General features: G+C 36.0%; 3 protein-coding genes across 8 annotated transcripts; 2 read left to right on the top strand and 1 right to left on the bottom strand.

Moving 5' to 3' along the window:
• The first annotated feature begins 5618 nt into the window (after positions 1 to 5618).
• On the top strand, positions 5619 to 24114 carry LOC132186770 (sister chromatid cohesion protein PDS5 homolog D). 6 transcript variants are annotated; one of them, XM_059600824.2, is made up of 15 exons: positions 5625 to 6036; positions 10157 to 10360; positions 10511 to 10692; positions 15831 to 15957; positions 16042 to 16239; positions 17520 to 17594; positions 17712 to 17976; positions 18040 to 18653; positions 18792 to 18896; positions 20659 to 20732; positions 22024 to 22075; positions 22408 to 22491; positions 22621 to 22664; positions 23212 to 23283; positions 23365 to 24114. In XM_059600824.2, the coding sequence occupies exons 1-15, from the start codon at positions 5935 to 5937 to the stop codon at positions 23615 to 23617; spliced, it is 2451 nt and encodes an 816-aa protein (XP_059456807.2). In that variant the 5' UTR covers positions 5625 to 5934; the 3' UTR covers positions 23618 to 24114. The 6 variants fall into 6 exon arrangements, 5 of the variants coding, with proteins under 5 accessions (XP_059456807.2, XP_059456805.2, XP_059456806.2 ...); XM_059600822.2 differs by having other exon boundaries at positions 17712 to 18653; XM_059600823.2 differs by having other exon boundaries at positions 5627 to 6036; positions 17712 to 18653; positions 23374 to 24114.
• Positions 24115 to 36109: 11995 nt separating this feature from the next.
• On the top strand, positions 36110 to 40733 carry LOC132186889 (cinnamoyl-CoA reductase 1). The gene is made up of 5 exons (XM_059601002.2): positions 36110 to 36321; positions 36412 to 36566; positions 37026 to 37211; positions 37922 to 38274; positions 40393 to 40733. Exons 1-5 carry the CDS (start codon positions 36201 to 36203, stop codon positions 40571 to 40573), a joined length of 996 nt encoding a protein of 331 aa, XP_059456985.2. The 5' UTR covers positions 36110 to 36200; the 3' UTR covers positions 40574 to 40733.
• Positions 40734 to 48839: 8106 nt separating this feature from the next.
• Positions 48840 to 58091, bottom strand: LOC132187282 (metal transporter Nramp1). Its single transcript, XM_059601546.2, has 14 exons — positions 57997 to 58091; positions 57578 to 57733; positions 56151 to 56229; positions 56018 to 56058; positions 55343 to 55421; positions 55133 to 55237; positions 54209 to 54318; positions 53845 to 54026; positions 53690 to 53759; positions 52808 to 52981; positions 52531 to 52635; positions 51888 to 52019; positions 50845 to 50940; positions 48840 to 49329 (listed from the first exon to the last, which is right to left on the bottom strand). Exons 2-14 carry the CDS (start codon positions 57698 to 57700, stop codon positions 48988 to 48990), a joined length of 1638 nt encoding a protein of 545 aa, XP_059457529.1. The 5' UTR covers positions 57701 to 57733; positions 57997 to 58091; the 3' UTR covers positions 48840 to 48987.
• Positions 58092 to 72089: the final 13998 nt, after the last annotated feature.

Consider the following 72089-nt stretch of genomic DNA (forward strand, 5'->3'; position numbering starts at 1 on the left):
TCACATAAATTTTGGGTTGTCTGACTACCTATTCGGGTAAGTGAATAGGCTTTCTCACATGATTTAGACAGGTACTGCGAGAGAATGAGACTCACATAAATTGTTAACAATTTGGCAAATAATGTGAGAGAGCCTATTCACTTACCCGAATAGGTAGTCAGACAACCCAAAATTTATGTGAGTCTCATATGGACTCTCACGCAGCACCTGTCTAAATTATTAGCAATTCAAACATGTAATTATTGTGAATCCCAATCCGGTTAAAGAGGCCCGCGACACTCTTCGTTGGGAATGACAATGATTAACTAAGATAATAATGGCATATTTATGTAAAGAAAGCATATGATAATTAGAGAACGAAAATTTACTTATATTATATATCGAATATCAAATTCTCTCTCTCTCTCTCTCTCTCTCTCACACACACACATGTTCTGTTTCTTCCTTCTTACTTTTCCCTTAATCCCTAGTGTCCTAAAATCTTCTTACCCTCCAAAATTTTATCCATGGATTATACACTTCTACCTAATTTCAACTTCAATATCAACAATCTCTACTAAGGAACTCATCAAAACCCTAATATTATATGTCATTGAAGTCCTCATAAGATCTGTTCAAAGATGATTGTTGTTTACTATCGTGTATGCCTTCTTCAATAAAATCTCTTGTAAATGTTGTTCCTTACAAAGATGATATGAGGTAAATAGATATTTACTTTCATTCTTTACAAAGCCTTTATTGTGCACATCTTAAGAAACCAGAAGATTTGACTTTTCAATTTCGGGGCTTTTGACAAATAGAAAAGAATTCAAAAAACCATAACAATTATTGGCGATACTAATCGAGGAGTGAAAGTATCTACGTACAGTGTTTGGATCATCCATCGTTTGTCTCAAGAAACTTCCTTAAGGTATGCACCTAAATATCAATCCTTATTCTTAATCTCGTGCCTGAGTGTTTTAGTAAGAGTCTCTAAAACTTATGAATTAAAGTGGTTAAATTTGGTACTCAAGGATAATAAGTATTGAATTAAAGTGACTATTTTTATGACTTTAATTCGACTACCAAATATTTCATGCAAGGATCAAATGTACAATATAAGTAAAGTCATTAGGATTATTTGAATAATTTAAAATAAATAATTAGAGTGCAATTACAATTGTTTAGTAGAATTAATTGTAATTAAGTTGTAAATTAGAACCAATCATGAGATGACAAGTATCCTAAGCCTATTAGAGCTAGTTTTTATTTTCCATCTAGATCCCCCTCTAGACTAATTTAATTTGACCTAATTTACACTAGCAGAATAACCCCTTTATGGCTGTGTATTTGGTGTAGGCTATGAAATTTCCTAACAACTTCCAATAGCCTACATGTGTAATGCCTTGGGGTATAACAACATGAGCCTATAAATAAGGAGTTTGTATAGGCATAAGATGCATGCTGTGTAATATCCTGGACATTAATTAGTGTTAAGTACGCTTTAATTATTACTTATAGACGCTATAACTGGTTCTCAGTTTGTAAAGTGTGAGATATTAGACTTTGTAAGCATTTCTTGTCTGGGTGAATGTTCAAAGTTCGATTATGAAGATCATCAATGAACGTTCGAAGTTGAATTCGAATGATCGTTTGTGAAATTTCGAAGTTGGATTCAAATGATCGTTAGTGAATGTTCAAAGTTGGATTCGAACGATCGAGGTTGGATTTGAACATTCGAAGCCTGCAATAGGATTGTTTATTTTAAAAGTTAAAAACCTCAACCCTACTACTCACCCTAACTCGCCTACAAATAGAACCCTAGACCCCTTAGCCTCTATTTTTTTGCCCTTTTCCGTTTAGAGAACCGTAGAGAGAGAGAGAGTGTGTGTGTTGATTTGGAAAGAGAATGTGCTCTCTTGTGGCTTATTCTTCAAAGGGGGTAACTTTCTTAGCTTAACCTAGTGTTTGATAGTGTTATCAAACTATTATCTTGTTGTTTATTTACTATTTGGTTTCATTTTCATAGCTTAACCTCTTAACTTGTGGTTTTGAGCCTCTAGGTTGATTGTGCCCTAATGGATGTTGGATAATGTATGGGTAGTTTATGTTTATGAGTAAGGTCTTTATTATCTTGTTGGTTTGGCATGAATAACACTTTTTTAAAGAGTTTTAATGGAGACCCATGAGTTGTGTTAAAATTTTACAATAAGATTAATGATGAGTTAATTACTTAATGATATTGGACGTACTTTTTGTGTATGAAGGTTGTGTTAGATTGGATTCAATTGGGACCTTTTGTAGAATGTTACACTTTGCCAGACCTTCGAACGTTCGTAGGGTGGGCCGATTGATTGTTACCTTATAAATAATCTACCATCAATCTTAATTTTATCCCAAGAACACTCAAACATATCCTTTTGCCATAATAACTGCTATTTTCTTCAGCCACTTATAGGTCTCTACTGATCCAATGCTCACTGATCTGCCAATAAAGCCCTTATCATGCAGTTAATCACTAAAACATAACATTAAGTCTTAATCCAAGCAACAATATGTCAACAACAAAGAAACAGAACAAGAAAAAGAAATCCAAATAAAAACGGATCCAACAAAAAATAAATCATGATATGTAAAATCTAACAAACCCCCAAATCTGATTGGGGTGAAATTTGGGCCCAAATGTGATGAAATGTAACCCTATGATATTCATAAACAATCATAATGTACCCCTACATGCTAATCATGTGCATATTTAAACAAAAACCCAAGAAATTGAAGAAATCCCAAAATAAAAAACCTAGGTCTTGAAATATTGAAATAAATTCCAAACGGTGAGAAAATGTTTTTACCTCGTTTAATCAGTGAAAATGATCTCAAATCTTCAACAGATGGCCAAAATCCTTGTTCAAATCGTCCCCGTTGGGAGGAATCGAACACGGGTATCCGAGGTGAAAGAGGAGAATAATTACCACTATGCTACAATGACTTATATATATATATTGGTTTTCAAAGACTCAATAACCGCTAACTGCCTTACTAACCACTTTTAAAAGCGGTTAGCGGTTCTAAACTTTCACCCCTAGTGGTCGGACTCGGTCGGGTGGTTAGTATATGATCGTATGTGGCAATATCTAGGGTACTGATATTGTATTACAAGTCCTTCAGGATATTCGCAACTCTGTCGAGAAGGGATTAATATCTTGAGTAGATCATATGGATGTTTAACATATGACATGCTTACTTAATATATCAGGTACTATATTTATAATGCATTACCATGACATGCTTTTATTTGATGGAAGACTTCATTTATATCATTGCTTATGATTTACAACATTTTGCTAAACAACTGAGTTCACATCATGATAACTTGTACACTATGTGTATTACTACTCATTAAGTCGTGGACTTACGCTTTTCATCTATAAAACATGTATCACTAAGTCGTGGACTTACGCTTTTCATCTATAAAACATGTATTGTTTTATAGTTGACCTATTTTTAGATATCATATTCTAGAAGGACCTTGAGGCAGTTGCGGCCTTTTGGTATAATGATAGTGATTGGGTTTAGCTTGAGGATTCATCACAAGATTTCGAAGGCCGTTCATGGTAATTAGTAACCTTGGTTGTTATAGCATATTTAGGGTTTGAGACATGTGTATGTATTAAGGTTTAGTTTAGATATTTTGTAATGATAATGTGTTTAGTATAATTTCAGTTAATGTGATTACTATTAAAAGATGCTATGATAGTCATTAGAAATATTGATAGAATAATAGAAATCATATGCTTTGGTTGGACGGTGAAATCTTTAGTTGGTTTCCAACAACAACCCTTATTTATCTATAGTCTCGTCCTTTGGTTGATGATTTGATTGGCTAGTCTCACACAAGTCGATCAATAAATCTATTGAATGCGGAATGGGGAAAGAAAAGGGACAAGGGCGGTCTTACTTGGCACGAAAGCTATTGGTTCGGGGGTAGGATATGATACTAAAGGTCCTCGGACTTCTAGGCTGTTTTTATTTTGGGCAACTATTCACCGTTGGATCTCGCGAAGTCATAGGCTTCTGCCTAGATGTCCTTGTCTTTGAAAGACTTTGTAGATGTTAGATTGCAATTGGCATTAGGAGATAGAGAGGACTAGCATCATAAAGGAATCCAGTAAGTAGCACATGTGGACTCACCACCAGCAACAACATTACAGGATCTATTGGTCTTATTATTATTATTTTTTTTTAGGGAATTAGACAAAGAGATGAACTAAGAAGTTAATTACCAGTTAATTAATTCTTCGAGGCGTTGGATACCATATAGTCAAGAGTTGACACAAAACTTAAGAGTCTACAGTCTTGGTCGATTATCAATCATTGGAGAGAATATTTAGAGGTTCAATAACCCTAACCTAGCCGTGTTCTTGAAGGAGACAAAAAAGAAATCAACGTTGAAAGCCAATTGCATAATAATGTACCTACACATCTTCATCAACGTTGTTTTTCAACCGAAAGGCCATGATATCCCGAATTAATTAGCCTCAAATGCTTCCTTGGGATGAATTTAAAGCTAAGCAAATTGCTTTTGCTTCAAACCCTATCCCGAGCCATTGATTAAGCCCGCCTTCAAACTAGATATGCAATTTGGCACCTAGTTAATTAGCTTATCTCAAGGCTTCAGTTTGGGAGATAAGATATTCTAGTCCTAGATTTGTTTAGTCCATGGGAAGGGAAGGGAAGGAAAGGAAATGTAGTGATCACTGATCGATGAGTATAGAGGCTAACAGGAAGGGAAAGGGGAAGGAGACAAGGTAAGGGTGAGGCTAATAGTAGGAAAGTTAAAAAAATTTAAAATGTCATATTTTTATCCTACAAATATCTATTAATGCTGACTTAATAGTCTCATCCAACCCACATTAAGGCCGAGGAGACACAAGGTTTAGGAGAAGTCTGCTTTGTTTGGTAATGGGGATGGGGTTTGCCCAAATACTGTTCATCATCATTTTCCAAAAAAATCAACATCAAAACATTCTAACTTTTTCACTTCTAATATCAAATCATTCACTTTTTATTATTATTCAAATAAAAAAATCACTACAAAACAAAACTTTTTCACTTTTCTATACCACTTTTTCATTTTTTTTATACCAAACATTCTTACTTTTTTTCACATCAATCTACATCAACTACAGTGTTTAGGCCATCCCATTTGCCAAACACCCCCTTAGGGGGAGCTCCCAAGGTGGGCAAGTATATATAGGAAGCTTCACTTTAGGTTTTACTTCAATTTTGACAAGATATGACTTTTTGTTTTGTTTTCTTTTTCTTTGATAGGTTACCATGTAATGATGAAGAGTATGGAACCATAATTTAGAGCCGTTTGAGCTCTTAATAACAGGAAAATTTGAGTGCCAAAACTTCATCAAGTTTTATGACCCAAAATCACACATCCAGGCAAAAAGTGTTAAAAACAAAAAGAAAATCCAAGAAGGCCTCAATATGGCTACCATTACTGCTTGGATAAGCATATGGCATGTAAAGTTGTGCTCCAAAAGCCAGGATTCGACATTACCATAGCAGCAGCATCTTATTAAATTTGTTCAACATTCAAATGCAAAGGGGCAGGAACGAAATTTCACAAAGGGAGATGACCATAGTCTTTCTCAAGCACACACTCAAAATAAAGTCCGTATGTGAAGAGAAAATCAAAAACCCAGTACCGGATTTGATACCCAAAATTCAGCCAAAATGGATAAAATGGGCGGAATCCGAAACAACCTTATTTGTTAGTCTCTGCTTGCATGCTCAACACTTAGCTTTAAATCCCTAAACTCAGCGGTGCTGAGTTGTTAACACTCACTCTCCGCCATTTTCTTTGGTCACTGGGCCTCCTGGGGCTTTATATGGTCTCTGTTTCAGTGCAATTCTGCAAGAGCTTTCTGGGGGTTTGAGCTGAAAATGACTTCCTCTGATACAGACCTTGAGGAGCAGCTTAAGGAGGCTGGGAATGAGCTCCTTGACCCTCCTTCCTCCGTTGATGAGCTCCTCAATCTTCTTGATGTAATGACCCTTTTCCCTTATATGAATATTAGCTTCTTGGGTTCTTTTGTTACATGAACGTGTTGGAATGTTGGTCTGATTGTGAGTTTTTATGGGTTTAGGAGCCATTATTGAATCAATTTGTTGGTGTTGGTATATGGGTTTTCCTTTCCCAAGTGCTTGTTTTCATGTTTAATCTTTAACTGGGCAGATGCAAACACGTATTAATGAATTCAGTGAGTAAGGGTTTTGTTCATAGCAATGTGGAGTCAATGATGACTTGGTACGGGTTGATGATTACTTATGTAATGAATGTTATGATTGTGGTGGATTGGTTGGTGTTGGTATAGGGATTTTCTTCTCCCAATTGCCTACTGTGACGTTTGGTTTTTCAAACGAGTATATACACAAATACACAAATTATTGGAATGTGGATTCAGTGAAATAAGGATACTGTATAATTGATAGTTGATAATTGATTGAGGAAAGCAATGTTGTGCTCCCAATAAATTTAAGATTGTTAATGTTGTGGGTTTTTTTTTTTTTTTTTTTTCTCCCCTTCTAATTGGTTCTGTATATTGTTTATTTTAAGTAGGTTCACGTTTGTTTATCAAATCAATGTTAAGGTTTTTCATTCGTTGATGTTACACCATGGTGATTTTTTTTTTTGAATCAATTATATGGTATGTCTACAGTCAAGAAAAGTAGGTATTTGGAGGAAAAGGAATGACAAAATTTTTGAGGACACGGGAGGAAATTAAGTGTTTATTCTTTAAAACTTTGTATCTTTGGACCATTGCTTATGTTCTCCTTTGAAGATTAGCTATAGTGATTTCCTTTTTTTTTTGCTCCTTTTAGCTGGGTGCTTCTTTTTGTATACTTTGTGTGTACTTAGGAGCGCCTTAAGCTTTTAATGATATGTGTTGATTACTTATAAAAAAAAAAATTAAAAAAAAATCTTTTCCTCTTGGTCAATGGATTTTGATTTTATTTTTTACATGTTAGATATCCATCATGTTCTTTTTCTGTTGTTTGAGTTTAGCTTGCATATTTGGTCTTTTAATTAAGTTGGAATTCTTGGAAAAAGAATTTGCAAGGGAAGAATGAAAAGCTAAAGAAGGATGAGATATTCAGCAAAACAAAAAGATGCTTATAGGGCATGAAGAAACAACAATGTGTCAAGAAACATTGAGTATGTCAGCAAAGAAATCCACTTTCCCATCATCCTATCTGTAACATCCATTTACTTCATATATGAAATGTCAAGTTCTATAAGAGAAGCTTATTGGATGCCGCTGTTAGTTTTCCAGTCCTTTTTCCACCCCAGATAATGATGTTGGCATGATTTTCATTAGGAATTGCGAAGAAGCATGGTCTCTGTCTAGCACCCCATGTCCCACAGAAATGTTCTAAGGAAATTTTCGATCACAATCACACAATAGAAACTCCTATTGGATAATACCATCTCATTTATTGTGGGCTTAAATTATTCTCCAAGTTGGGCATTTTCTAGGTTATGCCCAGTAGTCCGAGGAGTTCGGGACTTATTATCTTTCTAGAGTTAAGGTTTTGGAGGATCATCTGCTTTGGAGTGTTATTTGGGCTTTTCATTAGTTAAAGAATTTTTTTTTTGATAAATTAGAGTTGGACATTGAGGCTATTGTTAACATAATTCTTTCCCGATCTCCCTTTTGGAGCTTTCTAATGGATTTTGAGGGTTTTTATAATTGCTAGAAACTTTTTTCCTTTCTGTGTATTTTGTTTCTTGTAAAAGGCAGGCTAGATGAGGTTTAGAGTTCCATCTTATATTCCACAGTTCCACATCTGGCTATTTTGCCCGGCAATTGCTTGTTCCAAATAAGCTGCATATCTCCTTGCATGAGTCAAGATATATTATTTTTTTACATCCAAAGTACCACTTTCAGTATATTTAGTAATTGGCCAAGGTTCATCTTGTGCATTGAAAACGGGTTGGATTACGAGGAAGAGAAAATCATAGGTAAGAAATAGGTTTCTTTATTATGTTGAATGTCCTTCATACATTCAAGGATTCTCATGCCAAAACTTTTGACTGGTGGCTCTCTCTTCCCCCATTGATAAGAAGCTTCAAATAGAGATTGGAGGACTTGAAAAATATCTTGGTTGGGGTTAGTTAGAAAGGATGTTTCTTAAGATTTTCTCAATAAAAATAGTTGCAAATGTATAGTCTTCTTTTTCTCCTCTAAAGGAAGCAACTTGAAGTACTCTAAAATCATCTAACAGCATCAAAACTGTATGCTACTCAAGGTCACTGCAGGAAACACTAAAGAAGCCCACTTTATTGCAGTAGGGTCTATTTGATAACAAGTAGGTTTTCCACGACTTTTAATTTGTACTAATATTCACCCATTGACATTGTCTAGAGACTTCTTAAATACTGTCACTGGATTTCTTCATAAAAATCTGAAAAAACCTCACTTGAAATGATCTACTTATATAGTACTGTAGACTAGTTATGTCCTACCTGCATAATATTATACAAATGCATACTCATTGCAGTGGTATCCGGACTGACCATTATATTTTTTAGTTTAGATTACATTTATAAAATGCCTGGTTGTATCTAGCTCCTTTGGAATATTTTTGTATTGAGTATGAAATTTTCTCTATTAAATAAATATATTTAATTATCTTCAAGATGATTTTTTATCACAGTATTGTTGGAACCTTGGCTACTTGCTGTTCTATTTACTCATTAGACTAAAATTAGCTAATCCTCTAAGGTTGTTCATATACACTAACTACTTGGTATCAGCATGAGCAAGACTTTTATTTTTGCTTCTTGTGATGAAAGATTTACTTTTTCAAGTGTTTCTGATCTACATGATATTTGTTTTGGCAGCCACTTTTATCCATTTGTCTACCATCCCCATTGATATAGTAATAGAAGGTTGAAAATGTCCCATCCAACAATAAAAAGCAGAAACAAACTTCATATATCACTTTTCTACTCAATCTAGAAACTAGATTGGACGTTATTCTGGTTCGTTTCCATTTTCGTGAAACTATTCCTTTACAAGCGTGCAAAAGTTGAATAATATCCTCTGAGATCTTCCTAGTTTTGTCATGCGGTCTCTTTGTGTTATTGATTTTTGTTAGAATATCACTCTTGCCCCACAACAACAGTCCCCTTGCCAAAAGCACAAGCAGTAAGAAAATAGGAATAAATGCCCTTGTTTTACACTAGTTTTCCAGTTTTGTCCTTAATCTTTGATTTGAAAGTGAAAAAGCACATTAAGTAACTTGTATTTAGTGCAAAAACAAAAGGTGATTTTAGAAAAATAAACAATAAGTTTCTTTGACTTTTTAACATGAACAATTATTTTCGTACATCCAGAAAAGGAAACATGGACTATATTCAATGGACAGAGGGAGTGTATTATTTGTAATATATACTCTCACTTAAATCTGGGAATATTGTAGATTGAATAGGATCTATGGAAGTAGCAAAAGAGTGGGAGCAGGGCCTTCCCTTGATCTCTAGGCATTATATTCAAAACCATCAAGTCCGATTCTTATAGAAGCTGCTAAAGTTTTATTGGTGACCAAAAAAATAAAGCAGGTAGGTTTGCAAGGATTTCAATTTGCTTAGGGCATTATTGTGAACTTATGATGCACACAAAATGGTATTTTTGTGTAGTTTGTACTTTCATTTCTACATGGTCAAGTCCTATTTTCTCTTTTGTGTTGCTCTTTCACATATGACATGTAAATAAGTTAGTCAGAATTGCAACTGTTCATCCTTGATGATAGGCATAAAGTTACTTCACTTTTTCTTTTATCTTCCTTGTTTTTAGGTTTTTTTTTGGGTCTAAAAGCCGTAGTTGTTTCATGACTTCCTTCAGTCTGATAAGAGCCAATTCATCTATTGTAGCATAATTGTTCATCTGTTGTAGCCAATTCATTAGGGAAATGTTCGAGCTTTGTCTTGAGTTCTTTTCAAGACAATTCATTTCAAGGTTCTGAAAACTTTTCTGGTTATAATTGTTGATTTCCCTTTCAATTGTTTTGATGGTTGGCATGACTCAAATTCTCATCCTCTTGTTTGATTTTGTGTTTAATTGGGCTAAGACTTAGTTGAGTTGTTTCATTCTGCTTTTAGAAAGTCGAGAATTTGTTAGCAAATGTGGAGCAAGCACCATCTGAATCAATGAAAGATGCTCTTTTGCCCTCAATGAAGGCACTGATCGCTAATGAACTTTTGAGGCATGCTGAAATGGATGTGAAGGTTTCAGTTGCATCTTGCATCACTGAGATGACAAGGATAGCAGCACCAGATGCCCCTTATAATGATCAGCAAATGAAGGTCATTACAGTTCCAAACATTTTCAGATTAACACTGGAATCTCATATGAAAACAATTTTGAAGATGATAAACATTCATCAGTATTAATGGTTTTTTTTTTCTTCTTTGGGGTCCTTACTTAGATTGCTTCTCCAATTCATTGATGCACAGGAAATTTTTCAGCTGACTGTAGCAGCATTTGAAAAATTATCTCATGTGTCTGGTCGCTGTTATACGAAGGCAGTTTCCATTCTTGATACTGTTGCAAAGGTCAGGTCGTGCTTGGTGATGCTGGACCTTGAGTGTGATGCGCTAGTTGTTGAAATGTTCCAAAATTTCTTAAAAGTCATTAGGTAAGAGCCTTATCAATGGTGTTTGTCATTTTCCTAGCGCTGTACTCTTGCTAATACTTAGCTGAAAAGTTGTTTTGGTTGTCTTGGTGATTGAAAGTTTTGTGAACTTCCATATACTCTTGTAATATCATATTGTGTCTAGAGTGACTTTAATTTGCACAGAAACTTCTATAAACCTACTTACAGGGCAACAGAAGTGCAGCACTTAAATGGAGTTTGATATGTTGATTTAAATCGTAGGGGTTTTCTCGTCACAAATTTATATGTTGAGCATGTCATGAATAAACATATAGGGCTCATTTGATAATGCTTTTTAGCAAACAAACAAATTAACATGTAAAACACTCAAAACTATTTTCATCTTTCTGTCACATCACAACCAAAAAGCAAAAAGCACTCTGTAAAAGTATTACCAAACGAGCCCATAGTGAAGTCCTTGATTATGCTTTTAGATTTTGTTTAAGTAGAGCTGTATGTTCTGTGAGATGGTTAACGTTCTTACATGTATATTTGAAATGCTTGTCGGACTAGAATGCTATGCTGGTGCTTTTAATGAAAAAGCAATGGTACACATTGATTTATAGTAAAAAAATTGTTGTAAGGGTGAAAGCTCAATGCTTATCAATGTTTATGTCTCCAATGTTCATTAGTGAGTGATGGTGCTCTGCAGAGAATATGGCACACATTGGTTTGAGGGTAATTATTTCATCCAAGAAAACTTACAAGTAAAGCCTTAATTGTAGATGATATAGAGAGGAATATTAGCATTCCATTCTAAAGGAAGACGAGGTTGGAAATTAGGAAAAGCACTTGAAGGAAGTCTAGCAAGAGTTTTGGAATAATCTAAGGGCTATTTTGGTGTATGGACCCTGTGACCACCTCTCTCTTCACTTGGGGGTGGCCGTGTGGCCACCCATTTCCTCCCTTGGGGGATGCCGTGTGGCAACCTCTCTACTTTCTTTATTTTTTGGAAAAGTTTCTATAAGTAACAACTCAACTTCCATGCCTGAAAGAATAAGCATATGTTTCTCAAAATATTCCTATGAAAAGGTGGGGGAAGTTTTCTAAAAAGTGTTTTGTGTTTTGTTTTTTGAAACATTTGGCAACTTTTTTCGAAAAAGTGTGTTTTTGTGTTTGACAAGAGAGAAGACTTTTTAAAAAGCTTACCAAACATAGCCTTGCTTTCTCCAGCAGAAACAACAGAATTTGTTTGCTAAGCTGATGCAAGATAGTGATCAGCTGATCAGCAGGAGTAGTGAAGCATAATCTGAATGCTAGAGAAGTTATTTTTTGATTGACTACAATGATGACTACCGCCAGAAACAACAGAGTATTTTCCCCTTGGGTGCAAACAATTTCTTGAGGCCAACCTGCCAAAGAAGCTGGAGTATTACCCGATCTGTGCGGAGGGAGCGCTTTGCACGGATCCAAGGTTTACCTGACAAGGGTGGATACACAAAGTGGCCCTGCCTTGGAGAGGTTCCTCGTTATAAAAAAAAAAAAAGAAAAAATTAAATTGTTAAGTGGAAAAGTTGATGACTATAAGAGTGGTGTTATACGTGTTAACATTGTGGAGAGTCCATTGACCATCTACTCCTGCATTGTGAGGTTGCAACTGAGTTATGGAATGTATTCTTTCAACTTTTTGGAGTGAGTTGGGTTATGCCGCGAAATGTGAGTGATAGCTTGGGGAGGGGACAATTGGGCCATAGGCGTGCTTTGCGCATATGGAGGCTCGTCCCATTATGTGTGATGTAGTGTTTATGGCGAGAACGGAATGAACGCAGTTTTGAGGATAATGAGAGCAGCATAATTGAGTTGAGGAAGTTAGCATTACATACTTTGTTCTCTTGGAGCGGGACTCGGTCAAACTCGCATGCGTCTACTTTTTCTAATTTCTTAGAGCTTTGTAAATCTTTTTCTAATCAGTAGGGGTTCTTTTTATATATCCTATAAACATGGGTTGCGGCCCACTGCCCGTTTGATAATATACTTATTACTTATCAAAAAAAAAAAAAAATGTTGATGACTATAAGCCATACATTAGTTATGGCTAGTGAGGAGTGATATGACTATAAGAGAAGTTATAGCTCTGGTTTAGATCCATTAGTGTAGCTAGCTGACACCAAGCTGATTTCAAGATAGTTGTAAGCTCTGGTGCTTGTTTGTTGGGGGTTTCAGGATAGTGGTTGAATAAGACTACAAACAGTGCCTAGTTCAAGCTGCATTATTTTTGTTTTTATCAATGGACAAGTTGGGGCAATTCTTGCAGAGTTGAGTTCCTCATTCATTATATTGGGATTTTAGAGATGGTGAACTCTCTTAGCTTGGTATTTGTACTCTTAACGTCATTGTAGAGATTGTCATTTGGTTCAGGACTGCCCGTTTAAGAAGCTACCTCTCTTTCCAGGGTGCCAAAACCAAATCATTTTACTGAAGGGATAAATAAATTGGCTGTTTGTTGACCTTGGGGTCTTTTGGTGTGATGTGTCTTGTGTGTTACCTATATAATGGGCACAATGCTAAAGCATCAGTTGTTTAAGTTTTTTAGCATGTTAACCTTTACTAGTCATGTGTTAACCACATGACGCAGTGATTCTAAGTATTCCTATCGATAACTGAAAAATTTGCAGTTGGAAAGTAACAAAAAGTATTTGAAAAGTAACAAAAGTTTAGTGAGTGCAATACACTTTCTTGCTCCTTAACATCCAGGTCTACCAAATCTTGGTCTTTTCCGTTTTGCATTATGTGGTGTCTTTGGAGGGAAAAAAATGATCCCAGTCGGAGGTACGGACGAGGCGGGTGATTTGGCTGGTATTCTGGGTTGTGGCACTAGTTCGTTACCTTTTGAAGTATTTGGGTCTTCCGCTAGGGGCCTTGTTCAAGCTTTTGGCTATTTGGGAAGACTTGTTGGAGAAGATTGCTAGAAGGTTGGCCCCTTGGAAATGTTTGTATTTGTCCAAGCGGGCTAGGCTCACCCTCATCAAGAGCACCTTATCCAATCTCCCTACCTATTTTCCGTCTCTTTTTCCTATCCCTGCTTTTGCGGTGAATCGCATTGAGAAGCTTCAACGGGATTTTTAATGGGGTGGGCTCAATGATGAGCCTAAGTTCCACTTGGTCAGTTGGCACAAGGTTTGCTCCCCGATTTCTGAGGGTGGTTTAGGGATCCGGAGTTTGCGTTTTTTTAATCAAGCTCCTTTGGGGAAATGGTTGTGGAGATTTGCTCATGAGGAAGAGGCTTGGTGGAGAAGAATCTTGGTGGTGAAGTATGGAGTGTTTTGGGGCGGTTGGCATTCTAAAGACCCCCGCGGTTCGCATGGGGTGGGGTTATAGAAACACATTTGCAAAGGTTGGAGGTCGTTTCAATGTCACTTTAGATTTGATCCTGGCTTGGGGTCGAAAGTTAAATTTTGGGAGGATACTTGGTGTGGCAAGATGTGCCTCAAGGATGCTTATCCCGGTCTTTTCAATATTGCTAGTAATAAGGATGCTTCCATTGCGGATATCAGGGAGTGTTTAAATGGTATTGTTCTTTGGAATGTTTCCTTTGCTCGTAGAGTTCTGATTGGGAGGAGGAGGTCTTAGCCTCTCTATTCTCGATCTTGTATTCGCTCTCGATGTGTGGGAAAGGGGAGGATCGGATGTGGTGGATTCCTTCAAGGAAAGGCAAGTTTGAGGTTCGCTTTTTTTATTTAAGCTTGCTCTTAAAGAGCCCAACCATTTCCCTTGGAAAAGTATTTGGCGCACCAAGGTTCCCTCAAGAGTGGCTTTCTTTGCTTGGTCGGCCGCCCTTGAGAAATCTCTTACCTTGGATAATGTTCGGAAGAGAGGTATTGTTGTGATTAACCGATGTTGCATGTGTGAATCGGAAGGGGAGTCTGTGGATCATCTCTTTCTCCATTGTGGGGTTGCGCGCACTTTGTGGGATGTTATCTTTTCCCGGTTCAACATGTGTTGGGTTATGCCTAGAAGTGTCAAGGAGATGTTTGCTAGCTGGTGGTTGGACGGAAAATCCCCTAGTGCTGTGGTTTGGAAGATGGTTCCCCTTTATCTATTGTGGTGCCTTCGGGAGAAAAGGAATGCTAGATGCTTTGAGGATTTGTCAAGGAATCTTGAGGACCTTGTTTATTTCTTTTTGTACACGCTTTTCACTTGGACTACAGGCTGGCTTGCACCCTTAGTGATCAATTTTTCTGATTTTCTTTTTATGTTCTCTTCTTCTTTCTCCTCTTCTTAATCGCTTTCTTGTATACTACCTGTGTATTGGGTTGCGCCCCTTTGTGCTCTCTTAATACATCATTACTTATCAAAAAAAAAAAAAAAAAATGATCAATGTTTTGAAAATCGTGAATGGATTATCACTGAACCATTGCCTTTTTCTAATAAGATTTAAATTTATAAAAAGCGTAAAACGCCCCTAAGTATACAAGAAGTATACATAGGAATCACCCAACAAGAAAGAGCACAAGAAAAACCCAAACAAAACAAGAAAAAACCCACAAAACCTGAAAGCCTTCAACCCGAACAACACTCAAACCTGAAAACCACAAAACACCAACAGCCGTCAATCCCAAAACCCCCTCTGACTTCATTATGTCTAGCTTTCATGTTCTTCTTTTTTTTTTTTCTTCTACTAGCTAGGTGTTTCTCTTGTATACTTCCTTTGTACTTGGGTTGCCCCTTTTTGCGCCTTTTAATAAATTGCGTTTACTCTATGTTTTGCGCCTTCTTTCCTTTTTATGTTCTCTTCTTCTTTCTCCCCAACTTAGTCGCTCTCTTGTATACTCCATGTGTACTTGGGTTGTGCCTCTCTGCACTCTTTTAATGCATTATTACTTATCAAAAAAAAAATTTTGCGTTTACTTAAAAAAAAAGAAAAAAAAAGATTGAGTTTCTCCTAGGGTGTCAAATGTCCTAAAATTTTACTTTGATAATGATGTCGAAGGTAACACTTTAAATTTGTCAGCAGAGTGCTGAAGGTGGTGTAATTTAGGATATTGGGTATGTTATTGCATGTGCCTCCTGCAAGTGATTAACATCTCATGTTTTGGAATGTTGTATTTCAGTTTTCTTTTACTTTTATTCACATTCTGCAAATTACTAACAACTGAGTGTTTGTTCTTGCTCAACTCAAGGTCCAACCACCCACATGCTGTATTTTCAGCGATGGAAACGATTATGACATTGATCATAGATGAAAGTGAAGAAATTTCCTTGGATCTTCTCAGTCCTCTTTTAGCTAGTGTAAAAAAGGAAAATCAGGTAATCTCATTTGCTTAACATTTGCTTCATCTTGTTTTCTTTTGTCATTTGGATCTTATCTATTGGGTTTACTTGTTTTTTCAGAATGTTTCACCTATTTCCTGGAAACTGGGGGAGAAAGTTATTACTAATTGTGCTGTTAAGCTTAAAAATGATCTCAAGGAAGCAGTGCAGTCTATGGGTATTGCTTTGGATGACTATTCTCATATAGTCACTTCTATATGCCAAAGTGGATCTAATCCCTTCAAACATGAACATGTCAATGGCTATGTGGAGCATTTGGTGCGTTTCAAATTCTCATTTATAAAACTATTTCTAGTTGACTGGTATCCTTATCTGTACTATCATTTTTGTGCATGCCTGGGGAAGCTATACACAGTATTTTTCTTTTATTGCTGAATCTAGACCCTATTAATTTTTTTCATTTCTCCTTCTAGATAAGCGTTTCTCTTGTATACTTCATGTACACCTGGGTTGCTCTTTGCGCTTTTCAATGATATTTCGATTACTTATCAAAAATAAATTTCCCTTTTCTTCATTTTATTTGTCAACATGAGTTAGGACCCTGTACTGCTCTCTTTTTGAGATTCAAATGAGAGACAGTCAACTTATAGTGCCAGTTTTAAGTTTTGGCTCGCCTGCTGCTTCAGGACTCATTTTCCTGCAGTCTTTTTCCTGTGGTCTTTGAGTTTTCTTCCTTTTGAATAGCAACCACAATTCTGAAAACTATGTGTAGTTGTCCTTAATAACCATGGGGCAATTATCAAAAGAAAATGGAAAGACAAAATTGAATACAGAACATTATATGAGAAAATCACATAATAGCTCTGTTTTAGTAATGAATAACAATTTCTATGCGTTCAGTGCTTCAAAAATGCACAAATCAACCTTTGGTCATATTTTGAGGAAAAAAAGAAGAAGCAAAAGTCTCACTCCCATTACACAATTAATTACCTTAAAAAGATCTTAAATTATTATACTTGTTTTGACACAGTGGTGTCATGTCCTTCTCAAAGAAGGGCTCAAAAACTATTGAAACAGGCCTTGACCTAATAACAGTGGAATAAAGGTTACATTTTTCTGGAAATTAGTAGAAAAAAAAACTACAGACTGAACATCAACCTGTAGACTTTAACATCACATTGATGTAACCAGGTAGTTTATTTTATTTTATTTTATATTATAGGCATTGTTACCGTGTGATTATGCTCCTGATAAAGTTTCTGCATGAGAAGAAATTCTATTCGATCAGGATTGCTGTACTATGAAGTCAACTATCTCGAAAAATTGGCAGATTATTATAAATAGATGTGATTGAGTAGTTGGCCATGAGTTAAATGTCCAATCTAGTTGCTAATACTTTTTAGTATCTATTTCTCATTCTGGTTGTAATGACTGAAATGCTGCCACTACTTTCTTAATGCATATTTACACAACATTCCTCTTCCAGTTGATATATGGTCTATCTTTTGGTATCAGTATCATGCTGAATGAGTATTGTCTGTGAATGGCATTAAGATCTTAGGCTAGAAGTTCTGTTTGATTCCATACGTGTGCTTCAGGCCGATGAGAACAAGTTGGGAAAAATGACAGACTCATATGAGCCAACAAGGGCAGATCCAAATGAGCCATGCCAGGTATGTAATTGCCCTTGCCATCTCCATGTCATTGCCAACTGAAGTTTGTTTTCAATTTCCTATTATTTGTTTTGATTACTTGATACTTAAAACAAAATTTAACTTCTTGTTGATCAGTTGAACAAAGGTCTGGCTCCAGATACTGTTTCTCCTACCAAAGTTGGCCAAGCTGTGGATGGTACTTTCAAGTCAGTGATGAGTAATGGCACTAGGAATGATGACACTTTCAAAAGTGAGAACTCTTCAAAAAGATTACAGCATGGTCATCTTACCAAACGTTCCAAAAGTATTGGTGCAAGAAGCAATGCTGAACCTGGCAACATAGACTCCATGAAGGCAGCCAAATCAGAAATTGAGCCAGTGTCTGTTCCAAAGAAAAGGGGTAGGAAACCTAATTCTTTAATGAATCCTGAGGAAGGCTATGACCATTCTTGGATTTGTACAGGAAGGAAAACTCCAAACACGCGTCAAAGGAAGTCTCATGACAGGGGATTTGCTGATTCACCTTCTGAAAACCTGGATCCCAAGAAGGCCACTTTATCAACGCTTGCAAAAGTGACTGAGCCCTCAGGTTTTCTACCTAAAAATAATGAGATCACTGCTGGTTCTCCATCCCCAAATCATTCACTTCCTGATGCAAACCATTCTAGGAGGGGCCAGCCAAAAAGAAAAGGGAACATGGTCACTCATCCTAATTCCCTCTCAAGGTCAAAGGGAGGGTCCTTGAATGCTCCGGTTGAGGAGAAAGCACCACAATCTGCAGACCCGAGTTTGAAAAAAGAATCTGAAGTTACCAGTAACTCTGATGCAAAACCACGCTCAAGAAAAATTCGAATTACTACAAAGACCAATGAGAAGATGACTCTAGCTCCTGGAGTAGTTTCAGAGAAGGAATCTTCTTTCCCGTGTCTTCCTGAGGAGAAACCACTGCAGTCATCAGCTATGAATGTAGGGACGATGAATATCAATGACAGGTTGTCAATCCAAACAAATATCAAGAAAAGGAAGAGGGATGATGCTACTTGTGAAAAGGATGGTACTGGAGCATCTGTTGGTAAGGTATGTATTCCTTTTCAATTCTAATACAGCTCATGTATGTTAAACTCCCAACTATTGATCCTCTCTTTCCTTTGGTTTTTCTTTACTTTTTTCTCCTTTGGTTGATGGGTTTCCCTCCCTCTTCTCTCCATTTTGTAGATGATTTCTAAGTCTGAAACTAAATTAAATAATAGAGATAAAAGTGTCTTGGAAGAAACCCCTAAAACAAAAGTCAGGAGGAAGCACACCACTGCAAAGGAAGAGGTATGAGTATGTAATCAGCTTTGTTTAGTGAAAGGGTGACATATTTCAATTATCCTTTGGATTTCATTCTCTTAATAGAATAAATCCCAAGTATTGCTTTATTTTTAATGTTGGATCTTTAGACGAAGAAAATCTTTGGAAAGTTTTTAGGTTTGTTTGGACTATTTATTTTCCATGAGTAACTGAAAATGTTACCGTATGGTCCTGGTTTATGGTAAATTTGGTATTTGTAATGCATTGAGGAAATATTAGTTCATTTATATACCTTTTATTTAACCAGGTGCTCTCTTTGAATTGAGTATACTTCTACTTCATCATTGTAGGAAACAGCAAGCTTAGCTAAACAAACTAGATTCCTAATATTGTAACTTGATGGTCACATGGAAATCTGGATTACCAGATTCAGACATTATTATTAATTTTTTTTTTCTAGGACGTGCAAAAGTAAAATGGTATTCATTTCTTGATTCTAACAATTACATAATATAGTAATCAATAGTCATCTAGCATATGAGTTAATTGCATTTTCAACAGCAAATAATGGAGAAAAGCGAAAGCACCTGAGATGGAGGTTAGGTGGCCAAAGGTGCAATAGGTTCTATGTTAGAATCTTGCCAAGTAGATAAATAATAGGATAAAGCAGAATCATGAGGAACCAACAGAACAAAAGCAGGAATACCTTTGCTGAAATTGAATGGTGAAGACCTCAACAAAATTCTGAAAAATGTGGAAAATCTTCTATATCTACTTATAACTTTTATTTAGCAACAACCAACTTCACTATTGGATCAATTGCACAAAATTAATATGTCCAACGAAATTAGTATTGGGCTAGAAGTTGATATTCACTTATACCGGGTGTGTAGAAAATTTTATTGATGGTATGGTCATTGTGTTGATATTTAGTGGAAATTATTAGTGGTTGACATTTTCATTGTGGATAAGCATTCTAAAGATTGTGTTCCCAAGGGTTAGCTTAATTGGCTGGGGACCACAACTCATGAAGCGGAGGTCACTAGTTCGAATCCTCCCTTTCCCTCTTGTGAAAAAAAAAAAAAAGATCATTGTGAAGATTGTCAATGTCAATAGAAGTTTATGCTAGCAACATCAATACAAGCTCGTTACTTGGCTATATTGACATGGTGAATTATAAAGATCTCCCTAGACTGCAGAATTTTTGTTCTAGCTCTTTTTAATAATTTTTCTCGTCAATTTGGCAATTGAATTTTAACATACAAAAGAAAGGAAAAAAGTAAGAATATACTTGCATATATTCCTGATAGTTGATATAATTTATGTATATTAGTCCAGATAATGTCTTTGGACTTTACTTTCAATTAGACTTAGAAGAATTATGTTAGGTGGTTCTCTTGTATACTTTCTATGTATTTGGGTTGTGCTGTTGCACTTTTTAATGAATTCCATTTACTTATAAAAGAAAAAGAAAAAGAAAAAAAGAAATCACAAATCAAACCTCCATCATCTGGAAACTACTGTTATCTATTAGTAAGCATTAGTGGTTGAAGTGCCAAATTCAACAAATGCGGAGATAACTAAATTTAACATCACAAAAGAGAAGCTTTTATTAAGGTTTTGTGTGTTTTCTGTACTTGCTATTGAAAAGCTTTGGCAAAGGCTTATTCGGATATTGAAGCTCTGAATTTTCTGTACCATGTCTAAACCCTCCTCTTTCTAGTTATATGTCATATTTTACAACTTTTAACCTCATCAATTTTATCTTTGGCTTATATTTTTAATGTAGTCTTCTGTAAAGCCTGATCTTGGCGCCCGATTGGTTGGTAGCAGAATAAAAGTTTTGTGGCCATTGGACAAGACGTGAGTACTTAAGGACCTCTAATATAATCTTTCATTCTGTAATATTCTTGTAATACTTAATTTTCTTGTTCAGTCAGGCTTTTCAAATTCATTGTGGTTCTAGATTCAAATTATCACTTAATCCTTCTAGACCTTGATAAACATTAGGGCTCAGTAATTGTGCATTCTTTTTTAAATGAGGTTGAGGCCAATGTTGTTCCTATTACTAAATGTAATTTTCTTTGTGAGTGGGAGGGGGATTTGACTCATTTGTTGGGTACTATGGTGTTGGAATGGAGACGGATATACTTGTGTAGGTTTGGGAAGGATGGTGGAGCTTATTCTTTGGTCGGACCATCTTGTTAGTGTTAGAAAGAGGACAGGCACGCATATGATGCTACTACTAAGTGTTGCACTCCACCCCCTCCCCATCCCCCCCCCCCCCCCCCCCCCCCCCCCCCCCTTGCGTTTTACTTATCCAAAAAAAAAACTAAGTGTTGCAAACCTGGAGGAAATGAGGAATGAAAAGGAGAAAGGGAGGGGTAGGGGCGACGACATCCAGTTAGTCTTTCTTTGAAGCATTAATAACATTATTACATTGGCTTCTTGCAGTACATAGAGGGCTGTTCTTTTGGGTCATCTCTGATTATCTTGAGTGGTTTGATGGTTGTGTCAAAAGACACGGATTCAGTTTTCTTTCTTTATATCATGGCTGAAATGCTTTTTGAGTGAAATGGAGAAGATGGATATTGTGTTTCACTGCAGCTTTCTTCTTGCTGCTAAAAAAGTTTTTATGTAGATTTAGCAGTATAGGACTACTTCTTGAGTGGGTCCACTTATTACTGGCCTTGACCTTGATTCTGCAAATAGTATTTCAGGACTTAGGTGTTACCATTAAAACTCTCTCTCTTGGATCCAAGGTTTTTGAGCAAGATGGGGAATGTGGAAGCTCTTAATTTACTGTATTTTTAGCTTGAATAGTTTCATTCAGGAATCAATTCTATGTCTGAAGTCTACCTTGCACGAAAAGCCTCCATCTTTGCAACATAACTTGACCAGCATGGAGCTTTTCATGTTTAGTTACCTTATTGAATTGTCAATGCTGTTCTTTGGCTGAAAGTTATGGCTTTCCAAGCTGTCCTAAGGTCCTAAATATGTGATAGACGGATATATGACCACCTTTTGGACATGGTTCTCAGCATTGACTGAGCCATATACTAATTGCATTTTTTATATTTTGCCACAGTGACATCTGTGGCACTCAATTAAAGGTTCTGTTTTTGTTTCTTATATGGTAGTTATTATTTTGCAGGTTTTATGAAGGCGTTGTCAATTTTTATGACCCTTTGAAAAAGAAGCACCAGGTGATTACTTGTTCTGTTTTTTTTTTTTTTTTTTTTGGTATCCTCTTCCAACTACTTGGGCTTGGCTCAGTGCCATCCTCCTTGTCACATACCTGTTTGTGGCTACTCTCCCGTTAAATTGCAGTCCATTTTGTGTTTTCTCAGGCTTGGGCCTTTTGACCATGCTCTTTCTGATTCTCCTCTTGTCCTTGCTGTAACATCAAGATGAACCAAACAACCCTCCCTCGACGAAATAAGTGGTCTTTGTGTCATGACCCCCACCATCTAACCTTTTGCAGAACTTTCATTTCTTTGTTTCTGCGTGTTTTAGTTAAATTTTTCAGTCATGACAGGTGTTATATGCTGACGGTGATGAAGAAATCTTAAACCTCCAAAAGGAACAGTGGGAGCTGGTTGGGGATATTGCTTTACCAGGAGTGCGTGTTTTGCCTTATTTTGTATTTTACTTTTTCTTTTCTTTTCTGTTTTCACTCCCATCCTATTTTACAAAAAGAAAAAATGTTAGTAACTCCTATATACTGTTATTGTGCTGATACTATTAACAGGACCAGGAGATTGATCTCCCAGAACCAGATGCTTCGACTGATGTGTAAGTACCAATATTTTTATTGGTCGTGTCCTTTCAGAATAGTCTTTTAGTTTGCTAGGGTGTATATAGCAACCAAATTTTGTTAGTTGTAATTGTACTCTTTTTTCTTTTGTTGCAAAATTGACTACTTTTGGCCATTACCTCACCATCCTGGGAAAAGGTTTTTGGTATATTTAACAATATTTACTTGCAGAATGAAGTCAATTAATTGGATCCTTTAAATGGCAAAAATTTCGAATTATATCATGTCTATATATTGGTTTCCTTTAGTTTGGCCAATGTAATAATGCAAAGGAAATCTCATCTTGTAAGAGCTGGTTTTTAAATGGATTGATGTTGTACCAGAGGGTTTGCAAATTAATTCTTGCAAACGTAAGAAAGCACGCATTTTCAAACACTGAATTTCATGCATACATTCTATTTGTCACTGTTGAAGAGCCAGTATGTCTCATGTTCATTGTTGCTATGGTGATTGTCTCATGCATGCTCTTTCCGTATGCTTGTTTGATCTGATATAAACATCTTTGGGATTGTGCATTTTGAGCAGACCACAAAAGAGGAAAACAAAAGCAAAGTCAGGGCCTGCCAAACAAGAAAAGTCTAATTCTTCTTCAAAGAGGTTGGCTTACAATATGCTACCCTCATTAATATTTGAATCTTTCTTTTGTTAAATTTGGTTTCCAAACTGAAAATTCTCAAGGCTTTCCAGGAGTGGAGATTCGGCCAGCATATCCAAACTCGGTCGTACAAAATCTGCCGGTAATTCTGCAGATAATCCAAAGCTTGATAAGCCTCTTACTGTTTATGACCTGTCTAGGAGAGACGATGATGGATCAAAGGATTATGGCCGCCAAAAATCTAGTGTCAAGTTGAGTATTGGGAGACTAAAGACTGGTAGTAGCTCAAAGCAGAGCATGCCTAGGACTATAACCTTGCCCAAGGGTTTCCTTTAAGTTAATGGGTGGGTAAATATGAGAAAGGGTGGTAGTTTTTGTTTGCCTGAGTAGAAACAAGATTGTGTATAGAGATGTGTAGTGACAGACACAGGGTGGTAGGCTTATAATTTTGGGTTTGTTTAGTACAGGGGAAGCATAGGATGGTCTCTTTCTTTTGTTTTAGCCTCTTTCTTTTGTTTCTCATGTAGTTGCAGAGGCAAGCATAGGATGTTTTTTTTTTTTTTTTCTTTTGCCTTGTAAAAAAAAGACTGGGTTATGTATTCCAACTTTCCTATGTTCCTGCTCACCTTCTCTTCTCTTCAAGTCTTGAAGATTCTCTAGTTTGTTTCTAATTTAGAGTCTCAAACGTGTCAAGTCGACTCGAGTCAATCTAAAGGCTGACATTCAGCCACGTAAATATCCCAATTGAGGGTTTTCTTTTGACAGTTTGCCACGACTCGAGTACATACATCATATCTAATAGAGAAATGATAAAAATCGTTCTCCATTCAATCTTTCACATTTTTATATGTTGAATTGGCAAATTTATGATTGAATTTGTTTGGGATTTACGTGAGTCCCCAAATCTAATAATAGATCGAGAATGATGTGTAATATACTCTTATCTAATAGTATAGAGAATTCTTCTGAGCGCATAGGCTTGAGTGGCCATAGAATTCAGCAGTACATCATATCTAATATAGAGAATTTGTGGTTTTTCTTTCTTGATTTATTATTATTATTATTATTATTATTTTTTTTTTTTATCTATAGCTAAATAAAACGTGTTCATATTTGTTTTTGTCAAAGTTTCTCACTTTTATATATAGATTTACAAATGGTAACAATCACACTCAAAAGAAAACAATCATATAAATCACATTTTTATAGTTAGCGTATCCAACCAATCTTTAGATCAATTATTATTTTTATTAAAAAAAAAATAAAAAAAAATTAAGGATTAGTTGGAATTGTATGGGGACAGTTGTAGAATAAAAATGTGGCTTCTAGCATTATAACCCAAAATTATGAAGATGAGAGGATTTGTTTCCCTCTTTTGCAAGGAATTCACAAAGACACTTAAATGCTACCAAACATGATATCTCTTCAGATTTACCTTCAACCAAACCAAACATAATATCTCTTCAGACACTTAAAGGCATACTAACCCATTAGAAAGAAACTTACAACGAACTTATGCAATGGTGGCCACCAGATAGTTTATAATATCAATTCAATATAACATTTTCTACGCTCTTTTGCCTTTACTTATCGCTATTGATGGGACAATAAAGAGAAAAATAGAGTATTTGAAATCACAAGAAAGGCCATTAATTATAGGACGGTTATTCTATACTTATCTTTTCCTGCTTGGTGCCAGAATAATAACTAGACTTTAAAATTAAAGCAGAGAAAGATAAGTATAGAATAGTGGTCCTATAACTAGTGGCCTTTCACGTATGGATAAATGCATCACAAGAAAGGCCACTAGTTAGTTATGGCTAGTGAGGAGTGATACGACTATAAGAGAAGTTATAGCTCTGGCCTAGATCCGTTAGTGTAGCTAGTTGACACCAAGCTGATTTCACGATAGTTGTAAGCTCTGGTGCTTGTTTGTTGGGGGTTTCAGGATATTGGTTGAATAAGACTGTAAACAATGCCTAGCTCAAGCTGCATTATTTTTGTTTTTATCAATGGACAAGTTGGGGCAATTCTTGCAGAGTTGAGCTCCTCATTCATTATATTGGGATTTTAGAGATGGTGAACTTTCTTAGCTTGGTATTTGTACTCTGACGTCATTGTAGAGATTGTCATTTGGTTCAGGACTGCCCGTTTAAGAAGCTACCTCTCTTTCCAAGGTGCCAAAACCAAATCATTTTACTGAAGGGATAAATAAATTGGCTGTTCGTTGAACTTGGGGTCTTTTGGTGTGATGTGTCTTGTGTGTTACCTATATAATGGGCACAACGCTAAAGCCCTCAGTTCTTTTGAGTTTTTTAACATGTTAACCTTTACTAGTCATGTGTTAACCACATGACGCAGCAATTCTGAGTATTCCTACCGATAACTGAAAAATTTATAGTTGGAAAGTAACAAAAAGTATTTGAAATGTAACAAAAGTTTAGTGAGTGCAATACACTTTCTTGCTCGTTAACATCCAGGTCTACCAAATCATGGTATTTCCCGTTTTGCATTATCTGGTGTCTTTAGAGGGAAAGAAATTATCAATGTTTTGAAAACCGCGAATGGATTATCAAATTATGGTATTTTCCGTTTTGCACATTATGTGGTGTCTTTAGAGGAAAAAAAATAATGAATGTTTTGAAAACCGCGAATGAATTATCACTGGACAATTGCATTTTTCTGATAAGATTTAAATTTATAAAAAGTGTAAAACGCCCCTAATTATACAAGAAGTATACTGAGGAATCACTTAACAAGAAAGAGCACAACAAAAACCCAAACAAAACAAGAAAGAACCCAATGTAATAATGAAAAGGAAATTTCATCTTTTAAGAGCTGGTTTTTAAATGGATTGATGTTGTACCAGAGGGTTTGCAAATTAATTCTTGCAAACGTAAGAAAGCATGCATTTTCAAACAATTAATTTCATGCCTACAATCCATTTGTCACTGTTGAAGAGCCAGTATGTCTCATGTTCATTGTCGCTATGGTGATTGTCTCATGCATGCTCTTTCCGTATGCTTGTTTGATCTGATATAAACATCTTTGGGATTGTGCATTTTGAGCAGACCACAAAAGAGGAAAACAAAAGTGAAGTCAGGGCCTGCCGAACAAGAAAAGACTAATTCTTCTTCAAAGAGGTTGGCTTACAATATCCTACCCTCATTAATATTTGAATCTTTCTTTTGTTAAATTTGGCCTCCGAACTGAAAATTCTCAAGGCTTTCCAGGAGTGGAGATTCGGCCAGCATATCCAAACTCGGTCGTACAAAATCTGCCGGTAATTCTGCAGATAATCCAAAGCTTGATAAGCCTGTTACTGTTTACGGCCCGTCTAGGACAGACGATGATGGATCGAAGGATTACAGCCGCCAAAAATCTAGTGTCAAGTTGAGTATTGGGAGACTAAAGACTGGTTGTAGCTCAAAGCAGAGCATGCCTAGGACTATAACCTTGCCCAAGGGTTTCCTTTAACTTAATGGGTGGGTAAATATGAGAAAGGGAGGTAGTTTTTGTTTGCCTGAGTAGAAACAAGATTGTGTATAGAGATGTGTAGTGACAGACACAGGGTGGTAGGCTTATAATTTTGGGTTTGTTTAGTACAGGGGAAGCCAAGGGTGGATCCAGGGTGGTCAAGTGGGGGCATATATTCCAACTTCCAACTTCCCTATGGCCCCCATTTGCCAACAGCCCGGGGCGGCACTCTAGCTGGAACGGTATTGTTCTAGCTACAGTGCCATCTAACAGGTGCAGCAAAAGTATACTTTTTAATATTAATTTTTTTTTTTTAAAAGCAAAAAATTAAAAAAAAAAAAAAAAAGGAGGAGAAAGATGGGGTGGTTCCAGCCACCCCTTGGCTAAAATGGGGTGGCTGGACCACCCCATTTTTGGCCAAGGGGGTGGCTCCAGCCACCCCCTGGCCGATCTGGGGGTGGTCCGGCCATCCCCTTGGCCAAGGGGGTGGTCCGGCCACCCCCTTGGCCCAAAAAAAAAAAAGGGATCGGGTGCATTTGGGGGTGGCCGGACCACCCCCAAGAGGTTGGGGTAGTTTCGGCCACCCCATATCGGCCGGTATGGGGTGGCCGAAACCACCCCATGGCGAAGGGGGTGGTTTGGCCACCCCCAAAAGGTCAAAAAAAAAAAAAAAAGTGGGGGGGGGGGAGGGGGGGGGGGGGGGGGGTGGGATTGGGTGCATCCAAGGGGCTGGGGGTGGTTTCGGCCACCCCATACGGCCGGTATGGGGTGGTCGAAACTACCCCAGTCCCTTGGGGGTGGTCCGGCCACCCCAAATGCACCCGATCCCTTTTTGTTTTTGGCCAAGGGGTTGGTCGGACCACCCCCTTGGCCATGGGGGTGGTTCAACCACCCCCAGATCGGCCAGGGGGTGGCTCCAGCCACCCCCTTGGCCATGGGGGTGGTTCAACCACCCCCAGATCGGCCAGGGGGTGGCTCCAGCCACCCCCTTGGCCAAAAATGGGGTGGTCCGGCCACCCCATTTTGGCCAAGGGGTGGCTGGAACCACCCCATCTTTCCTCCTTTTCTCTTTTTTTTTTTTTTTTTTTTTTTGAAAAGTCAATTTTTGCTGCACCTGTCAGATGGCACTGTAGCTGGAACAGTGCCGTTCCAGCTACAGTGCCGGCCCCGTGCTATTGGCAAACGGGGCCTATGTTCCTGCTCACCTTCTCTTCTCTTCAAGTCTCGAAGATTCTCTAGGTTGTTTCTAATTTAGAGTCTCAAACGTGTCAAGTCGACTCGAGTCAATCTAGAGGCTGACATTCAGCCACGTAAATATCCCAATTGAGGGTTTTCTTTTGACATGTGCTCAGATAATGACATCTCCAAACATCGATTGTTTGGCCACGACTCGAGTACATACATCATATCTAATAGAAAAATGATAAAAATCGTTCTTCATTCAATCTTTCATTCATTTTTATATGTTGAATTGGCAAATTCGTCATAGAATTTGTTTGGGATCCATGTGAGTCCACAAATCTAATAATGGATCAAGAATGATGTGTAATATACTCTTATCTAATAGCATAGAGAATTCTATCGGGCACATAAGCTTGAGTTGCCATAGAATTCGGCAGTACATCATATCTAATATAGAGAATTTAAAAGAAAAATTATTACATAAATCGTGGTTTTTCTTTCTTGATTTATTTTTTTTTTTAATTTTTTTTTTTTTTATCTATAGGTAAATAAAACATGTTCATATTTTTTTTTGTGATACTTTCACACTTTTATATATAGATTTACAAACGGTAACAATCACACTCAAAAGAAAACAATGATATAAATCATATTTTTATCGTTAGCCTATCCGACCAACCTTTAGATCAACTTTTTTTAAAAAAAAAAAAAACAAAAAATTAAGAATTGGTTGGATTTGTGTTGTGACAGTTGTAGAATAAAAATATAACTTCTAGCATTACTCAACCCAAAAGTACGAAGACGAGAGGATTTGTTTTCCTCTTCGCAAGGAATTCACAAATTAAAGACACTTAAATGCTACCAAACATAGTAAATCTCTTCAGATTTACCTTCAACCAAACCTCAAATAAATGTATGTTTTTTTCAATTTTGACTTCCAACTTATGAAATCAAAAACCAAAAAAGTGAGCATAAGATCTCACGTTTTAATAATTTCAAAGATTGGTGGTGGTGGACCCGCAACCGTGAACTTGGTCAAGATTGATTGAGTAAATTCAATTTGCCACGTTTACACTATAGCCTTTACTGGTCGGGAACTGGGAGTAGCTAAGACTAAGACACGCGCTGTTCATTTTTTGGCCTTTTTTTTTTTTTTTTTCGTTGCATGGCTGACGATAGTCTGACGTCACTCACCTACCCAAAAATAGACAGTTCTCAACAATTTTTCATTTTTTATTTTTATTTTTGTGTGTGTCAACTCCCAGCAGTTAAGACTGTACGTATGGTTGGATGTTTTCAAGGTTTGGTGCCTTCTATTACCATTTGTCACTATTGTTCATATTAGTTTAGCATGTGAGGAGAGGATAATCTCAAAATTATGGCCAAAACCAATATTAATTGCAATACAAGTACTTGTATCTTCTTCTTTCTTTTCTCCTCACGAAATTGTGGTATCTTAGTTTATTGAGTTCCATATTAATTTGACGGCATACTAACCCATTAGAAAGGAACTTACAGAAAACTTATGCAATGGTGGCCACCAAATAATTTATAATAGGGATAATTTTGCTGAACATCCCTGAACTTTCACTCGATTTGATAAACCTTCCCTAAACTTTAAAATCTCTCAATTTAATCTTCTGAATTTTCAATTGCTCTTAATTTGAACATCTCTGTCAAAATTAACCGTTAAAAGTACCAAAAAAGACTAAAATATTCCTAATTTTCATTTTTTTTAAAAAAATAAAAATGGTTTTGGAATTAAGGGTAAAATTGAAATTTTATAAAAAAAAAAGTCAAGGGTATAAACGTCATTTAACGTTTAAAATCTGACGAAGATGTCCAAATTGATTGCAATTGAAAGATCAGGTGACTAAATTTAGAGATTTTGAAGTTTGGGGAGGTTTAAAATCGGGTGGAAGTTCAAGAGTTTTCAGTGAAGTTAACCCCTTTATAATATCAATTCAATATACCCTTTTCTACGCCCTTTTGCCTTTACTTATCGCTATCAATGGGACAATAAAGAGAAAAATAGAGTACTTGAAATCACCTATGGATTAAGTATCATTTGGTATCAAGATCACAATCACGTTGATTGAACACAACTCGTCGAGTATGAGATTGAATGAGTTGTGATTTTATGGTTGAGTCACAAAGGGGGCAATCTATACGTTTGATTAAAATGTCTCAGTACTATGTATGGATATAGTGTGAATAGTGTTACGCCATTGAAGGATTACTATCATGCCAGTATCAATAGAGTGGGCAATCACGGACATCGGTTGCAGAGCATGGTGGTATGCTAATCGTGTAATATAAGTTCTTGGGTCACCTCTCATAGTAAGCTGATTTTTAATTGTAAGTTTTACACGAGGCTTATATGAAAGAGATGTACAACTAAAACTTGTTCTCAATTAATTATTGAGGAATCTATGTTTCTCTTAGGCTCCGTTTACTTCGACGTAAAATGGTTTCCGTCGAAAAATATTTTCAGGAAAGCCATTTTCCTTGAAAAATATTTTTGGTCGAAAACATTTTACGACGTTTACCATGCACATGGAATTTTTTTTTTTTTTAATATATTTTTTTCCAATAAGGTCCCAGTCGAGACCTGCACGGGACTTGATTGAGACCCCGCAGGGACCTACCAAGAACCCCACCGGGACTTGACCGGGACTTGTCCGGAACCTCACCGGGACCTGCCCAGGACTTGACTAAGACCCGCCCGGTACTTGCCCAGGACTTGACTGAGACCCGCCCAGGACTTGCCCGGGACCTCCCCGGGACCCGCCCAGGACTTGACCGGGACTTGATCAGGACTTGACTAGGACTTGCCCGAACCCTGCCGGGACTTGTCCGGGACCCTGCCGTGACCTGCCCAAGACTTGACCAGGATCCACCTCTCAGTCAAGTCCAAGGCAAGTCCCAGGCGGGTCCCGTCGGAGTCTAGGGCAAGTCCCGGGTAGGTCCTGGTCAAGTCCAGGGCAGGTCCGGGGTGGGTCTCGATCAGATCCAGGGCAAATCCCGGTCAGGTCCCGAGCGGGTCCCGGTCCCAGGCAGGTCCTGGACGAGTCCCGATCGAGTCTTGGGCAGGTTTGGGCGAGTCCCGTTCAAGTTCGGTCAAGTCCCGAGCTGGTCCTCACGCGGTTCCAAGCGGGTCCTGGGAGAGTCCCGATCAAGTCCCGATGAGGTTTTGGACGAGTCTCGGCAAAGTCCATCGATTTAAGAATGAGATGCTAATAGTCGAAAAATTGTTTACGGTTTTCAAAACCGTAAACCATTTTCTGAAAATTAAAGAAGAATTTTCGGTCAAAAGGATAATGTTTTTCGTTGATCAATATTTTACGTCGAAGTAAACACCGTAAAATGTGAAAATCATTTTCTGGAAACCATTTTATGTCGAAGTAAACGGAGCCTTAATTTATCGCCCTTTTTGCAATGTCCCCTTAATCTTTAAATGTAGTTAATGTACCATACTAATCTACCATTCAAGTTATGATGCCCATTTTTGCAAATCCAAAATGACTAAATATCATGCATAAGATTAAAAATTTCCACACACCAAAAAAAAAAAAAAAAAAAAAAAAAAAAGGAAAAGAAAAGGGAAAGAAGGCATCACTTTGTTCTACTTTGAATTTTTTTTTTTTTTTTAATTTTTATGTAGGGTATTTTTGTCATTTTGACAGCGGAAGGAGGAGATTGCAACCCTAAAAATAGATCGGTAACATTAACCAAATTGCATTTAAATAAATAAATAAATAAGTCTAAGCCCTACCTGCAACCCCTACGGGTGTTTTTGTCACAATTTTGCATTTTTTCTTAAAATTAAATCTTATGGTCTCCTTGGATTTGAGGTTTCAAAACATGCGATTTAAAAGATAACAACTTCAAAACGTGATTTTTGAAATGCAAATAAGTTTTTGATAAAATCACGATTTGATCTTTAAAATAACAGTTTAGATAGTACATTATAAGACGGCTATAAAGGCCACTAGTTATAGGACGGCTATTTTATACTTATCTTTCCCTGCTTTAATTTTAAGGATCCGACTTACATGCTGTTTAGGGTTAAATCTTAACCGTTGATAAGCATAAAATAACCGCATGTAAGGTTGATCCTAATTTTAAAGTCTAGTTATTATTGTGACACTAAGGTGGATCATAATCAATCAACCACCACTGGTCAATTTTAGAAGATAGTAGTATTTTATACTTTTCCCTTTGGTACTCTTTAGTCAAATATTGTAATTAAAAATTGTGTCGTACTTATCCCATAGGACGTATCTTTATTGAAAAAGGCTAGACGAGAGTTAAGCACAGAGTTAAAAGGTTGTAGAGTAGAAGTCTTTGTAATTTAAGAACATATCTCTACGTTATCTTTTGATGTGCTCTTAATTCTAGGTTAATATTATTTTAATTTTTTTTAAAAAATGGCACTTATTTTTTTTACTTAATTTTTTAAATAAGCACCCCTAATTTGCTTATAGAAATTGCAAATTTTTTTCTTATTTAAAATTAAGCACTTTTTAAATCGCAATGCCAAACGCCTTAAGTTTTGCAATATTTTTAAAAATGCATATTATTCTTGCGAAATCTCAATTCCAAAAGCTTATACCACCAAAAAAAAAAAAAAAAAAAAAATTATTGGCATTTTTTTTTCTTCTTCTATTCAATGTGAGGAGAGGGGAAATGAAAATTTCAAAAAAACAAATACCAAGGCAACAAAAGTTTCTTAAAAACAGTTAGGAATTAGTCAAATAAATGACCCGATTCGGCCATCAAGCGAACCGATATAGCCAAAGGAGGCTGTTCATGAATATGGCAACGTTTTGTAAACGGAATAAAACCCCAACGGGTCGCCAACGCGACTGACCATCAACATCAATAGTCAATAAAAAAAGAACAAACCCGACTATTGGTTGGCATTTGCTACGTACCACCCTCTCGTGTACACAAATTTTACCATGCATTACTATTTTACAATTTGTTTAATCCATTTTAGGGTGGAGTAGAATTTACGGCACTAATAATTAGAATAGAATGAATGTAAATTTCTACTCATGCCCATTTCCAACTTCCAAACAATTTGTCGACATCAAAAACTGGCTTGTCTTGGTCTCTAGTTTTACTTAAATGTACTCTCATCGGAAGGTGGCATCTTCTTGGCGACGTGACAGGTGGTGGTTGTTGATGTTTGAGTCGGGAGTTTAGCGTGTCCGATGGGTGTTCGCTAAAATGTGCCAAAGAAATGGCTTTTGCTTGTGCATGCTTCTAAGATTTATTGGACGGATTTGGCTTAAGTTATCAAACAAACAAAAATTATTTAAATTTAATTTCAAGTTTCTTATGAATAAAAGATTAAAATTAAATCTTGAACGTTAAAAAAAAACATAAGCCAAATCTAGAATGAATCCTCTCATCCGTTTAGAAGGAAAAAATTAAAGGAAAAAAAAAAAATTACAGTTTACCCCCCTCAAAGTTGACAGAGTTTTTCAATTCGAATACCAAAGTTTCAATTTTTGCAATCTACCCCCTAAAGTTTCAAATTTTTGTAATTTGACCAATTTTATCCAAAACTTCCCATATTGCTCCTAATTTTTTTTTTTTTCTAAAATTTTTTTTTTAAAAAAATTCACGGCCACTCCTTTGGTCATCTAGTCATTTTTGTACCCCAAATTTGTTTTCGTTTTCATTAAAAAAAATAAAAAAAAAATTCAAGGGCAATATGGAAATTTTGGGATGATATTGGTAGAATTGAAAAAAATTGGAACTATGTGGGGGTGGATTGCAAAAATTGAAACTTTGATGTTTGAATTGAAAAACGCTGTCAACTTTGAGGGGTAAACTATAATTTTTCCAAAAAAATAAAAGAATTTTAATACTTATTAATAAATTAACATATATATTCTGAATTTTATGATAGTATTATTTTATAATGTATCACCATATGTATCTATCTTGTTCTTAATAAGTTTACAAGTTAATTACTTAAAAATGGTTAGAGAAAACTTTACTTATTCCAATGATCTTTTAATTGTGGGTTGTTGTTCGAATAGTAGGGATGGCTATCGAACGAGACATTTTCATAAGAAAAGTTATTTGTAAAGAAAGATGATTTTATTAGTTATGACTTGTAAATTAATATGAAATTAAGTTTAATACTTGTCTGCCTTTTATTTCTCATAAACGTGCGCACTAATACATAAAGAGATATAAATATTTATGTATTTATTTATTTACATAGGCTCGGGCTTTCCTTACAAAAAATATTGATTTTACCCCTTGTGCTCACGTATTTATAGAAGTGTAAAATTCTTTTTTGATCCCTGTGGTTTAAAAATTTTATTTTTTGCCTAATCAGTTTCATTTTGTATCACAGACCTCAATAATGATTAAAAATGAAAATGATACCTCCATCTAAATTCCGTCCAAAAATTGACGAAAATCCATATCAGCACCATTAAAAAATTGATATATGTCTATATACATAATTCAAAATTAAAAGGGTTAAATACTCCAAACCCCCCTAGGGTTTCTCAACTTTATTTTTTTCTCCCTAGGGTTTCATTTTTATCACAGGAGGTCCCTGTGATTTTGATAAATGACCAAGTTAGTTCATCCGTTAGTTGACCGTACGGACTGACACGTGGACCAATCAGATGCTGACACGTAGCACATATTTAATTTTTAAATTTTTTTTTTAAAATTAAAAAAAACATGTATTTTTTTTTTTTTTTTTAAAAAAAAAAAAAAAAAAAAAAAAAAGAAGAAAAGGAAAAAAAATTGAGGGTGGCTCCTTGGCCATTTAGGGGTGGCCTTTGGCCATGGGGGTAACCTGGCCACCCCCATCTAGCTGGTTGGGGTTGGCCGAGCCACCCCTTGGGCGGCTCGGCCACCCCCTTGGGCTCCAAGGGGGTGGTCGAAACCACCCCCAGTACCCACTAGGAGTGGGTTTCAGCCACCCCCTTGGGCACCAACGGGGTGGCTCGGCCACCCCATTGGAGCCAAGGGGGTGGCCGAGCCAACCCCCAGTGGGTACTGGGGGTGGCTCAGCCACCCCCTTAGAGCCCAAGGGGGTGGCTCAGCCACCCCCAGTACCCACTGGGGGTTGGCTCGGCCACCCCATGGAGCATTGGGGGTGGCCGAAACCACCCCCAATGATGGTTGGGGGTGGTTTCGGCCACCCCCTTGACTAGGGAGACATCCCCAATTTTTTTTCCTTTTCTTTTTTTTTTTTTTAAAAAAAAAATTTTAAAAAAAAAACGTTATTTTAATTTTTTTTTTAAAAAGTTTAAAAAATTAAGTAGTGCCACGTGTCAGTATCTGATTGGTCCACATGTCAGTCCTAACGGTCAACTAACGGATGGACTAACTTGGTCATTTATCAAAACTACAGGAACCTCCTGTGATAAAAATGAAACCCCAAGGAGGAAAAAATAAAGTTGGGAAACCTTAGGGGGTTTGGAGTATTTAACCCAAATTAAAAATAAAAAATGATTAAATAATTAAATTAAATAATTAAAAAAAAAACTGGAAAGGGTTGTTTCCAATTTTATTTATTTATTTTTTAAAAAATTAAATTTATAATGTTTTTAATTATTTTAATTTTAAAAATTTTATTTTAATTTTTAATTAGGTATATGGATGCGTATCAATTTTTTAGGAGTATTGACGTAGATTTTTGTCAATTTTTGGACGGCCATTATTGAGAATCATCTGTGATACAAAATAGAACCAATAACTTAATGAGACAAAAAATAAAATTGTTAAACTATAGGAGACATAAATTATTTAACCCTTTTATAGAAATAACTGAGGCAGAATCTAGGACTCTCTACACCTAAACCACATGTGCAGTTATGCCTTATGATTTGATATGAAAATCACAAATAATGATTGGAAATATTTGTGTTATTGTAGCATTTCTCTAGTAAAAAAATAATCCATTTAAAAAGCACATGGTATTGATCAGGTTGTATCCCCAAAAAGGGAAGGCAAAGGAAATTTAAAACAAAAAAAAATGCTGCACCTATATATTGATTATTGATAGGGACACGTGGAAGTGAGAGGTTGGCCCTTTTTTTCTCTCTCGATTTCTCTGAGCTATTTACCGGTAGTAGGTGAGTCTGGTAATTATTTGCTTATAAAAGCCACGCAATTGTCCACATTCTCCTCAAGCCTCTCGTTTCTTCCACTGCAGACAGACTACTTTTCTTTTCATCTCTCCTTTCCCAACCAACCCTCCCCGGAGAAAGCCAAGATGCCATCAGCTTCCGGCCAGACTGTTTGCGTCACCGGCGCCGGCGGCTTCATTGCCTCATGGATCGTAAAACTTCTCCTGGAAAAAGGCTACACTGTGAAAGGGACTCTAAGGAATCCAGGTAATTAATAAGTTTGACAAATAATAATAAATCATTAATTGTTCTCTCTCTTTTTATATATTTATAGACAATATGCATGGATTTGTGCAGATGATCCGAAGAATGCCCATTTGAAAGAGCTGGAAGGAGCTAAGGAGAGATTAAGTTTATGGAAAACTGATCTTCTTGATTATGAGAGCCTCAAGGAAGCCATTGATGGCTGTGATGGTGTCATTCACACCGCCTCACCCGTGACTGATGATCCCGTGAGTTATTCCTTCATTAATCTTTCACCCTTAATTTCTCTCTTTTTCTTTTTGATTGCAGCTAGCAAAGAAAAAAGATAAGGAAAAGGAAATATTTGCCTAGCTAGAATTAATGTCACCCAGACAATATCGCTTTAGAGTTTAGAGCCAAACAAAAAAGAAAAGAAAAGAAAAAAAACAAAAAACAAAAACCTAGTTGACATCATAAATGTGTCAGTACTCGCGGAGGGTCCTGCAGAAACACCTTGCATTATTATTATGGTTGTTAGTGGGCCGCACTTGTGTAGACTTAAAGTAAGAATGTCCACGTCACCATTACTCATGACCAAACGTGATTTTGACAGCCATTTTAGTTTCTTTTTTCAATCTTTCTTTTGTGTCTATTTATTTTATTGGTCTCTTTTGTTTTGGTTAAAAAAAAAAAAAGAAATTGACGGGGGTTGTGGGTGTGATTTGAAGGAACTAATGGTGGAGCCAGCTGTGGACGGAACAAAGAATGTGATCATCGCCACGGCAGAGACCAATGTACGGCGTGTAGTGTTTACGTCGTCAATCGGTGCGGTGTACATGGACCCTAATCGAGGCCCGGATGTGGTGGTGGACGAGTCGTGTTGGAGTGACCTCGAGTTCTGCAAGAACACCAAGGTTACACATCGCTTTTCTTCTTTTGTATTTTAGAAGTTAAATCATAATTTTAAAGCGCGAGTTATGATTTTATCAAATTTTTTTAAAGTTGCATTTTAAATTTGTTTTATTTTTTAATCCGTACTTTTTAGAATTGCTAAATTGTTAAACCAAATGGACGTTTAATTAAAATATCACGAAAAGAAATGAAAAAAAAATATATTATTAGGTTTGTTAATGTATTTTTTGAGAGGTAATTATTTTTGTTTTTGGTTTGAGTAGAGCCATCATATTCAATATATACACCTCATGACGTGTTAGAATTGAATAAAAGTTTTTTTTTTTGTAAGCCAAAATGATACGAGGAAAGGTAGAGGTTGACACATATGCATCCTAATCATTGAGACCATTGACATACCTTAGAGTGAGTTGGAGGTTGCCTTCCAGAAAATATATATATTTAAAAATAAAAAAAAACTTTGACCCTAAAAAAAAAATGTTTAATATAATTGGGCCTGATAAATTTTTATGATTTCATTTCTAAATGAGATGATTGTGGTAGGGATTTAAAGTTGGTGAATATGAAGTCAACATTAACATATATTTTAGAATATTTAAATAATATAAAGTTATATACACCGTTAAATACACAATTCTATGTAATGCATGAACATAAGGGGGGGTTTTGCTTCACATACTTTGATTGTTAATTGAAAGTACAAATATTGCAGAATTGGTATTGCTATGGGAAGGCGGTGGCTGAGCAGGCAGCATGGGAGGTTGCCAAAGAGAAAGGGGTGGATCTGGTGGTGGTGAACCCGGTTTTGGTGCTTGGACCGCTGTTGCAGCCAAATGTCAATGCTAGCGTTGTCCACGTCCTCAAATACCTAACTGGCTCTGCCAAGACATATGCCAACTCCGTCCAAGCCTATGTACATGTTAGGGACGTGGCACTTGCCCACATCCTTGTTCTCGAGACTCCCTCCGCCTCCGGCCGCTACCTTTGTGCCGAGAGTGTGCTTCATCGTGGTGACGTCGTGCAAATTCTTGCCAAGCTTTTTCCAGAGTATCCTATTCCCATCAAGTAAGTTTTTTTTTTTTTTTTTTTTTTTTTAATCTTTAAAAATATTGTGTGTTCCTGAGAAGCACTTATTATATTATAATATCACTAAAAACAAATAGGTGGTTTTATTTTTTAAAACTCCACGTACAATGAAGCAACTAAACATATATAGTTGACCAACCTTCACGTACTTGTTGCATAGGTAGACCTATGTTTTGGTCAGATTCGAAGTGACTTGCACATAATGTTTCCTAGATTTAACTAGATTTGTGCTCCAATTCATTTAAAGGCTCGAAAAAAAAATAAAAAAATTAATGATTAATTTTTAATGTCATATTATCTTAATCATACGAGAGTTATATTCATTAAATAATATATATACTTTTTTTTTATTACAAAATAGAATTGGGAGAACGTAATTTTGACTAATAAATTGCAGATCGATCCTTCAACGAGTTGAAATGTCTCTAGGAGTGCATTCTGGAAACTGACTTTTCTTTCTTCTTTTTTTGTTTTGAATAATTCTTTCAAAGTTATTTAGGTGGGTGTTGATTTTTAGTAAAAGTGAAAATAATGAAAAGCTTGAAAGGGATTAAAAAAAAAAGGGGGAAACTTCAGAAAGCCCCCCTGAACTTCTAGCCATTTTGACAAGCACCCATGAATTTCCAAAACTCTCACTTAGGCCCCCTGAACTTTGGTTTGCTCTCACTTTGGACCCTTTTAACGTTAAAGTCAAACAATTTAACTTTTTATACCAATTTTACTCTAAACCAAAACGACGTCGTTTTGGGCTGAGTAGGTGTTAGGACACAAAATGACGTAGTTTTGAGGAAGGGTAAAATGGGTATTAAAAGTCAAATTGTTTGACTTTAACGTTAAAAGGGTCCAAAGTGAGAGCAAACCAAAGTTCAAGAGGCCTAAGTGAGAGTTTTAGAAATTCAGGGATATGTCAAAACGGCTGGAAGTTCTGGAGAGCTTTCTGAAATTTCCCAAAAAAAAAAAAAAACAGAAGAAAAAAGCATGCTAGATTTTCTCACCTAAACACTATCCAAACTGTAGTTTTCCACAAAAATAGTAAAAAAAGGAAAATCAGAGAGCTAGATGATCGATCTGACATAATAAGATGGAGAATTATGAGGTTAAGAATTACTATAAAAAGATTAATTAAAAGTAGAAGGAATTAGGAGAGGGCCATAACCCATAAATTTGTGGACGTGGAGTAGAATAGCAGATAAGAAATGTGAATCTGTAGTTTAGGTAGGGAAGTTGGTATACCTACTTTTGACTTTTTTTATTCGGTCCACCAAAAATTTATTGAACAAAACTTTTAATATTAAATTATATATATATATTTATATGTGGAGCTGAAGAGCCTTACCCGAATATTTCCATTAGATTCTATGTTGGATTGATTGAACCACCACTAGTCAATACTACTCGAATATAAAATTCCTAATTTTCAATAAATAAATGCTTGTGTCTCTGTCAAACGTGGACCTTGAGGCCTCCATCGACTCTTGTTCCATTGCCACGCCTGTAGCAAAGTTGGTGTAAGATATATATGACTTTGTTTGTTATTTAACTATTATGAAGCATTTTGCTCCTCTAACAAGTAAAATTTTGGGGTAATTTTACTTTATAAACTTTTGAATTATTAAGCGATTTGAGAACCCTCCAAATTTCAAAACCTTTCAATTTGAACTCTTAAACTTTCAATTTGCAATCAATTTGAATCATTCCGTCATATTTTAAAAGTAAAAATTGAAACAATAACGTTCATACTTCTGAATTTTTTTAAAAATTATAAATTTACCCTTAATTCCAAAAAAAAAAAAGAGTAAAAAAAAATATGGATATTTTGGTCTTTGTAGGGGTAAATTAGGGAAGGTAATAGCTAAATTTGACGAAATTGTTCAAATTGACTGCAATTGAAAGTTCATGGGTCCAAATTGAGAGGTTTGGAAGTTTGAAACTTTTCAAATCGTGTGATAATTCAAGAGTTTAAAGTGAAGATACTCCTAAAATTTTTCTACGGTATGAAAGTTTATTGAAACACACTGAATGATTGTTTTGAAAATACTTAATTATTTTTTATTCTAAAAGGTTGGATAATTAGAATCCGGAATAAATGTGATGTAGGTGTTCGGATGAAAAGAACCCGAGAGCAAAACCCTACAAGTTCTCGAACCAGAAGCTGAAGGAGCTGGGATTAGAGTTCACACCAGTGAAGCAATGCCTGTATGAGACCGTTAAGAGCTTGCAGGAGAAGGGTGTCCTTCCAGTCCCGACACAGCAAGAAGAATCAATCCGAATTCAGTGATGATGTTGATAAGGAGCATGCATGGGCTCGCTCCGGTCGACAATGGCAGCATTAAGTTTTTTTTATATATATATATATAAATGTTGTAAAGATAAGAAATAAATGTGAGAGACTTTGACGTGTTAGCATATAGTTTATTAATGAATGTCTAATATATATATATATATATATATATATATATATTCTCATGCTTATTGACTATTTGGGTTAAATGTACGTAGCTATATATGAACATGCAAATTATATTAAATGAGGCTATATATAACACAATCCATTTAATTTGTTACCTCGTTTATGAACCAAGCTCGCAATCTTAAATGAATCTTGCTTTCATGTCTTGCTTTAACTTAGTTCGATAATTAAATAGCCCTTTAAATCGGGTTTGATATATATATATATATATATATATATATATATATATGAGAGAAATCGAGCAAAAATATTAATAGAAAAACAAATTAAGCAGAGTGCCCTACAAAGATAATATTTACAAGACAGTGGGTTGTGCCATTTAGATTTTGCATTTTCCCCCTCCCTAACCTGAGTAATCTCAGTGTTTCAGACCTTATAGATTGGATCCACAACCATTTCGACCGCTTATAAGCCTCCCAAATTCTCAACATCCATCTCCCTCTTTCCTCAAGAAATGACAAATTAATTTGGGCCCCTTCCTCCACAGCAAAATTCTCTATCAAATCAGCCCATGAATTTGCTTATTCATTCCCAAAACTCCAATGAAAATTCTGACTGGAACCTTCTTTGGAGCCTAAAACTCCAACATAAACACAAGCACTTCCTATGGAAACTCAGTTGGAATGTCCTTTATGTTGCTACTAATGCTTCTTTTTTAGTCACTGTTGCTGTCCTAAGCAACTCGCCGAGATAAATCATCTCAGTATTTATCAAAAAACTTTTTTCCACTGATGTGAATAAGGGAGAATCCACTGCTGATCTTACATGGATAGATATTGCTATCTCACAAGGTTGCAACAATTTGTTGATTGAGGGTGACCCTTTGGTTTCCTTTTAACTATTAACAATTAGAACTTCTTCTCTGAATGGACCATTGCTTCAATCATCGCCGACTTTCAGTTAAAACTACATGATTTTCAAGTTTGGAATGCTATAAAAGTTTTTAGAAGTGTAAACTTTCGTGCGCATCACCTCTCTAAGTGGGCCTATACTAACCTTGTGTTTTGAAGCATTCTCAATTCTTCTCACATCTTATCTTCCATTAGAATTAATAGTGGAAATGATCCCCCTATAAAAATAAAATTATCCATATTTAATTTCAAGGCCTCCCATACGGTATGTTCAAGAGAGCAACTCTAACCTCGACTTCATTTGGATTGCAAGAGGAGTAATGCTAAAAGAGGAATTAAATTTTCTTCAATAATTTCAAATGTGATTTAGCTTTTAAAATCACCAATGAATCAAAATTTCATAATGATCATCTCAAATTCAATAGTGATTTTAAAAGTCACATCATATTTCAGAAGACTTAAGAAAGAGTTTAACCCTTCTTATATCACTACGTACTCTTACAAGGAAGGTCGATCTTGGTCCAAACATGCAATATGGAGCCTAAAAGACAATCTATTTCATTGCTAATTAGCCTGAATATCATAGGTAGAATATTGTTTCCTTGAGGAAATTTGAAGGGGGAGGGTGTTGTGACGTAGGTGACTTGGTTTTAATCGAGTCAACTCACCTGGGCCGAATCTGTTTCTCTTTTTCTGTTTTGGTTTTGGTGCAGCACTCTACGTAAGAAAAATAAAAAAAAATTAATATATATAAAAAAATATAATATAATATAAAGGAATTGTGGTGTAAATAGATAAAGCACAATGGGCTTGTAGGCTTTTGATCATCAAAATGATTAAGATTCGATGAGTCGTGTTAGTTTTAAGTTGTTCAAATATGTGCAAGCTCGATCGAATGAGGTTGGGCTTGTTCGGTTGAAGTGGAATCTCCACGTGGTAGAATAACTCATGCATTAGGTGGGATCAAACGATAGCTGTCAAGTCTTATCCGATTGAATGAAACTGCAATGTCAAAATGATCAATGTGACGTGGGTAGGTGAGGATCGACGACGGAGATTTAATCTGTCAGGCTCGTTCTATCAAAGTACAAGTCATTCAAACGAGAAGAGTTTGGCACGCGAGAGTAGGGAGATTCAACATTCATTTAATGGAATGCTAATGTGTTTCATTCGAACGAGGGTAGGTGTCATTCAATTGAACTCGGTTTTTAAAGCGCAAGTACGAGAGTTTGAAACACAAAAAGTTGAAGGGGAATAATTTCCCCCTTCATTTGTTCGGCCTGAGAGAGATAGATCAAAGATAGAGAGACAAGAAAGAGAGAGAGAGAAAGAGAGTTTTAAAACAAAATATGACGTAGCGAAAGAATTGGTAATAACAATCAGAAGCATTTGCATCTTTTGGATAACAAACTGTTGTACCCCAAATGCTTTTGAGGATGTATTTAGCTTAAGGGAGGTTAACGGGTTTACCAAGTTCATTAGAGATTTAGAGATAAGTGTTGTGCAAATTTATTTAACTCGCAAGTGCACGAGAATTGTATTTTTGAAAGAGCAATTTATATATAAACTAATTAAATCCTAATCTAGTTCCAAAAGGTTTTGAATTTTGATTTTAAAAATTAAAAGATAAACATAAACTAAATAAAACAAAAGATAAAGACTAAGGTTTGGGAATCCACACTCACCGAATCATAATAACATACTCTATATCCATCAATATTTATCTGAAGTTCTCACTTATGTATGTTTTACTATGCTTCAAAGAATTAATCAAAATCATCTCATGTATCCATTCATTGCCCAAATCACAAAAGGAATCCAAATTCAATTGAAACACCAGATGTAAATCACAAGGGATATCCAATTTTTATGAGTTAAACCCAAGCAATCAATCATATGAAATTATCTCAAATCATCACATGTATCCTTGAATCACAAGAGATATCCAAGAATCACTCCACACGTTGATTAGAAGTAAAACAATTGAAATATAAAACTCAATAAAATCGGATAAATAAAGACTTACATAAAAGTGATGTCGTTCTTCATCAGTGAGGCTTCATCCCCAACCTTAGTTGGAAATTTAGCTCCACATAAAAATAAAATCTAAACCTTAACCTAAACTTAAAGAAAAACTAAACAAAAGAATTTTGCTCTCTAGGATTGTGTATCTTTTCTTGAATGCAAAGAAGTCTATTTATAGGCTTAGGGAAGTCCTAGAAGCCCAAGTAAACTTAGATAATTCGGAGGTCTGTCTCCCAGTCAAAATAGAAGTCTGGAATCGGAATAGGATTCGTCCAGATTTGTGTCCTTTAATTGCGGGGCGATTTTGGCATAGAAACCGTCCGAATTAGGAAAATCCTATTTCACAACAAATTGTAGTATTTTGAGTTAGATTTCCAATGCCGCTTGAATCACTTCAATCCGATATTTGAACGAAAAGTTACGGTCAAAATACTGAGACATATACAGAATTTGAATTTGAATCCGATCCGAAATCTTATCCAATCTATCTTTAATCCAATCTGATCTTTAATCCGATTTAACATTTTTCTTGGATTCGGTTGATCTTAACCACATCATCTAGGTCTTCTCAAAATATGCTTTCTTCCAAACTTTGCATTTTTCCTTTTAAAGCTGTAGTTTTTCTTCAACGACCTACAAAACACTAAAAACACAAAACTAACACAAAATATTAAATAACGACACAGCTAAAGGATTAACTAATGTAAATAAAAGGGTCCAAATATATAATATTTGGCACTTATCAATAAGAATGTTGACCTTTGACCGAACATTTGCAGACTAGTGACCGAACGTTCGATGCAAACCCTAGTGAAGAACGTTCGTGTATAGACCATCGAACGTTCGACCTTAATCCTATCCCTGAACATTTGCGTATGGATCACCGAACGTTCGACATGCAACCCTAAAACCGTTGAGTAATAGTACACCAAAAGTTCGAGCATAAGACATTGAACTTTCGACTATACACAGACCTGAAAGCTCTATCTTTCAACCATTTCTCATGTTAACATTTTCTTAGTTATTGTAAAAATTGTATGTTAGTAATATTTTCACTCAACCGGCCCATCAGATCTTGGGCTTGAAGTCCAATGACAAGCCAATGGCCCGAATAGCAAGATTCTCGGGATTGGACTTATCCCGGGACCAAGAGTCACCCATTACACACGAGCCTCGAGACAAACACCTCCTGGACAATCAAGCATACCCATGACAAACACCTCTCAGACAATCAAGCATACCAAGGACAAACACCTCTCGGGGTAATCAAGCATACCCGAGACAAACACCTCCCGAGGCAATTAGGCATACCTGGGACAAGTACCTCCTAGGGATATTCATTTACTGAAGATTCCAGTAACGTTTATTCCCTTATCTAGGGAAAGCACTATTGGAGTACGAGTCTCAATCTAGTTCCAATTAGAACTCCTTGAAAAATCTAACACAATAGTTTTACTCCAAATCTAATTGAAGTATGACCTCAGATCCAATTCAAACTTTCAGCACTCCCACATCAAGTTGTAAAAGGAAACATAGTCCAAGTCTAACTCCACTCCTCGGGTGATAAATAAGCCCCTGCACCAAGGTATAACTCTGATAGTCAGTAATATTCAATAAGATTCAAATCTTGTGTAACACTCTTCTCCAAGAAACTAATTTAGGAATTGAAGTTTTCTCGACAGAGACACCGGCGGATCTTTTGGCGCTCTTGTTATTTTGCAGCAATTGTGGAAACGCAAAGAACATATTGTAGATCTAGAACACCTCGAAGAATGTGTAGCTCACATCGTACTGGAAACTCTTTTAACATTGTATATACAACCAAAATTACCAAGTAAAAATATCACGTTTTCATTTCTAAAATCTATGACAAAAATAGGGTTTTATAAAAGATGAATGTTAGGCTTACAAATAATTTTTTTTTAAAAAAAAATTACAACATGATGTAGCACAACATGATTGGAAATGAGATAAATTCAACTTTTGAAAAACCCAATCATATTGTGCCACAACATTATGTCATAATGATGTTTTTTTTTTTTCTTTATATATATATATATATATATAAGCTTATCATTTTCCTTTTTAAAAACATTGTTTTTAAGCTTTGTTTTCATCTAAACCAATCGTATGTAGGACCACTTTTACGTGATTTTCTAAAAATAACTTAAAAACTTTCTTCTTATAAAACCATATAAAATAACATAACCATACTCATGGTTATTATAACTTGGGCAACATTTCTAATGTATAAGCATGTTTTTTTTTTTTTTTTTTTTTTTTTGTCTTTTTTTTGACATGTCCACACAAAGAAAGGGAAGGGGGAGGGGGATTCAAACTAGTGATATCCACTTCATGAGGCGTGGTTCACAGCCGATTGAGCTACTCCTTGGGGACAGTGTATAAGCATGTTAAATCACTTTACAATGCTACGCAAGCTTTGTAACAACAATGTGGCATAACCACATATATAAATGTATTACTTAACTATGTATTATTTAGGGTTAAATACCTTTCAGCCATGTAGTTTAACGACTTTATTTTTTGTCCCTTCAGTTTCAATTTGTATCACAAATGGCACCTGTGTAATGGCAAAAAAACGGAGACGATACCTCCGTCTAAATTTGGTCCAAAATTTGACGGAAGCCGTGTAAGCACCATTAAAAAATAGACACGTGTCCATAAAAAAAAAAAAAAAAAAAAAAAAAAAAAAACTGGTGAAAGGGGCGGCTCGAGCCACCTCTTTGGCCCTTCAGGGTGGCCGAACCACCCTAAGGGCCAACCATAACTTCTTTTTTTTTGTTCAATTGGCCCTTGGGGTGGTTCAGCCACCAAGTTTGCCTTCATTCGGCTAGGTCTATGTTGGATACCATTCACAAACTTGAATACTCATGTCTTGGATCAACTTTTGCACCTACTTAACCCTAGACTTAAAACTCACAACTAAACATGTTTTAACACCGACTTTGCCAACACTAAAACCCTAACAGTATCTTTCTTGATGTTTTTCTTTTTGGAAAATAAGTTCACTAATAAACTTTGTTTACATTTTTTAAATACTTTTTCTTAATTCTCAAAGTTAAATAAGTATCTGAAATGTGATGTAGTAGATGTTCGGATGAAAAGAACCCAAGAGCAAAACCCTACGAGTTCACTAATCAAAAGCTAAAGCATTTGGGCTTACAGTTCACGCCTGTGAAGCAATGCGCTTATGATACCACCAAGAGCTTGCAAGAAAAGGGTTTCCTTCCAATCTTGACACCCATAAAAAAGTTAAACCCTAACCTTTAGTCTTTTTTGGCTAAGAGTTATAGCTTGATGACTTTTAAGCTAAAGGATATGGCTAAGGCTTATAGCCTTTAATTTGTAGTCTTTAAGTCTTTTTTACTAAGAGGTACTCCTATGTTTGGCAGGTTCTTCTACATGTTGTAAGAAATTCCTCAATAAAGTGTATTCCTTGTAATTTGAATTAAACATAGTTATGGGTGCTCCATAATTTATTCTAAATAAAGAATTATTTCTGAAATTAAATTTTTTTCTAATTCTTATTCCTTGATGGGAGGAATAAATTAGGTATAATTCTAATTGCGGGTACTTTACCTATATGGATAGCTATCCATAAATAAAGAGCCATTGTTTTCCATTACTTTGGGTCTAAAGACTTTCTATTACGGACAAAGGTTCTTTGATTCACTTTAGCAAGCATGGTTAGAGGTAATTCTTAATCTCTTTTCCACCGCATATTTTAGCAAAATAAATGTTTTTGTATGCAAACATGTGGTATCAGAGTTACCATTATGCTATTTTGTTCAGCATCAAGTTTCGCTGTTGATTCTCGGTTGCATGAGTTATTATTACTCAATTTTTTGATTATGGATTTACTGTGAACCTTATCGGTTTTGACAACGTTCATCCATTCACATATTGATTAAATGTGTAATGATAAAAAGCATGAAACTTTATTTTGTCTGGGTGTTTTCTGTAGTAATCGTTGGTCTTTATGTGTTTTAATTGAACCAAAGCATGAAACTTTTTTCTTCTGAGCAAATCGTTGCTCCTTTCCATGAGTTGGTAAGTTGAATTTTATGTGATGGTTTTAGCAAAACCAAAAACATTTTATGTGCCTTACTAGAGCTATGGTGTGATGAGAAGTCCGAAGAACGAGCGGCGTCGGTGCCCTTGTGGGTGCTGTTGAGTTTTTTTTTTTTTTTTTTTTTTTAATTAATTAATTAAAAAGGTTGGAGAGGGAAACCAATTATAAGTATTCTACCTGAGTGTGACCATAGTAGCACCAACTCACAGGGGACTGTTCAGGAGGGACCTACACAGCAGAAATCGCAAAAGCATTCTCAAAACCAGCCGAGCCATAACTTAACCGTCTGCCCCACCAGGGTATCAATGAGAACCAAGGTGGTTAATACTAATTAGGCATAGAGATTCTCCATTGCGGAGATTCGAACCCATACCCTAATACTTATCTATCCACTTTAAAATTTTCTTGGGCCATTGAACCACCACCCTTGATGGTGTGGGTGTTGTTGAGTTGATAGCACCACCGTCATGACCAAGGTGCGGATGTGCGACGACCCATTGGTCCTCGCATACGGTGGCTCCATCTGCACCATTCAATAGTGCTGCCAAGGCCTCTAATATGTGCCTCGCTAGCACAGATTTGCGGTGACCGCATACAATAGAGCCGCCATGGGATGAGTGGTGTTATGAGAGTAATGCTACAAGTCTCTCTTGTGTTATTCTTGTGTCCCTCCAAGAATGATGTAACTCTTAAAATCACCATTAGACTTGTAATTGATCACTATTGAATTTTGATCAAATAGTGATTTTAAAAGCTACCTCATTTTTTTAAGGACACAAGAGTAACACAAGTATGACTTCTAAAATTACTTATGAGCATGGGTGTCCAAAGGTTGAAGAAAATGTCTAAGGCAAAAGGGCATGAATTTGGGAGATTAAAGCTACTGCTTCTTCTAAATTAATAGGCCTATAAATCCTATGAAACAGGTTAACCATCAGGGACTGGGGCTTTAGTAGGGCTTAATTGGGTCAAGGCTAACAACATTTATTTTTCATCAGGGGTTGCACAAAAGATTTAGTTCTCATCATCAGTTATGACAGGATGCAGCAAGTCATACAAATCATTATCAAAGGAGGATTTGGTGGAAGTTAATTTACACAAAAAAAAAAAAAAAACACTTCAAATTTATTGTCACCTTTATTGCAACATAGTTTTCATCAGTAGAAATTAGCAACATTGAGGTGCATCCCTTTAAGTAAAAACTACAAGTCCTAGAGTTTCAGCCTAGTTAATCTAGCCTACCCAACTAACCATCAGTCAAGATCTTCTGTATTTCTTCTCTGAGGCAACTGCATGCTCACTATATCTTCTCTTTGTAGAGAATACATTGATGCATTACCTGCCTCATTGCCCACTTGTCTACTTTCAGGAGTTATTAATGCCAGAAGGGGCGTAGACTTCTTGTTACTGCGGAAAACCAAATATGTAATTCCAGCCAAATAAATTCCTATGCCTGCAAATCCAAATATTCCGAGAAACACAGCAACCACAAGTTTGAAATGGCTATGAAGAAGCAACTTGATGAACCCGGTCACGAGATAGTATATATTTATGGCCATGATCATGGAACCAACGAACCAAGTGACAGCTGAAATCTGCAATAGAAGATGACAGCAAATTAATCAAAAAATACTGATAAAATGCGGGAAATGGAAGCCCTCCTGGTCTGATCACTTTTTAGGAGTTGGAGCACATGTCACAATGTTATGTGAATAACATGTAACAAGATAGATTGTTAAGTTTTAAGAGAACTTAGACCTTTAGACAAGCATAAAGTTTGAAGATAATTTTCTGCATATCATCTTTATGTTAAAACACCACTTATCCCAAAAAGAATAAGTTGATAGAAAATGTATAATTTAATTGTTTAATTTATATTATAACACTCCTCCTCACGTGTGGGTTCAAATTTTTCCTTAATTAGTGAGTCTCAAAACATGGAATACTTAACTGAAATGGAAGGTGAATGATGGAGTCAAGGTTCGACCTCATGATATTTGAAACGGATACTCACTTTAAAGTGAGTAAATAGAATTCCGTAATCGATCTCATAGATACATATAAAATTCTGCGGAAAGCTGTATTCGATGAAAGTCGTATATATGAGTTGGAGGGTATAAATTTCATAACACTTTTCGCTCAAGATCTTCTCTGGTATCATGTTAAAACATCACTTATCCTAAAAAGTTTAAGCTTTTAGAACAAATGGAGTTAAATCACCACTTGAAAAGCTTAAGTTGATAGCAATTGATGAATTTAATCATTTAATCTATATTTAAACTCCCTTCTAACATGTGAAACCCAACATATAGAATATTTAACTAAAATGGGGGATGAATTGTAAAGTCGGGGTTCAAACTCAAGACATTTGGTTCTGATACCATGTTAATCATCATTTATTCTAAGCGCTTAAGCTGATAGGAATGGATGAATTTAATCATTTAATCTGACGAATTTAATTACTTAATCTATGCTCTAACAAAAGATAACTCTCCTTGTTTAATCAATCTACTCTAGGAGCTTCATGGGATACATGCTTGTGAGTGCTCTCCTGTCAAGCCAATGGCCTCCACCTGCTATAGAATTCTACTTTCATAACACACAATGTCTAATTGGTCAGAAATCTATCCCTATCTCTCTGCATAAAACACTTTGTTTGGAAATTCTTACATAAATAGGCCAGATGTCTAACTTTGAACAGTAAGATAACACACTGTCTAATTGTTCAGAAATCTATCCCTATCTCTCTGCATAAAACACTTTGTTTGGAAATCCTTACATAAATAGGCCAGATGTCTAATTTTAAACAGTAAGAGAACTACTTGAAAGATCCCCAAAAAGATTTCTATTGGAATGTTCACATGTGAGTGATGCGATTGGTTAAGTGGTCAACTCATACAATAGATAATACTGATAAAAATCAGTGGTATGATATTATTGGGTTCAAACCTAATAATTTAGTCTTTTGGCTAAGTGGTGTACAAGTATGTTGTAGTAAGCTCTCAATAAAAGACTCTTCAAGAATTAAAAACTCAAATATATGAGACCTAATGCATGGATCAAGTATGTAAGGGAATGGCAACATAAGTTGCCACTCATATAAATCATACCGTTTTAGAGTTTGCATACGTCCCCATCTTGGTCTTACTGCTGGTGAACTTGAGAAGCGGGATGAGAGCAAAAGGGAGCTCAAATGATAAAATCATCTAAAAACACACAACAAAGTGAAATGCGAATAAGAACAGAATTCAATTTTGTGAATAATTGCATGTTGAAAAGTGAAATTATGATGTCACTTTTAACCAGAAATTTAAGCCTGCCAGTGATGCATGCGAAGAAGGACAACTTCTAATCATTTAGTTTTAAAGTAAGGAAAGTCTCTAATGGTGTGGGGCTTAAGTTCTATGTGGTATAGCAAGGGACAATAATGGCGAACTAAACAAGTTTCCACATCAATTTATTTGCCTGAGAAAATTTTAAGCAGAACGGTTTCTAGCTTCGACTTACAAAATACACTTTTCTAATTCCAAACGGTCACTGAAACGTTTGCATTCATGGGGGAAAAAGCCTAGGCTACATTTGAATATTGGATGGTTCAATGTCTTATAAATGGCATCCAAAGATAAAAATAAGCCATAATGAATCAGGCTATTGACGTAATGAGAGACATTTAAGAATTGGCATATGTTCATGTTAAAAGTCTTTTGAAATAATATTACTTCATTATTTTACTTATCATTTGCAAGATGGCTAGAATTGTCTTTTTACAAGAAATTTCAAAAGATGAATATGAGATGAAAATGGTGCATGCAACATCAGGGAAGCAGTTAAAAGCACATCAAAGAAGCCTGGGACAGTTATGGACAGCAATCAACAATAGAATAATTTTCATTTACCACAAATATTGAAATATGTAGTATCATTTATATAGAAGCATTATCTATGCATTTGAAACTAAGTCAAAGATTAACTCTAATACAACTACTGTGATTCAGAAATATATTATTATAAACATATGTCTTATTAGCTTTTAATATTTGGTACAAGATACCGATACAATGCTCAAGATGTTTCAAAGTGAAATCAATTCAGGTCGGAATAATGATCCCATATTTTGGAAGTAAAAGAGAAATGACAGTCGAGAGTATCTTACTGATGCAATGATAATTAGCTGTCCAGCCCCACTAGAACCACCAATTAAAGCAACAATTAAACTAGGGACTATAGCCAAGGAACGAGTTAACAGGTTTCGAAGCCATGGCTCCAGTCGTAAATCGAGAAATCCCTACAAAAATAAGATGAGCCATGCCAAAATAACTAGTCATGATCAGGGAACTCAACCAATTTAGGTGGAATCCATAAATAAATAGCAGTTATATAGTAATTGCTGAAAAGCATCTAACTTATCGAAGCATTGATTCTTGCAAGACTTATAAGCTGAACTTGACACAGAAATTTTACTAATAAGAATCCAAATTCTAAATTACAGACCAGGAATGTCAACCATGAAGCAAATATCCACAATTTAAGTTACTAAAACATAAGAAAGGAGGATTAAAAATATAGTTTTCTTCTTCACCGGTGCTTCATTCTATGAGAGGAATCTGACAGAATGTAACTGTAACATCTGTTATTAAGAAATAAGGCTAGATGAAATAAAACCAACTTCATTTTTTAATTTCAAATTCCAAAACAGAGAACTTTTTGAGGTCCAAAATTTAATATTGTCATTTGGAAAAATAGAAGAATGGAAGTATTCTCAGACTACAGACTATTACAATCAATTAGTCGAATACCTGCATAACATATTGCCCTGCATATGTTCCTGTTATAGTAGAACTCTGACCTGATGCGAGCAAAGCAATTGCAAAAAGTTTTGAGCTCCAACTACCTAAGACATTCTGTAAACAATAAATAAAGATCAGGATTACACATCATCTGCATTAATAGTGATTCAGTGAAAAAAAAAATTGAAACTACAATATGAAAACTGAGATTACATAAGCATCATCAGCATTTTCTGTGAAAAACCAAATGCCAGGACTGAGAACAACAATTGGCTAGGTCACATACCCTTAGTAAAAATGAGGCTTTGTTCAAGTCCAAGTCCTCGCAGTTCTTCTGATCTTCCGCATTCAAATTTGAGGAATTACAAACCGAGCCACTGACGGAAATAATGGATACATTAATGAGGAAAGCCACCATTAGCGCAAAGGCACTCTCTATTAGATAGAATCTGCAAGCCTCCTGTGAAATATTATGTCATCAGATGCTGGTCTACCATATTTCCAGAATTCTATTTGCAGGAACCAAAATGATAAGTATCTCCATTAAGTATATAATTGCCTCTAAATGAGCCTTAAAGAGCTGGTTTGATTCAAGTATGCTTCCTAATTAAAGTTGTAGGGCTTCTAACCAAAAAGGGAAAGAGAGAAGGGAAGGAAAATTTATAAAGTTTTATGGCATTGAAACACATTTCTATCCAGATAAAGTAAAAATGATGGAAGCATTAAAAGAAGGAAGAGCGGTTTAAGCATACAACTGATACATTAGACTATCATTTGTAGAAACGTGAGTATATTACCCAGGTGAACACCATCTCATGCCAGTCCCTCAAACAAGAACACACACAACAGAACTAAAAGATTAATCTGATTAAATTTTCCAACCAACAAATCTCTTTACACAGAGGCTATATGGTAACAAAAATAAATGCCTCTAATAATATATGGCTAAACAAAGAGACTTAGGAGAGTCGAAAGAGCCATATCAATTGATTATGACAATTTTGGATTATTTTACATTTGTAAGGAGACTAGCCTGAATATTAAATGCTTGATTAAGTTTTAAACAATAATGTACAGTATGGTGATATCTTGAGCACAGCTTTATATAAAAATAAAAACAGAGAGAGAGAGAGAAAAGTTAAAAACTTGTCTAAGGTAAAACATTTACTTTGATGCCGCGAACAGATCGTGGTATCTTCCTCGAAAGCACCAATGCTGAATGAAGGAAGAGATTGTGCCTGCAGCGAGTATACAAAATTAAATGAAAATGAGAAATACATGGGGGGAAGGATGTAGAATTTCTGGAAGATATGAGAAACATACGGCATAACCATCGCACCGAGGAGTGAAATTGCAAGGCCTGTAGCACCATTTCCTTTGAGTTGGGGAACAAAAAGACCATTTAAGACTTCAGTAGCAGCAGGCTTTGCATAGCCAAGCTCAGCAAAAAAACATGCAGCAATCGTCATTACAAGAAATGCAATCAAGAATTCAAGTTTCCTGACCTGTAAACAACGGAAAAATAAATAAAAGAGAAATCATAAAGCATGATTTGCTTTTACCTAAAATTTATCTGCATCAATTACTGTTATTACCATATATCTCTTTGGGTCAAATACATTAGGTATATTACTATTCCAAAGTTCTAAACCAGTATATATAGACTATTGAAAGGATATCAAGATACCCCATATTGCTGTAACGCTAGAAGAATCAATGTACTAAGCCCTGTCAGAAGAACACCACACCATATGGGAATGCTGAAGAGCATATTCAATGCGAAGGCTGTACCAATCACTGCAAATAGGAAGAAGCAGAGTCAGAATGATTTGGACAGCTATAATTTGAACAAAATTAATAAAGCAAAGCTTCATAGATTTAGCACACCTCATATTTCTGCCCATCTTAAACAGTTAAAATCAAGTATGAGTTATATGACTAAAGAAATATACGTACAAAAACACATGCACATATACATTATACATACATCAAGATTTGGAATAATGAACAAAATATCTGCTTCCACAAAGTCTGTCTATCTCTAAGAAGATATTAGCCAAGTCCATTTGCATTTAACATAAATTCTAGGAAAGGTAGATGCATCAATGTTGTTGTGATATGATTAATAATGATAATGAAATGTTACACCAATGAAAAAATGCATAGCATGAGATTAACATGGCTATTACGTCTAGCATGGAAACCAACCAAGAAAAAATCAAAAGAAAGCATTTCCTTTTTATGTTAATATTTCTCAATCCTACAGTCTAACACCAAAGAAAACATCCGAAAGAAATGTACCATGACAGAACTCTTACAACCAGATTTCTCTTAATTACTATCATTATCCTCTTTTGTAAGGATCACAAACACAAAAGCTGTCTGATACAATATGAAAATAACCTATATTTAGCAAACAAATAAATTAAGAGATTACATATGGATGGCGAAGGTGTAAAATAATCAATCAAAGTGGGAATTCCTCAAAACTCTGTTTGAGTAATCGATAAGGCTAAACGAAAGTCCTCAGATCCATATACAAAAGGAACAGATTCTAGGAAAAATAAGATAGAATAAATTGAAAAATAATGCAGTAACCTCAAAGCCTAACCTTCAGGAATGTCACACGCAACAATAGCAATTTCAGCAAGAACCCAGAGGATGAAGTTTGGCACCCTAGCATATTCAGCTCTACAGTGCTCCGCTAAATGCTTTCCTAAAATCACAAACCAACACATAAAAAGAGAAGAAAAAAAAAAGGCAGATAAGCAGATAACTGGAGGGATACATACAGTAAAAAGTAGACTAACATATCACTTGCCTGTGACAACCCCAAGATTGGCTGCTAGGGATTGAATAATAAGAGCAGCGCAAGAAGCCACCAATATGATCCAAAGTAGCTGAGAAAAATCAGTAATAAAAATAATAAACGATAAATAACAGAACATTGAAAAATAAAACAATCAGATACACACACATACACAAACAGAGAGAGAGAGAGAGAGAGAGAGAGAGAGAATTCCCCAAGGAAGAGTATATTCTGTGAATTTTACAAAACAAAATGTATGTAAAGCTATAAGAGTGAATACCCAATAAAGCAGGCAGGCATGCCCCAATTAGGTACCATGATTTGCACAGTGGTACATCCTAGAGAAACTTCCAATGTGTGGAATTGATTTTTAAAATGGGTCCATCTAGGATCTCCAATGAGGCATATATCAGCTACAACAAATGTATTGCCATTAATTCCATGTCCTCGTTTTGGTTTCACAGGGAAGATATGGACAAAAAGCCCCATAGCAAGATAGCTATCATACTTTTTAATGTATGGCATTTTTAAGGTGGAAAACCTAGAATGAAAAGAGTTCCAAAGTTTACTTGGCATGCCCCTTCTAACAGAGGATATTTCACGACACCAGTCACCTCTTCTTCGGAAACACAAAATTCTACTAAAATTCAGAGGGAAATCAACTACCTAAGAATATGACATACACACCTCATACTTGAATTTTGCTCCTGCCTGAAGATCCGTTTCAACTGCGAGTACAGCAAATTACAAGTATGGTACACATGTTTGTTAGCACATAATTTATGGTGGCGCGTAAGGAGAAGAGAAATTACAATCTTACAATTCCCAGGATCAATATATGCAATAGAAACAAGAAACCCAGGACCCATGTATGCAAACAAGTTTTTCCAACTTCTCGTCTGCCAAAAAGAGATACAAAGAGCCACAAAATAATCAATTTCCATTAAAATTTTAATAATATCCACAAGAGTTCCAATTGTAAACCCTAAATCTAATCATCAAGCAAATTTACACATAAACAACCTTCAGAAAGAAAAGGAAGAAAAAAAAAAAAAATTGAAGGCAACAATTTCTGCAAAGCTGAGCACCAACGGCATTTGAGGCATATCTTGCTCAAAGCTGTGAGACAACGGCACATTAAGATTGTCTCACAAGCAATGTTCACAATGAACAGCTATATTTTGGGAGAGGCACATTTGCTTTAGAGGTCTACAAAGTTCATTAACTCATTCACATCATAAAGTGTAAACAGTCAATCTGTGTTTAAACTAGGTCAGCTCCAAGTTAAGATCCACCGAAGACCAAAGGAACTCAAAATCTCTAATCATATAGTTATCATCCGTATGTTCACTACAGTATTTCAGCTCCTACACTTGGCAATTTTTTTTTTCTGGCATTGAGAAAACTACAGGTCACAAAGTGATGCTACATATTTAACATTAACAAGTTAGATCTGTATCATGCCTGACAGAGATCCTGTGCATATTGCAGGAGTCTTTTTCCAGGATTTCTTAAGTGTTCCATCAATTTATCCTCTTTGTTGCCACTGTAAAGATATTAAATTTTACAGATCGTTTGACCAGGTAAGATTTGTGTTTCCAGGTCCCTAACTTATCAGTATCAGGAATTTGAAGATGTTTCTCACTGATGTCACCAAACTAACGTGTAAGAAAAAAGAAAACTTCATGCTTTTACCAAAGAAGTTTTTTTTTTTTTTTATCATTTTTCCATCACAATGATCTCAAATTCACTAAGCAATGAGGTTAATATCACATTGAACTCTTTCAACCAAGTCAATACTTTACTAGATTCACTTCCATACACAATCCTGAGTGTGACCATATCTCACTTCCACCATTCGGGTCTTTCTCTCATAAGGATTTCCCGCAAAAACACATATTCTTACAACATGTTTCTTTATTTTATGCAATCCTACAGTAAAATGGAAAAGAAACAGAGAATAGGCTGTAATCTCAATTCAGAACAGCCAAAGATAGTCAACCATTATTAACCTTCTCAAATATCAATCAATGTTCTTTATGTTAGACTATAAACGTGTGACATATAACATAACTGGACGTCTGGACCCCAACCCAACATGTTATATTGATACCTCACTTTACTTCAGAGATTTCCCCAGGTGTTCGTGATTAATTTAATCTCCCTCAATCTATCAATTAGCCATCATTATTTCCATTAATTTGTACAAAAACAATAGTATAATATCAAGTAACTAATCAAACTCACATCAGGAACAACAATCTGCTCGGCATCCGAGTTCTCAATCAGTGGCGCATTTGAAAAACTCCGGTTTCCAGTGCTAGCAATGAACTGTGGCTGCTGCCCAGAAGTCGCACCTGTTATAGCCATCTCTCTTCCTCTCTCTTCCTCTGCACAACACGCCTAGACCAAGAAACGGCAAACTTCAATCGGTAAATCATATTCACATCACAGTTCAACTAGTGCACAATTTCAGCAGTGAAAACATATTTATGAATTCCCACAAAAAAAAAAAAAAAAAAAAAAAAAAAAGATTTGAAACGTTGGATTTGAGAAGATGGGAAATTCAAAAACAGATGCAAAATACAATTTTGGGTTGCTTTTCTATGTTGTCTTGGTAACCAAACAGCGGGTTACGAGAATGATTTGACAGAAGATTCACAAACCTTGAATTTCCAGAAGATGTGCTTAAACGACAACGTTATTGAATAATATCTCTCTCTCTCAGGCTGTCCCTGAGACTGAAACTCACTGCTACTCCATTTCCATTGTCCCAAGTCACATATTTATCGCATCTCTGTCTTTCTCTCTCCTTTTCTTTTATTTATTATTATTATTATTTTTTTCCTGAGCACCTCTCCTTTTCTTATTCGTTTCTTGGCGTAAGAAACTAAAGATTGCCTTTTTTTTAATCTCCAGAACGCACGTGCAGTATCTTTCGCTCTCAAAACTCCCTAAAGATAACAATGTTTGACTTTATAAGTACACATAATTTGACAGAGTTATGTTAGACTTTTCACTCCTATTTATTATGCTGATTTATAGGCTTGACTTATATATATATATATATATATATATAAATTAATTATTAAATTTATAAACTTACATAGTCTTCACACAAATTTAATGATGAACTCCTTTCATTTGTATTAACCTGGATCATTTCTCTCTCTCTCTCTATATATATATATATTCAAAGTAATTAATATTATGAATTATTTAAAATAAATCATATTTACTGATACTTCCTATGTTAAATAAGTGCGAAGAATAATATTCTTCAACTATATTGAATTTTTTATTTTAAAAGATTGTTTCATTATAAGATTGGATTAGAGATGTTAAATATTAAATTGTATAATAATAGCAAATTTAACAATAACAAAAAAAGGAAAAAGGAAAAGAAAGTGTTGAATTGTTGATTGATGTTGAGATAAAACAGAGTTTATACCTTACAATCGGATTTTTAGTTTCTAATTGTTTTTTATTTTTGTTTTTGTATTTGAACTACTTATGTCTTAGATCTAATCTGTACGAAATAGATATGTTTCTTAAATATAATTGTACATGGGTTAGCGGAAACTTGAAGTCATTTTTACGATTTTGTAACCTTCACAGCTTTTGGCTATGATTTTTCAGAGTTGTATGCTCAGTAATGTAAGAGCATTATACTCGTGAAATTTCATCAACAAAAGTTTCATATTTTTCAAAAAAAAAAAAAAAAAAAAAAAATAGAGTTTATACCTATTATAAGTCGAATATCATTCAACTTTTTTCAAAAAGTAATGCTATAAGTCTTCTTAGAGTTTCTGTAGAGTCATCTCAAATGTGATATAACTTTTAAAATTACTGTTGAATTTGAGATGTAATTTATTAACTTTTGATCTATTGGTAATTTTAAAAGTCACGTCACACTTGAAATAATTATAAAAAGACTCTAAAAAAACTTATAACATTACTCTTCGAAAAATTTAGTGGCCACATATTCTCATTATCTCCAATTGTGGACGTGATAGAATGATTTCATTAGGAAAATCCATTATTTTTTTATTACGACAAAATGACGGAAGATATAACAATAACATTTTGAGAAAGTCCATTTTATTTTTTGTCTTTTTCTCATTCAAGTTTTTTTTAAAAAATCAGTTATTATATAAGTCTAACGGATATAATAACTGATTTTTAAAAAGATTGAAGGGAAAAAAAGACAGAAAAATACAAAATAAGCATTTCCTTAATATTTTATAAAGGAGGCCAAAAGATTTTTGTAGGGCCAGTGATGTGGTCAGAAGGGAACAGTAGTGGGCGGTTTGACTTTGATTCGGTCGTAGGTGTCACTGTAGGGGACAGCAACTGCTACATATGTACCCATGTTATGTAGGGCCCAAGACATGTACGGACGGTTGAGATTCGGTGATGTGGCTGCTGAGGGAGCTGGATGCACGGCTGAGAATTTGTACTAGAATGGGTGATCCGATTGGTTGCACCATGTCACCATTCAAGGTGGAACGTATGCCACGTAAGCCACGCACTTTGATTGGAGCAAAGTAGTACAGGCTGTACAGCCGTGTGTGACTGTGTCGATCACACTCAGCATATTCTTTTGTCTTGATATGTGGGGCCCAAGACAGTTCGAGCAGGTGAAATTGGCATGGAATTTGGTTGATGTGTCTTGTGTATTCTATTTTATTATAAAACTATTCTTCACATTTATTTATTATATTTTATTAGATATTAGGTTAATGTAACGATGGTTCAAAACTTTTTGATTAATCAGAAACATAAAAGTTCGGAGTAATTTACCTTACGAAGTTACGTACTTTTTGTAAACACTTCTTAATATTCAAAATCGTTCACTTTGGTGTATCGAACTTTAATTTCCTTCCACTTTTTTCATTCCGTTAAAATTTTTTTGTTAAATCCTAACAGAAATGTGTGAAATTACTAAAATACTTTTATTGAAATTACTCATTCCACCATTTAATTTAAGTGCAATATGTAATAGAAGGAAAAAAAAAATGGAAGGAAATCAAAGTTCAATACACCAAAATGAGAAACTTTGAACAATGAAAAAATTACCCCTTAAAGTTTTGAACTATCATGTTTATTAATGATTTGATCAATTAAAAAAACGCTCTCTAGGTTTTCTGTCGAAACTTAGAGGAGGTGAAAACTATCTTCAGATCTGAGAAGATTGTGAAGGCATCAATCTGCGAACAGCAATTTCAAAATTCTGATTCATCTGTTGAAACATGGGGAGCACCACGGAGGAATTATCAAAGATGTGGAACAGGCTACGCTTATCGGAGGAAGAAGAAAGTGATGTGGTGGTGTAAGAAGACGTGCTGGAAGAAGGAGTGAACAGGGGCTCTAATTGCTTGGTGGGGCGGTTGATTGTGGACCGAGTTATAGCGAAAAGCACTTTTAGGGGTATGCTGATGAGAAGATGGAGACCAACAGGGGAGCTATCTTTCAAAGTAATGGGAGAGAATCTATTCCTTCTGGATTTTGAGAACCCTGGGGACAAATTCTTGGTGCTTGAAGGCCGGCCTTGGGTTGTTGATGGGATTCTATTCGCCATTGAAGATTTCGATGGAATTTCCACACCGGCCAGTATTGATTTTGAGAATGTTACCTTTTGGATCCGGATGTACAACTTGCCGCTAGCCTGTATGAGTAGAGTTGTGGGTCAAAAACTGGGAGCAACCGTTGGAGAAGTGGTGGAAGTCGACACCAATGATGATGGTATGGGTTGGGGAGAATTTCTGAGGGTAAGAATCAAAGTTAATGTGTCAAAACCCCTCGCCAGGGGACGCACGTTGAAAGTAAGGGGACAGACAATTTGGATTGCTTTCCAGTATGAAAGAATCCCTCTTTTTTGCTTCAGCTGTGGTGTTATTTCCCATGGTCGTAGCGGCTGCCAGGAAGGAACGAGAAAAAGAATGCATGGGGACGAGTTTGAAATGCAATTTGGGCCGTGGTTGAGAGCTGGATCACCAAGCCGTGGACAGGAGAGGGGCTGGGGGCGTACGGGGGGTGAGTCCTTGGGGACTGAATCTCCATCCCGATGGAGGAGCGAAGGCCAGGGCAGGGAGGCGCGTGAGGTCAAACCGGGAAACAGAGGAAAATCAGGAGGCGAATCTCAAAGCGAAACGGACGGTACTTCCGTCGGGTACGCTTCCAATCTTAATGGAGATATCCCTAAGAGTCAGGTTTTTCCTTCCGGGGAGAATATGGCTTTAAACGGAAATTACGCTAAGGAAGGAGTGGGAGCCGTTTCTGGAAATTATGTCTCCTCTAGAAGGCAAGGTGGCGATGCAGGTTTTAAACTGAAAGATTCTTGCATGGGTGGGTCACAGGAGGTAAATGAGGAAATTATATGGGGGTTTAATGCTTCCCCTAACATGCAGGAACGTGAGGTGGCAGGTCCCTCTTTGGACATGCAAGAAGGGTTACGTGGAAACAAAGAGGGGAATAACACTATACATGGCACGTGTAAAGTGAATGAAAATTTCGTGCAAGCTGTCCAAGGGGAGAAGTCACGAGAACAGAAGAAAAAATCTGTCACCTCTTGGAAAAAGAGGGCCAGGATCTGGTCTGGGGAAAAAAAGGAAGGGGTGGGAATTCTCAGTATTACTGGAGTGCGAAAGGCGGCATCACTGGCGAATGCCACTGAAAGCCCCTCAAGTCAAAAAAAAGGAAAGTGGAATGAAGATGGAAGGGAGTCAAGGGCGATGGATGAGGCGGTGGCTGAGGAACAGCCCCGCCAGTCTCAATGAAACTTTTGAGTTGGAACTGCTGGGGGCTTGGGAACCTCCGGACAGTTCGAGACCTTTGCCGGTTGGTGAAGGAAAAGCGACCCAACTTGGTTTTCGTTATGGAAACCAAACTGCTTGCTCATCGTATGGAGTTTATACGTATTAAAACTGGGTTTAGCAGTATGTTCGTGGTAGAATGCATTGGTCGTAGTGGAGGTCTGGCATTATTTTGGAATAAGGAGGTGTCGGTGGAAATAAAAAATTACAGCCAAAGACATATCAACGCTGAAGTGTGTCTGGATTCAAATGAACATGTGTGGAAGTTAACAGGCTTTTACGGTAATCCTGAACCAGGAAAAAGGAAAGAATCATGGAGTTTGCTTCGTCATCTAAGCACTCTCAATCCTCTAGCTTGGCTGTGCGTCGGGGATTATAACGAGATCACAGAGGACTCAGAAAAGTGCGGGGTGGCTCTCAAACCAAGATGGCAAATGGCAAATTTTAACAACACCTTGGATGATTGCTGCTTACAGGATTTGGGCTTTTCAGGAGCTAAGTTTACTTGGTGTAATTATCGGGAAGGTGAAAATTTTATCCAAGAACGCCTGGACAGAGCATTGGCCAATCCGGAATGGAGCAGACTTTTTCCAGTGCACCGGGTAGAGGTGTTGGCTGCCCGGTGCTCTGATCATTCTCCTCTGCTGATCTCTTTCAATCCTCAGGGACAGAATTTCAGAAGGCCAAATAGGGGCTTCAGGTACGAAGCTTCTTGGAACAAAAATGTCAACATCAGGGGTGTAATAAAGCAAGCATGGAGGAAGAAAAGTCAGCATGAAGACAAGTGGATGAGGGTGAAGTCAAATATCACACAATGCCAAAGAAGCCTTTTACGATGGCAGAGAATTAATAGGGACCCTATTGATGGGCTGATTTCAAATAAGTCTACCGAAATCCAAGAGCTTCAGAAACAGGAAGGCCCCTGGAATCAGACTGCTATTCGGACTCTACAGACAGAGGTTGATGAACTTTTAAGACAAGATGATATGAAATGGCGTCAAAGGGCCAAGGAACACTGGTTAAAGATGGGGGATAGGAACTCAAAATTTTTCCACGCTTGCGCTTCACAGAGGAGACGGGGAAATTTTATTATGAATATTTGGGATGAGGAGGGGAACAATCTTCAGACTCCAAATGCGATTGAGGAGGGTTTTGTTCGATACTTCAAGAAAATTTTTTCGTCATCTTCACCCTCTGGCGTGGGGACCTGCTTGCAGCATATTTCCTGCAGAGTGACGCAAGAGATGAACCAGAAACTACTGCAAGAATTCATTTCAGAGGAGGTTCACTTGGCATTGCAACAAATGGCTCCTCTTAAATCCCCAGGGCCGGATGGCCTGCCTGCCTGCTTCTATCAGGAAAACTGGGAGACTGTTGGGGAAGAGGTATGCGCTGCTGCGTTGAAGTTTTTTAATTATGGAATTTTTGATGATTCAGTGAATAACACACACATTGTTTTGATTCCAAAAAAAAGTAATCCTTCAAAGGTGACTGATTTTCGCCCCATAAGTCTTTGCAATGTGCTGTACAAAATTGTGGCAAAGGTTTTAGCAAATCGATTAAAGTTGATACTCCCTACAATTATATCCCCAAATCAAAGCGCCTTCATCCCAGGGCGCTTAATTTTGGATAACACTTTGGCCGCTTATGAAACATTACACACGATGCACTCTCGTATGTGGGGGAAGGTGGGCTATATGGCTATTAAGCTTGATATGAGTAAGGCATACGATAGGGTCGAATGGTGTTTTCTTGAAAATGTTATGATAAAAATGGGATTTGATAGGCGATGGGTCAATCTTATTATGTCATGTATCACTTCTGTTCGCTATGCCATCATTATCAATGGAAATCCTGTCGGGGATATTCGGCCGACTAGGGGAATTAGGCAAGGGGATCCCCTATCTCCTTACCTATTTCTCCTTAGTGCCGAAGTGTTGAGTTCCCAGCTCCATCATGCAGCTTCGGAGGGCATTCTCACCGGAGTCCCTACTTCAGTGAGGGGCCCTCGTTTAAATCATTTGTTTTTTGCCGATGACAGCTTACTTTTTTGCAAGGCTACAGAAGCAGATTGGCGGAAGGTGTCTGAAATTCTGGATTGTTATGAAGGGGGGTCAGGCCAAAGACTCAATAAGGAGAAAACATCTCTTTTTTTTTCAGCCGCAACACAGAGCCAGAAATTAAGGAGCGGATCATACAATTGGTTGGGGTACCGGTTTCTCAAAGGTTTGACACTTACTTGGGACTACTTGCGCTTGTTGGTAAATCTCGTATTCGGGAATTCCAAGGGATTAAAGACCGAGTTTGCAGAAGGGTGTCTGACTGGAAGAACAAGTTTCTCTCCCAAGCGGGAAAGGAGGTTCTCATAAAAGCGGTGGTCCAAGCAATCCCTACCTATAGCATGAGCATGTTTCTCCTTCCAAAGGAGTTGTGCAAGGAGCTCAACTTGACGATGCAGAAGTTTTGGTGGGGACATAAGGAGAATGACAAGAAGATCCGGTGGATGAGTTGGGAGAAAATGGGCCTTTCGAAATCCCTTGGCGGAATGGGTTTCCGCGATCTTATCTCTTTTAATAAGGCTCTATTGGCAAAACAGTGTTGGCGGTTATCCCAATCCTCGGATAGTTTAGTCGGAAAAATTATTAAAGGAAAATACTATCATAAAGGGACTTTTTTAGAAGCCAATCTGGGTAGTAGGCCTTCTTTTGCGTGGAGAAGCATCATGGCGGCTAGAGATCTATTTATGGATGGGGTATTGTGGCGCATTGGTGACGGAAAATCTGTGGGCATTTGGAAGGATAGGTGGATCCCAAAGCCAATCACCTATCGCATCCAAACACCTTGTAGGGGTCTCAATGAGGAGGCTACTGTAAATGAGCTTTTTGATCCTATGGTGGGTGGCTGGAACAAGGCCCTTATCAAGGAAATTTTTGAGGATGAAGAAGCTGAGATCATCTGCAATATCCCTATGAGTAGGTATGGGAGGCCGGATAAGTTGATTTGGAGAGCTACTCCCACTGGGATTTTTACAGTTAGGAGTGCATACCATTTGGAGATGGAGAGAAAAATGATGCAATCTGGGATGAGTTCCACTCAATCAGGGTGCTCACAAGTGTGGAAAGCATTATGGAGTTTGCAAATTCCAAATTCCTCAAAAGTTTTCTTGTGGAGGGCATGCAAAAATATACTCCCTACTAAGGATAATTTATTGAGGAGGGGGGTAGTGAACGAAAACATCTGCATTTTTTATGGTAGGGAGAGAGAAACAGCTGTGCACATTCTTTGGGATTGCCCCTCTGCCGTGGATGTGTGGGGATTCTGCCAAGGGAAGCTCCAAAAATGCTCCTATCGTGGGTCCTGCGTATTGGACATTTTTGAGTTTCTAGTCAACCAGTACAGCAGGGATGAGGTGTGCCTTTTTGCTATTTTATCAAAAAAGATATGGGCTAGAAGAAACTCTGTGGTCCATGGAGGCGATTTTTTGCATCCAACTAAGTTGGTCCAAGAAGGTGAGAATCTCCTACTTCAATTCAAGGACTCATTGGGCCAGCAAGGGAGTCATCTGGATGGGGCTTGCGAAAACAGAGAGCGATGGGTACCACCTCCTGAAGGAAAGTTCAAAGCTAATTGGGATGTCTCCTTTGATTCTAAGCATAAAAGGATGGGGGTTGGCGTCATTGTGAGGGACCACGATGGAATGGTTAATGCAGCAAAATGTCAACCGGTACAGATGCTCCAAGAACCTACTACTGGGGAAGCTTGGGGGGCTCTACGGGCAGCAGAATTTTGCTATGAGATGGGCTTCCATGATATCATTCTTGAAGGGGATTCCTTAAATGTAGTGAAAGCTATTGGGGATTTAGAGGCTAGCTGGAGGCCTTTTGGACAGATTCTAGAGGACATCAAGTTAGTTTTGGGTTATCTTAGAAATTGGCAGATTTGTCATGTGAAGAGAGATGCCAACCAAGCTGCTCATGGATTAGCAAAAGAAGCAACGTCATCCTTGATTGAGTAGAATTGGATAGAGGAAATCCTAACTTGTATTCCTGACATTGTAACCTTAGAGCTTCGGGCTCTTCTTTCTTAGAGTGTTTTGTCCACTCTGACTCTATGATTTTCTTGAGTCATAGTAATAAAGCTTTGATCGATTTTTCTCAAAAAAAAAAAAAAAAAATTTTGAACTATCAACTATATCATTATAACAATTAATATAATATTGTTAGCTTTATAATTTCATAAAATTCTCTCTTTTACAGATTTGAGTCAAATTTTAGGATGTTGCTATTTTTGTATAGCCAATTTTCCATGACAAATGTGTACATATAAAAATCAAATATAAAATAATCAAGAAATTCGATATTCGTGGAACACTCTAATGCTTCCTAAGTTAATATTAGAAAAAGTCTCCAAGGGGTAGCTTAATTGGCTGTGAACCACGTCTAATGAAGCGGAAGTCACTAGTTCGAATCCCCATCTCCCTTCCCGTATATGGAAATGTAAAAAAAAAAAAAGTTAATATTAGAAAAAGATGGCCTAAAACTTTTTGATGCTCCCAAAAGTTAATGAAAATTAAAACAATCAAACTTTAAAGAAAATAAAGTAATAATATATTTCTTTTAGTATTTTCACTTATAAAATTAATACCTTTATTCTTGTGGCCACCATGCTCGTGCAATGCACAAGGCACCAAATCTTGGTAATTAATTCAAAAAAAAAAACAGTCTGATGATCACTTGCTTGGCCGATTCAAAGCATAAATAATTATAATGATGAGTAAGAATAATTCTAAATATTTAACTCCCATTTTAAGATGTGTTAGTACTACTTATCAGTTCTTGAATTTTTTTTGTATTTTTAAATAAAGGTTTATCTAATAATTGATAGGCACTGTCACATCAGCCTAGTGAATTGAAAGAGTGATGAGAATTAAGTATATAGCATTCCTAGATGAGTAATGCTAGAAATCACATTATTATCCAACAATTATCTCACGATACTAAGGCGGCAGTTTCAACGAATCCTTTGATGATAGATAATTGTCGAATAAAAATATGGTTTTTAACATTACACCACATATGATTGAGTACCCAAAACACTCTTACCCACCATGAATGTCTAAACTATATTATAAGACAAATTCTTAATTCAAACAAAAGTATGAAAACAATGTTTACACCATCAGACACTACAAAGCAAGAATATCCATAGAGATAATATAACTCTAAACAACATACATCCCCACTACACTCCAAACATTATTCTAAACAACAATATAATCAACAAAGACATTTTCTTATGTCCGCAGCTATTGATGTTATTCTTCCAATAAGTAGTGATGACACAATAGCCTTGAGAGTATAAAGAAGACATCCTAAATTTTAAATTGGTGTGCAAGATAATTTTCAAATATGAATATTCATACACGTTTCTTGGTGTGTATATATATATATATATATATATATATATATATATAATTGGTCTATTGATGGAAACTACATAATGGAATTGCATGCTCAATGAGTCTGACCCTATCAAAATAGAGGGCTGACAAATATTCCAAGCAAGTGACAAATCTTAGGAGAAATTTTACTTTAGACCCTAAAATTATCACGCAATTTGACATACCTCCGAACTTTCAAACCTCTCAATTTGCACCCCTGAACTTTCAATTGCAATCAATTTGCATCCCCTCCGTCAATTTTTGCCATGAAAACCTCTAAACAGACAAAATTACCCTTCAAATTTATTTTTATTAAAAAAAATTGAAAAAAAAAGAGGGTCACAAGGTGGCCCAACAGCGGGTCACCTTGGGATTTTTTTTTTAATAATATATATTTTTTTTAAAAAAAATAATTTGAAATTAAGGGTAAATTTGAAATTTTATAAAAAAAAGTCAAGGGTATAAACGTCATTGTATTACTTTTAACATTTAAAATTTGACGGAGGGTTCAAAGTGATTGCAATTGAAAGTTCAAGGGTTCAAATTGAGAGGTTTCAAAGTTCGGAGTATGTCAAATGGCGTGGTAGTTTAAGGGTCTAAAATGAAGTTTTCCCAAAATCTTAATACTTTTCTCCAAGCCATCATTATAAATAGTTATTCATTCAAATCTAAACTTTTAGCGTAGAAATTAAGTTATTGTATGGAAAAATTAATTGAAAAATAAGTCGTACGTCTATATTTTTAACATCTCTAATATATATTTACACCATCAAAACTTTGCATTAAAATATAGGACACAAAATTTCAAGAGAGAGCAAAGAGCTATGGATGAAAATTGTACGAAGAAGCTTGTAGTGGTAATAATATATTGATTATATTTATATCCTTGTACTAGTTCAAGTGCAAGTTTATGACAATTTTTCTCCCTCTCTTCATCCTTGTCCTCTTCTTCCTCTAATGGAGATGGCATTCTAAAATAAAATTAAGAGAGATATGCACCACAAAGTGTGTTGCCATATATAAATTTGTGGGTTTAACACTGTGATGTCCCATATCGTTAAAAATAGTTTTTTTTTTTTCCTACGTACTCTATATGGAAAAATGACCAAAACACTTTGTTGGCATTTATTAAACGTCAGTAATTTATATTAAGTCCCAAAGGGTAGGTCTCAAGGTGTAGTTTAATCGGCTGGGACCACACCTTATGAAGCGGAGGTCACTAGCTCGAATTCCCCCTCCCCCCTCTTGTGTAGACATGTAAAAAAAAACAAAAAAAAAAACAAAAGTCCCAAAGGGTAGGGAACGGAGCCTGAAAATTTTTTGGGAGAGAGCGAACCGATTTTTTTTTTTTCTTTTTCAGTTCTTTATAAATTTTTTATTAAAAAAAAAAAAATTGCTTTTTTTTTTTTTTTTATGAACTAATGACTACCCCAAAGTATAATTATGGAATAAAAATTAAAAAATATTGCAGTTTACAATTAAATAACTATACTTATTTATAGTATAAGTTTACAATTAAATAACTATACTTATTAACGATTGAGCCATAGCCTCACTAAGGCAAGCGTGGTCTACTTGCCTTGGTGCGTCCATTCCCACACTTAAATTATCACACCCACACGCATAATGCACGTCAAGTCTGGCAAGAGATAAGAAAATTAAAACTTGAAAAAATAAACAATAAAAAGTCACTGCCACTCTTGTCTCTTGCCATGTGTGTGCCCATTTACTCTCATTTCCCAAACCACAAAACAAGTAAATAGCGGTCTCTTTTTTTTTTTTTTTTTTTTTATTCTAGAAATTTTGAAATGCATGTTTTGCATGGGTAAGGCGATAAGGGCCACAAAAAAATAATAATAAGGAAAAATTACAGTTTACTCCTCTAAAGTTGACATCGTTTTTCAATTTAAACATCAAAGTTTCAATTTTTGCAATCCACCCCCACAAAGTCCCAATTTTTTTTCAATTCGACCAATATCATCCCAAAATTCCCATATTGCCCCTGGTTTTTTTTTTTTTTTTTTTAATGAAAACGAAAACAAATTTGGGGGTGCAAAAATGACCAGATAACCAAAGGGGTGGCTACGGCCACCCTGAATTTTTTTTTAAAAAAACTAAAAATAATAAAAATTAGGGGCAATATGGAAAGTTTTGGATAAAATTGATCAAATTGCAAAAATTTGGAACTTTGGGGGGTGGATTGCAAAAATTGAAACTTTGGTGTTCGAATTGAAAAACGCTGTCAACTTTGAGGGGGTAAACTGTAATTTTTCCTAATAATAATAATAATGGGTATGGCCCAAAAACTTTAAGAATAGGGTCAAAAAAAATTTATTAGGGCCAAAAAAATTTTGGTATGGGCCAAATGACTAAAATTAAAATTTTACTTCTTTTTTTTCCTTTTGGGGGGACAAAGTTTTCCTCCAAACTGGATGGGAGGAACTTCTTTCAACCCAGTCTATAAAAATGACATGTGTCACTTTTTTTAATAACATATGAGATACACATGAATTTTTAATATTATTTATTTCAACTTTGTCCCTGCTATTAAAAAAATATGTGCATCTCACGTGTTCAAATGACACATGTCATTTTTATAAACTGAGTTGAAGAAAGTTCCTCCATGCCCAGTTTGGAGAAAAACTCTGTCCAATTGGGAGGGTATGGCCTATGCCGATCCCCCCCTCCCTCCATCACTGCCAAATAGATAGTTCAATAGGCTGTGAACCACGCCCCATGAAGCGAATGTTACTAGTTTGAATCCTATTTCTCTTTCCCTTTGCGGATATGTAAAAATAAAAATAAAAAATAAAAAATAATAATAATAAAAAAAGTAAATGATATTAAAATTTGTTGGCTTTTTATTAGTAATGATGAGGCAACATCATTAGTATTTTATTGTTTTTTGTTTGTTTACATTAATTTATTGTTGTTATGTACATCAAAATCCATTCATCCATTCCCTCTTTCAATTAACACATAGGCTCTTATTATTCGCTAGAGGCCACCTGCATTCTAAATATTTATTGAACTCTTTGAGTTAAAAAAATGAAGTTATTACATGAATAAATTAATTTAAGAACCAAGGTTGTATGTGACATATATACTTTAAAAGTTTTATTTATTAAAGCATGACCATATGACATAAAATTTCAAAAGAGAACAAAGAGTTATGGATGGAAATTATATGAAGAAGCTTGTAGCAATAATGATGCTATTGATAATCCATATACTAGTTAAAGTGCAAGCTGATGACCCTTCCCCTCGTTTCCATCCTTCTTCATCTCCTTTCTCGTCCCACTCTGCATCTACTCCATCTCCTTCTTCTCCTTTCTCTCCCTTGAGGGCTAGCTCGATGGTGATGGTATTTCTAAAATAAAATTAAAAGTGATATGCCCATCAAAATGTTTTTCCATATGCTTAATGGAAGTAATTAAGAATAGAATTTATAGGGTTTACCCTAAAAAAGATATATCTTTTGAATTCTTCATTTGTTATGATGGATGTATGTTTGAATGCAAGCTGCACGTACAGATGAACAAGATAGCACATCAAGAAGACATGGGTATCTCTCTCTCTCTCTCTCCCTTCAGACTCCATGTATGTGCAAGCACACAATTAGATGCATATATAGATATGAATGCAGCCAGGGTTACACATCATTATTTTTTTTTTCCTTTGGTTATTTAGTGGGGTAGCAATAGAATATGTACTATTATACTATTAGTGACGTATGCTAGCTAATTAATCATGAAAATTTGAAAGTTAGTTTTTTTAACATGAATTTTAGAAACAAAAAAAAAAAAAAAAAAAACAAAAAAACAAAAAAAGTTTTGAACTACCATGTTTATGAATATTTTATCAATTAAGAGGAGTACATTTACATTTACAAAGTTAATACACATTTGTTTCAAGAGGTAGCTCAATCGGCTGGAGACTACGCCTCATGAATCGGAGGTCACCAGTTTGAATCCCCCATCCACCTTTTGTGTGGACATGTCAAAAAAAAAAAAAAAATGTTAATACACCTTTATAAAATTTTGAACTATCAATATAATGTTGTTAGCTTTATAATTTTATAAAGAGGAATGCTACGGTTCCTCATGCATGGTGTTTTCATGATCCTATATATATATTGTTTTCTAAAATATATATGAAGAACCATTGAGGAACCATTTAGAAAACAGTATACGCTTAGGACCAGGAGAACACTAAGAGGAAATCCTAGCATTTCTCTTTCATAAAATTGTCTCTTTTCCAAATTTGAACCAAATTTTATGTTGTTGCTATTTTCTTGTAGCCAATTTTCCATGATAAATATGTATATATAAAAATCAAATATAAAGAATCAAGAATTTCTATATTAATGGAACACTCAAATGATCCCTAAGTTAATATTACGAAAGATGACCTAGGTGATGCTCCAAAATTTTTTATGAAAATTAAAAAAATAAAACTTTGGTTAAAACATTTGGTTCAAAAGGAAATAACGTAGTAATATATT

This window comes from Corylus avellana, chromosome 6 (genome assembly GCF_965113065.1).
Source record: "Corylus avellana chromosome 6, dhCorAvel1.hap1.2, whole genome shotgun sequence".
Lineage (NCBI taxonomy): Eukaryota > Viridiplantae > Streptophyta > Magnoliopsida > Fagales > Betulaceae > Corylus > Corylus avellana.

What these genes read in the sequence shown, in the direction of transcription:
- LOC132186770 (XM_059600822.2), top strand. Translation starts at nt 5,935, where the DNA reads ATGACTTCCTCTGATACAGACCTTGAGGAGCAGCTTAAGGAGGCTGGG. An exon ending in GTGTAAAAAAGGAAAATCAG is followed by an intron (nt 15,958 to 16,041) that starts GTAATCTCATTT and finishes TTGTTTTTTCAG; the next exon opens with AATGTTTCACCTATTTCCTG. An exon ending in CTTTGAAAAAGAAGCACCAG is followed by an intron (nt 22,076 to 22,407) that starts GTGATTACTTGT and finishes CAGTCATGACAG; the next exon opens with GTGTTATATGCTGACGGTGA.
- LOC132186889 (XM_059601002.2), top strand. Translation starts at nt 36,201, where the DNA reads ATGCCATCAGCTTCCGGCCAGACTGTTTGCGTCACCGGCGCCGGCGGC. An exon ending in AGGGACTCTAAGGAATCCAG is followed by an intron (nt 36,322 to 36,411) that starts GTAATTAATAAG and finishes GGATTTGTGCAG; the next exon opens with ATGATCCGAAGAATGCCCAT. An exon ending in CACCCGTGACTGATGATCCC is followed by an intron (nt 36,567 to 37,025) that starts GTGAGTTATTCC and finishes TGTGATTTGAAG; the next exon opens with GAACTAATGGTGGAGCCAGC.
- LOC132187282 (XM_059601546.2), bottom strand. Translation starts at nt 57,700, where the DNA reads ATGGCTATAACAGGTGCGACTTCTGGGCAGCAGCCACAGTTCATTGCT. An exon ending in GATCTGTTCGCGGCATCAAA is followed by an intron (nt 52,982 to 53,689) that starts GTAAATGTTTTA and finishes AATATTTCACAG; the next exon opens with GAGGCTTGCAGATTCTATCT. An exon ending in CAGGGCAATATGTTATGCAG is followed by an intron (nt 52,020 to 52,530) that starts GTATTCGACTAA and finishes TTATTTTTGTAG; the next exon opens with GGATTTCTCGATTTACGACT.